Raw genomic sequence first — 72,089 nt, forward strand, 5'->3', positions numbered from 1 at the left:
GTGGGGGGCTTGGGGTGGCTGTGGCTCTGACAGGGGCGTTTAGAGGTGCAAGCATGTGCTGGATGGAAGATGGAGGCAGGAGGGCGTGTTGGGGGACTGCATCTGGATACATGCTGACTTGAGGGACTGAGGCAGGGGGCTGTAGATATACTGGGGCTTGGGTGTGGGGATAAGATGTGTAGTTGAAAGCAGCATGGGCAACATTCAGAGAGGTGGGCGCAGCTGAAGTGGGGCCCCATGCACTGGTGGCAGATGAGTGCAGGGGAATCTGAGCATGGTGTGCAGCAGCTTGTGACATGTGCAACTGGGGGATTTGTCCATAGTCTGTGCCTTGGGAGGTCTGTTCAGCTGTAGAGGGGTTATTCATAGTGTTCATTGTGTGTGGTGTTGGGAAACTCAACATGGGGGCTTGGGGTGCAGGTAAGGGAACAGTATCGCTGGTGGGGACCTGGGGGCTTGGCTGATAAACTTGCGTTGGATAAGGGGAGACAGCTGGCTGGTTCATGGTGGGCTGCTGTATGACTTGTGTCTCTGGGAAGTTGGGATATGGGGGGCTTTGAGGTGGCAGGGTGACTGTGGGGGGCCTTTGCACACTGGTCTGGGGCAGGAGGACAGGGGGCATGGTAATGTGCACAGCCGGCTGGAACACTGGGGGAGTTGCACGGGGATCAGTATAGGGGGACAGAATTGTGTGATGGGGTGAGCTGTGCGCCCAGTCCAAAGTCTGTGGGCAGCCGGACTGGAGTGTGGTACTGCAGCTGCTGAGTAGGGGACCTGAGGAACTGGGTGGTTAGCTTTGACCTCACAGATGGTTGTTGGTGACTGGTGGAAGCTCCTTCACTGGGGAAGTGAGTATGCGTTCTGCTTGGGGAGTCATAGCTGTGGGTTGTTGCAGGCACAGGGGTGGGTGGGCCTGATGTTGCTGCAGTGAGACCCTGCTTCAGTGGAGAGTCTGCATGGTCACTCATCATCTTCAATATTCTCTGTCTCAGATTTAAGCAGCAGAATAAAATGTAAGTGTGTGTGCGAATTACTTGTTATGCTTGACTGTGAATGGGTGTAGCTGTGGTTGAATGTAATAAACAAAATAAAATGTGTGGCAGGCACAATTATCACTTAATAACCCAAAAGCTCACACAAAACATTAATTCAACTCAAAACGTGATTACACTACTCTATGTTCAGCACAGAGAATATGAATGAGAAAAAAAAACAACAACACTTGCTTAATATCAATCACAAATTATCCTTATAGAAATGTTTCACACAGAATATTCATTTAGGTACTGTAGCTTTAAGACTTTTTTTTTTTTTTTCCGTCTCTTTAGAATATCATGGAAATGTCTTAAATAGGAAACACAACAAAATAAGATGCACTTCAACTTTCAAAGGATATGCTGGATAGGATGAAGATCCTGGCAATGCACCTTCACAGGAATAACTCAGTTCGTCACACACAGTTCAGTACGGCGGCGGCGTTGAGGGGCTGCGGCCAGCCTCGCTTCCTCTTCGGCCTCGGAGCGCCACAAATCCGGGTCACGGCACCAAAGATGTAACCCAGGCCGTGCGAGCTCACGCCACTCCACACCCGGACTCTGCGTTGTGTTTGGTGTAGGTGTTGGGGGGGGTGCGGAAGGAGGGACACACGGATGGTTTTCTTGATTTATGGCTCGGACCACGCCGCCGTTTATTTCTCTCATTCAGAGCTCAAACGTTCAACCTTACGGCAGAGAAACAAACAACTGACATAAGTATAAAAAAGAAAAGAAAGAAGAGAAGGATTCACCTACGGCTAGCATTCTACCACAAAACATACGGATAAAACATACAACAAGTACTTTACATTTACACAGACCACCGCTTATGCAGCTTACCTTACGGCAGAGAAACAAACAACTGACAAAAATGGCGCTTGCGCGGGCAAATCCCTGCAACAAAACGGTGGCCTGTAAGGCCAAAAGGCCACAATCGCTAAACCGCTGAGGACCAACAACACCACAACAGCGCCATCCATGGTCGCGAAAAGGCAACTACCCTACATTTACTTTGCACATTAAGGACCAATACAACACCAATTAAGATTTTCAAAAGCTTTGGAAGTTTATTTACAACACTATTTACATGGTTTGTAGTCAACAAATAAGATCGATCGGGCGGCGAATTGCATTGAGTATCTGACATCCCGCCGGAGAACTTTGAACGCTCGAGGGGTCCCCATAGTTACGGAGTCCTATTACGGATTAAGGAGTTGGAGTAGTATACTTTGGACTTTACTCTGAGTATTCTGAGGACACTGTACTCAGTAGATTAGTTTTACCTGCCTATCCACCATTCAGTCTGTACATTTTCTTGTCCGTTTTCTTTTAAAGATCGGATGAGGTGGGCCCCATGCATATCTTCGCCTTGGCCCCCCAATTTGCTAAATCCGCCACTGTGTGCCTCCTTGCCTTGGCTCCTTTCTGAGTAACTGCCTGTAAAGGGTTTAGCAAGATAAGAAGGAAGAAACACAAGATGAATCCAAGTCAACAAGCCAACACAATATGCTGTTGTGTATAAAACTAAATTACAACAACAGTTAAGAATTCAGTTTACCTAATTCACTATTTAAATGATGATATTTTTACTGTAATGTATCATTGCAACAGTCTTTATATTTACTGTTAAATTGCATCCTTTTGTGGGACTACTGCGTGTTTCTAAAAACCGGCCCTTATATCGTTTTAATCTAAACACCTGCATGTAAAGGGTGAAACAAGATAAGAAGGAACGAACACAAGAAGAATCCAACCCAACAAGATGACTCATTGACGAGAAATAAAAGAAGAAAATAACCCTGTCTATTAGAGAATCACACGACAGTACAAACATGCTTACCCTTAAGGCCGGTTTATAGTCCTCCGCAAAGAGCTGTACGTAGACACAGAGAGCCCTCTCCGTAGCCGGAGAGCCTGTCGGAAACCCTCTCCATAGCTTATGTGCGCATCCAATATTTTTTAACTATCCGGAGACGCAACGCAGAGTCCAAGCGCTGTGATTGGTCCTCTAACAAAATCATTTTCGGAATCCCTTCTCCGGTTTTACTTTGCACCTAATTTACTTTGTACATTGTTTACTTTGCACATTAAGGACCAATAAAACACCAAATAAGATTTGAAAAGCTTTGGAAGTTTATTTACAACACTATTTACATGGTTTGTAGTCAACATACAAGATCGATCGGGCGGCGAATTGCATTGCGTATCTGACAACCCGCCGGAGAACTTTGAATGCCCGAGGGGTCTCTGCATTTATGGAGTCGGATTACGGATTAAGGAGTTGGAGTAGTATAGTTGGCCTTTACTCTGAGTATTCCGAGGACACTGTACTCAGTAGATTAGTTTTACCTGCCTATCCACCATTTAATCTTCACTGTCAGTCAGTGTAGGGCCGAGCAAGTTTAAATATATGTTCTAGTATAGGCTATATTTCCACCTTGTAATGCCACTGTTGATTTATTTTTTAATTAATTGTTTATAAGAGAGCATTCGTTTTTTAACAGGTTTTATGTTATATATCTGCTTGTTTTAAAAATATATAACACTGCTACAGGAATGTTTGAGAAGGAAATCGAGTCAGTCGACCTGATAAACTGCTGAATCTGAACTAACTCGTATTCGAGATTGACGTGTTCTAATGCATTTTTAGTCAATGAAATGTTGACACAACTACATATTTAACCATTTAATTAACCATTGAAAATTTAGGGGAAGCCGAGCTTCCCTTGCAGCCTTAGAGAAATCGCCACTGCCTTGAAGTCTTACTTTAGTTTCACTATTCAGCCCTCAGTGTGGGCGTCAGCACTGAGGGCTGGTAGTTTATTGACTACCTTTTCTTATCACTTCATCCGTTTTGGTTATGTGCCCTGACGGCACATAAACGATGGAACTTAAACGATGTGAGGCAATCAGCTGTTGTTCAAAGCTCTTCCTCATTTGATCTGTCTGAGGAGACCAGCAGCTCAGTCTTTACTCTCAATACCTTCAGAACCCTGTTAATGTTCTGTCTACCTTCTAAACACTTCTCTGTGATTTTGATGAACACCCAAATCTCTTTATTCCCTCCTTTCTTTGCATTTGTGCTTCTATATTTCCATTCTACACAGCACACGTTTCATCACGGAGAAGATAAGGTACTGTTTCCTGAATTTGTGTTTTCTTCAGATGACTGGTGATGTATTCTTACTAAATTAATGTATTCTTACTAAATGTATCTGTTTCCAGTCCAAGTTCAGTGTTTCCAAGGTTGTGGTGTTAAAGAGATGCTGATTTCAGTGAGATAATCTGTTTAATGAAGGAGTATGGGTCAGAACATCAATGTTTCACCATGTTGAGGCCGTTTATGTACGGATCATTTGGTCCAGGAACCAGACAGAACTGTTTGTTTGTATTGTAGACTTTTACTTTGTTGGGAGGTCCGTTTGGTAAGTTGTGGACTTTTATTGTGGAGTTTCATTGGTAACATTGGTTAATGATGGATTATAAATGTCGGATCTAAAGGGAAATTAATAATTGTCCATAATTAAATGAACGTGTTAGAAGCATAGTGATATAGCATCACAAACACACTCCAAAGAGTGTGTGTGTGTTTGATCTAGACATAGAGTGTGACAGAGTGTGTAGCCCTAGAGAGAGTCAGTAGTCTACGTTTACATGAGTCACACACTGATAATTTGTGATCTAGATTGTAGACATAGAGCAGTGGCTCCCAACCTTTTGCATACCCACATCCAGGGCTGGAATTTCAGGTATAATATGAGTGACAGCCAATGTAAAGTCGTTGTGCACCTCCAGTCTGTTGCGCGCTTTTGTTTTGATGGCGACTAAAGTGCGCTGAATGGCAAAAATGCATTTGCGAATTAATGGGACTGACCTGTCCCATTAAGCTCCACCCTTAGAACGCAGATGAGCCAATGAAATTCCAGCCTCAACTATACTTATCGGCTAGGACAACTCCGTTGAAAATAACAAGGAGAAGGCATAATATAATTCAATGGTGGATTTATGTTGTTTGTGGGAAAAAATAAATAAACATGGTCAAACGATGTGCTTGGGGTACAGTCGGTATCCTGAGAGGCTGCAGAATGGGGTATATTTCATCCCTTTTCCAAAGCCTCAACGGGATAAGAGAGAGTTTGTAATATGTATCAGACTGTGCAGCAGGCCAGAATACCAACCAAATTCTAGCTTGTTACCTTCTGTATGTATTTTAAAGTTTTGAGTATACCCCTCCATAGCGTAATGAAGTCCCTTTGGATTGATCCTGGAAGAAATTAAATCCTTTTAGCCTCAAACTTCTCCAAAACCTGCTTTGATTTACTGTCAGCTGACATTTTTCCATATGTTTTTGTTATCGAGTCTGGTTTGTTTTTCCGAGTTCATCATGGTAACGACGGGTGGCTTGACTTAGCGATAGGTCAATAGAAGGCTATTTTCAATCGCGGGGCCCGTGAGATCTAAAATAGTTCTTTCAATCTCGGATGAGCACTGCTGCTGCATTTGCTTCATTCTGAAATTGCGGCTACATTTGCTACCTTTAACTCCTAACACTTCACGGTCTGCGGGTGGTATACTGAGGTGCGCAACTGTTTTATTTGCAGAGGTCTTTCATGATTCGTGACATGAAGGGGGTTCCCTGGTCTGTCAATATCTCCTCGGGAATGCCCACCTGGGAGAACACCATGGTGCGCAGTGGAATGCCTTAGGGGTACCTAGTGGCATAATCCAGTATCACCAGGATGTATTGGTGCCCTCGGCTGCTCTTGGGTAGTGTTCCCACCAGGTCCATGGCGATCCTGCTGAAAGGACCTGAAATAATGGGTATGGGAATTAATGGACCATGGAAATGTGGTGTTGTTGCCACCTGTTGGCACTCCGGGCAACTGCGGCAGTAATCCTCCACTGCCCTCTTTACCCCCGGCCAGTGGAATCTTGCCTTGATCCAGTCCAGGGTCTTCTCCACCCCTAGATGAGCCCCAAGAAGGTGGGAGTGTGCCAGCTGCAGGACTGATTGAAGAAAGAGACGGGGCACCAACAGCAACTCTACACATTCGTCATTCCTCTTTGTGACCTGATGCAAAAATTTGTTTTTAATGGCAAAATTAGGGTATGTGATCAGTCTTACCTCCTCGATGGCCTTCCCGTCCACCCCGGTCACCTGCTGGAGAGCACTCATCAGGTTGGGATCCTCCAGTTGGGCCGTTCTGAACCTTCCCGATAATGAGGCAGGCTCTGGCGTCGCCTCGTGGTCCATCAGGAACAGATCGCCCATACTCGCCTCCCCTGTCTCCTGTTCTGTGTCCCCTGAGTCACTTTCCGATAGAGGATCAGTTGACCCCTGTGGGTCCACCTCGTGTAAGCCACACATCCGGATATCTCTCCTATCGGCCCTCGCCCTTCTCCGGTGTCCTCTTTTCTTAAGGTTCCCCCGATTTCCCCCCTCTCCGGCTATACTGGCCCAGAGTTGGCTGAACAGTGGGGAGTCCCTCCGGATAAGAACAGGCACAGGCAGGTTTGGGACGACTCCCACTGGTCCTGTGTATTGCCCCTTTGTGGTCTGTAGGTGAAGGAGGGTAGTGGGGTAGTTCTTAGTCTCACCGTGTATGCATGTTACTGCCATGGTGTCCGCCAAGCTCGGGAACTGGGCGAAGTCCGGTAGGATCAGGGTCACCATACTCACGGAGTCCAACATGTTGTGTCTCTTCCGTTTGCCTTTACCGGAGTGACTGGGGTAGGACCACTTTCCTCAGCCCAGAACCAGCGTAGTATCTCCTTTTTCAGCCCTTCGTAGTTAGACGCCTGTTCGTCCATCAGGTGCTGATACGCCTTCTGTGCTGTGCCTGTCAGGAAAGGTGTGAGTAGGCTGGCCCATTGTTCCGGATCCCCATTCTCCCGAACCGCCGTCCTCTCAAAGGTCTGGAGGTATGCCTCTATATCGTCAGTCTCTGTCTGGATTAAAATAAACCTGCTGGGGCAGGGCGGGAAGCTGTAGCATCTGAAGCCACGCCGCCATGTCAGGCTGCCAGCACTCCCATCAGCTCCCGGGTTGTAGCCTGTTGCGCAATGCTTCCATTGTTGTCCCTGTGTTGGTCTATCTATTTAACTTGGTTTGGCTACAAGCACGCATTCTCCACCACGTGTAGCGGGCCAATGGGTGTGGGGTTTCCACGCAACGAAGTTAAATAGACACAGCGACACATAAGTAAATAGTCTTCACCAGGGTTGGAAAAAGGGTAATCCAGAGTCCGTAGTCCGTAGTCCGTGTCCAGGGGTCGTCACCGGGAGGGTCCTCGCACAAAGCGGTCGGTACGCACGTTATCGATAAAGTTCCAGGTCTCTCGCTCTCTTACTCTCTTGGCCGTACAAGGTTCACAGACACTCACGAAGATGCTCTCTGTAGTAGGCCAGCCCCATGTGGTTGCACGCTCTCCCTTTCATCCCCAAGCACTCCTGCCTATTGCTCCTCAGGCTTGCATTGTTAAGGGAAGAGGTCCATGTAAGGCTTGGGGGTGGAGCCAGCGTGCTGCCACATATTTCCCTTCAATCACAGTATCGTAAAAGTTATTAAGTAAATAAGGTTGCATTCAGGTGTTAATTGTGCTCACCATTTGTATGATACATGCCTATTTTGTGTGTTGTGTATTAATGTCTCATTGAAGACCCAGTCTCTGCTACTGTCAGTGTGTTCTTTACACAGACCTTGTGAGGTTTGTGTGTGTGAGAGATAGATGAGATGTTCCTTGTATACCACATAACATCATAGTTAATAATTGGGTTGCCTTTAGATGTGTATTCGTGTATTTGCCGTTGCAGAAGTATATGATAATCGGTTTTCTGGCAACATACGTTTCGGGAGTTTCTTTGGTTGATGGCTGGTTTTTAGTCTATAGTCAGGCTGGAAATTGCCAATCCGATCTGGCAACACATGCTAGCTACACAAACAATATGCCATGTGAAAGCTGGGACTCAAAGGAGTCCAACGATATGAGACTCATCATTTTGTGAGCATATTTCGATGAACTTGATGTGAAGGAATAAGGTCAATAACATACCTTTCCAAGATACTACCACATACACACAAAGACACATACACACACAAACACACACACACACGCACACACGCAAGCACACACACACACAGATCAGCTATTCTATATGTTTTATATCAAATGTATTCAAACTTGATGAGCTATTTGTTTGACTCTTGGTGGATTGCATGTTCACATTGTTTACTCCATTTAACATTTCTTCACGTCTTAAACTATGTGGCTTTACTCAACCTCACTTTGCACTGCAGCACTCACCGCATATTCTGCAGGAAATGCATTTTCTAGTTTGCTCCCCTCTGCAAATATAGACTTGGTTGTGACGTTAACAGGTTGTGAATGCTTGCACGTGATTGTATGTGGGAGGCAGTGAGTGAGAGCCTGCGAGTGCACAGCTCAGGCTGGCCGGATGGTGCATCAAGGAACTTTTTAAAAGCAATATTGTTAGCCCGCAGTAATGAGCCCGGCGGCCCCGAAACGTTAGCGAACCACCGGTAATCCTCCCGATAACCACTCCGCCACTGGAGTGTGATAGAGTGTGCAGCTCTAGACAGAGAAATTGATGTGTATACACGTATGAGTGTGTGTAGGTCCAACAGGAGGATGATAGGAAGTCTTCACTGGAGTCACTTCACGTTCAGTACTTAGAATAGTACTTAAAATAGAATCCACAGAAACAATATATAGTTGTGTTTGTATCCAGGTCTCCAGTCTACTATGGATGAAGAGAGAGAGGAGGGGGGTCATACCTCTAAAACCACTCTGTCTGGGGAACATGGCCGCCAGAGCAAAGCTAAGGGGTCACTCTTCCCAATGAAGAGGGACAAGAGTAAAAGTCCTCCAGTGAACTTTAAAGATGCACGCCCCTCCAGAGAGGAAGGGTAAGTATTTGTCAAATATTATAAAGACACACCATCCATCAAACATCCATAAATCCTGGTTCTTGTTTTTCTAGAAGAGTCCAGCCAGAGAGAGCAGACTCTCCTGGACCCAGCTGTGTCTCCATGAAGAGTGACCACTCTATGGGTTGTCCAACTGACTTTAAAGATGGACGCCCCTCCAGTGAGGAAGGGTAAGGATTTGTCAAAGATTATAAAAGTACAGCATCTATCAACCACCCATAAATCCTGATTCTTGTTTTTTTAGAAGGAGCCAGCAGAGGGCAGACTCCCCTGGACCAAGCTGTGTCTCCATGAAGAGTGACCATTCTATGGGTCGTCCACCTGACCTTAAAGACGGACGCCCCTCCAGTGAGGAGAGGTAGGAGTTTTAAACAGTCGAACAAGAAGACCAGTTGCTTGTGTGCGAACTACTATTTAAAAGTCAGGAAATATTTAGTTAAAAAGATCCATTGTGTGTGTGTGTGTGTGTGTGTGTGTGTGAGTGTGTGTGTGCGCATGTGTGTGCGTTCTCTCCACAGGCGACTCCAGGAGAGGTCAAAGGTTACCATTGCTCTATCTGCACAGCAGCATCAAACAGAGCTGATCAAGGTGTGCAAATGAAAAACTACATTTGAATTCAGCTCTAAACAGGGGTGACCTAAGGGGGGGGGGGGGTAGTATAGTCAGGGCCGTGTCTAACGAATGGGCTGACCGGGCTGTAGCCCCAGGCCTCGCCGCTAGGGGGGCCTCCGGTCGCTGAAGGTCAAATGACAAAAATCCATAAAAAAAAACGAGCGAAAATGCCGGGCCAAAGGAAACACGAGAGCGGAGCAAAAAAACGAAAATTAGATGAAATAAAAAAGGAAAGAGCGAAAGAATTATTACAGAAAACACCCAAATTAACCAACATGTGGAGGAGTAATCAGCCCGCTGTAGCAGCTACCACCAACAAAAATACAACTGTCAGTGACGGAGAGCAGCCAACCACCGCTAGCCAACTAACCAGCCCAACTAGCCAGTCTGCTAGCAATAGTGCTACAATCTCTGAGGAAACAAGGGATGGAGAAGAAGCAGTGGGTAATGTAGCAGATGAGCCTGTTGATTCTGAGGCTGGGGCGAAAACAGATATATCAACAGACATTGCCTGCTGGGGAGAAGTTAATGAGGGGACGCAAAGCTATTGGGTCGGAAAGGGAATTGAAGCACCTACACAATGTCAACATAAAGATGACGATTTTTCGGCTTCTAAAAGGAGCTATAAAAATCAGAAGCGATGTCTGAGCAAAACATTGTTCTGTCGCTCGCTCAGAAATGGAGAGAAGGTGGCAAGAGAATGGGTGTCTTACTCCCCATCTACTGGAAATGTGTTTTGTTTTTTTTGCAAACTATTCAGTAACGATTCGTCCGCTTTCACGCACGGATTCTCTGATTGGAAACACTCAGTTGACCGAGTCGAGATGCACAAAGCGGGTCAGCCCCACAGAAAGGCTGTTCTTACTTGGCTTGCGCGCACCCAGGTGCGTGGGATCGACGCGGGCCTGCAGGATCAACTGAAAGATGAGGCGAATTACTGGAAGGAGGTATTGAGGAGAGTTGTGGCCGTGATAAAATTTCTGTCAGAGCGTGGGCTCGCTTTCAGGGGAGAAAATGAAACACTGGGCTCAGTGCACAACGGCAATTATTTGGGCATCTTAGAGTTGCTGGCCAAGTTTGACCCTTTTTTGGATGAACACTTAAAACGTTTTGGAAACAAGGGGCGGGGGACACCCTCATATTTGTCATCGACTGTATGCACTGAGTTTATTGCACTCATGGGCCAGCGAGTACAATCAGAGATAATAATGCAGCTTCGACACGCAAAGTATTTTTCACTTATTGTGGATTCTACACCGGATTTGAGTCACACTGACCAACTAACATTTGTGGTGCGTTACGTGTCTCAGGAGGGCAAGATCTTTGAGAGATTTTTGAAATTTCTGCCCATTTTTAGCCATACAGGCGAGTCCCTTTTTGACTCAGTCACAGGTGCGCTGCAGGACATGCACATAGACATTAAAAATTGCAGGGGACAGTGCTATGACAACGCGTCTAACATGGCAGGTGCATACAAGGGATTGCGTGCCCGAATTCAGGAAATAAACCCACTTGCTGATTGGATTCCATGCGCGGCCCACTCCCTGAACCTTGTTGGGGTCTGTAGTGTGGATTGTTGCCGTGACGCCAGCTCTTTTTTTAGGCTAGTTCAATCCATCTTCACTTTTTTCTCAGCTTCGCCTAGCCGCTGGAAAATATTGATGGATGGACTGGAGTCTAACGAGAACAAGCGCATGGAGATGGTCAAGGGACTTTCATCGACGCGATGGGCAGCACACGCCCGGGCTACAAAAGCTCTCCGTTTAAATTTCAAAAATATCCACGACACTTTAAACGAGATAGCAGAAGACGACCATCAGAAATCAGCCGCACGAGATGAGGCGAAGTCTCTAGCAAAAAAATTGAATAGATTCGAGACAGCATTCCTCGCCATCATATGGGATACCATGCTGCAAAGATTTGACATCACAAGCAGGGCCCTGCAGAAGGTGGAGTTGGACCTAGTTACTGCTGTGGAATTGCTCCAGTCCCTCATAGACTTTGTGTCCAATTTACGCTCCCAGTACAAACACTTGGAATCCCAGGCCAAATCACTATCACTGTCACAGCAGTACACTGTGACTCGACAGGTGAAGCGCACTACCCCGGCTGATGACACAGACGAACCAACCCTTGTGTCCAATGCGGGAGAAAATCGCTTTCGGGAGACATTCTTTGTCATCATAGACAAACTGATCAGTGCATTACAACAGAGACACGCAGTGTACAAAGAAACGTCCACCTACTTCGGATTTCTAACGCAACTGGACACATTGTCAGTGAAATACGCGAGAAAAGCGTCAACCTGCAGGCAAAATACCACGAAGACCTGGCTGATGATTTCCCAGATGAACTAGGACAGTTTTTGCATTTCGCAAAAGTCTCCACTGTAAACAGGCAGCCGATGAACCTACTGTCATTCATTCGAGAAAGGAATCTACAACAAGTTTTTCCAAATGTCGACATAGCACTGCGGATCTACCTTACGTTGCCTGTCAGCAATGCCAGCGGGGAGAGGTCATTTTCCAAACTTGGAATTATCAAGAACAGGCTGAGAACGACAATGTTGGAGGAGAAACTTAACAATCTGACTTTAATGTCAATTGAGCACGACATGCTGGCCCAAATGGACTTTGAGGAGCTCATTAATGATTTCGCACGGAAGAAGAGCAGAAGACGGACCTTCTGAAGTCCCTTGGTGAGTCATGTTTGCCGCGGCGGCCTCCTCTATATGACCCAGCCCCATTAATGTGTAAAATAGTTTTAGCTTGTTTGTGTGCACATTTCAAACAGCTCACCCCAAATATGTTGCATCGTACATTCCTGCCTGTCTTCTTGCTTGGGGTTTGTTGTGCGTAACCGGACATGTAGCCTACCAGGGCGTTACTCCCGGAGTAAATTAACCATTCAATGCCCAAACCGTTTGAGCCATAGCCGGGGCCTTCATTGACCTTTGTTTAATAGCCTACAATAGGCCCTACATTGTTTTATAGTTTTTGATGAGTTTACAAAAACAGGATGCATTTCTATAAATTAAGTAACTTTCAAAAAACAGTTCATTTATGTTGTCTGGGCCTAACTTGCTGTACTTGATAGCAAATGCATTGTAGGGCCTATTACTTTTTCTGTAATGATTTGCCAAAGTCACCGAATCACCAATTTCATACTTTCTTTTTTCCTACATTTTCAAGTAGGCCAATTCAGATACATTTTGTTTCCCCATCCTCATTCTGTCAGCTTTGTCAACACTACTGCAATTATAATAAAGCTACCCTTGAATTGAAATGAATTTAATTAAATTGAAATCATTTTACCAGTTCACTTTAAATAGTCTGTCATAGATTGGTAGGCCTACTGTGTACGCTGATGTGTTAGTGGGTTTGTGTGAGGTCATGCGTCAGAACATCATGATATGAAGGGCCTCACCCGGGTAATTAGCCCCGGGCCTCAGAAAGTGTTAATCCGGCCCTGAGTATAGTCTATATATTTCACCTCTCTCTCTCTTTATTGCATGGTTCAGTCTTGCGTGGATCCATTATTCAGCACAGAGTCTTCCACTCTGTGAACTTATAAGCAGAAAGAAGGAGAGTAGTTTGACACGTCGTCATTGAGATATAAGTCGGGGTATCAGAAACAAAAAGCTGAGAGGGAGGAAAAGGGCCAACATTTGGTCACCCAGTTTATCCAAAGAAAGGTTTTTATTTATTCACCTTCCTGTGGTGCTCATTAACATGGAGCTACCTAGTGAATCATACAAATCAATCAAATAGTTCTTGATCAAACATTAAATTCATAAATAACAATCAATAAATGAGGGAGACGGGTGGATGAACCGGGAAGTCTGTTTACTGAGACCTTTTTTTCTACTTTATTTTTTTAACTACTTTTAACTATACAGCCAGGGTAGGTCTGTGAATACTGACCCCTAGTGGTAAGAAGGGTATGAAGTGGTCTGTGTCGTTTCTGTGACATTTTAATAAGGTGTTTAGACTTAGAGCCAGAGCGGCATTACTGGCTTCTGACAGACTTTGGAAACATCTTCACCAAAATTGAAAATACCACTGAATTTCATTGAATTTCTCAAAACTGTTTTTGAGGAAAGCCTTTTTGCCCGAAACAACAGTAATGAGAGATCCCACTCATGTACCTCTGGCATTCATACATCAATGGTCAATGACAGCAGGCTAAGTATTGGGTTATTAGCACCAGCTAGCAGTCTATCAATTTATGGGTGGTCAAATGTGTAGGCTGGTGGGAGGGCTAGGTTGGAGGCCCAATATATTCTTTCATAGGGCCCACTATCTCTAGAGGTGCCCCTGCTCTACATGAGCATTAAAAGCATATCTTGTGCTTCCCTCTTTAGACCAGCGAGACGTTAATCTAGGACAGATGCTTCTGATGTCCTCAGTTGGTTCCGAATAGTTAAAGTTCTCCTTGATGTTTGTTCTGTTCCAGAGAGCTGAGGAGAATGCACACACTTTTCTAGACAAGGAGCTGAAGAAGCTCTGGAGAGATCTCTTCTCAGATTACCCGCAATGCTCAGAGAGTCAGAGGGAGGAGGGTGGTGAGAATGAGGAGCAGAGGAGGCGCGCCATAAAGGGAGTGGCAGACATCACAAAGTTCTGCCTGATGGAGATGAACCAGGAGGAACTGGCCGACAAACTGGGGAGTGGTAAGATACTCATATATAGGTTGAATGGTTTGATCCAGATATGTAGGGTTATTGTGGTGGTATCAGGTTAAATGGTTTGATTCAGATATATAGGGTTATTGTTGGGGTATCGGGTTGATTAGTTTGATCCAGATATGTAGGGTTATTGTTGGGGTATCGGGTTGATTAGTTTGATCCAGATATGTAGGGTCATTGTGGGGGTATCAGGTTGAATGGTTTGATCCAGATATGTAGAGTTATTGTGGCAGTATCAGGTTAAAGAATGTTAAACATTAAACTGCAGATCAACAGCAGAATAACTCAGTGGAAGAGATTCACCCTATCTTGTTGTATCAGGTTAGCAAGGCACTGATACCACTGATACAACAATAGTGCTAGTAACAACATTATAAGATCCATATAAAGTAGAATTTATAATACTTTTTTTCTTTACCCCAGTAATATTGCTTTGAAATATGTATGGCATTTGTCTTCTGGTTTGTGATTGAGGAGCTGTTGATGTCCAGTCAAGTCTCCTCAAGTCTCATCTGAAGAAGAAGTTCCAGTGTGTGTTTGAGGGATTCGCTAGAGCAGGGGAGCAGAGACCTCTGAATGAGATCTATACAGAGCTCCTCATCACAGAGAGAGGCAGTGGAGAGGTCAACAAGGAACATGAGGTCAGACTGATTGAAAAGGCTTCCAGGAAGTCAGTCAATAAGGAAACACCAATCAGATGTGAAGACATATTTAAACCCTTACCTGGAAAAGATAAACCAATCAGAACAATAATGACAACCGGAGTGGCTGGCATTGGTAAAACCTTCTTAACACACAAGTTCACTCTGGACTGGGCTGAAGGCAAAGCAAACCAAGACATAGACTTCACATTTCTCCTCACTTTCAGAGAGCTGAATTTACTGAAAGGGAAAGAGTTTAGCTTAGTGGAACTTCTTAATCAGTTTTCTGTTGAAAGCAAAGAAACAGGAATCTACAGGTACGACCATGACCAAGTAGTCTTCATCTTGGATGGTCTGGATGAGTGTCGACTTCCTCTGGACTTCCAGAAGAACCTGATCTGGACTGATGTCACAGAGCCGACCTCAGTGGACGTACTGCTGACAAACATCATCAGGGGAGTCCTGCTTCCTTCTGCTCGCATCTGGATAACCACACGCCCTGCAGCAGCCAACCAAATCCCTGCTGAGTGTGTTGACATGGTGGCAGAGGTGAGAGGGTTCAACGACTCACAGAAGGAGGAGTACTTCAGCAAGAGATTCAGAGAGGGGACATTGGCCAGCACAATCATCTCTCACGTCAAGAAATCTCGAAGCCTCCACATCATGTGTCACATCCCAGTCTTCTGTTGGATCACTGCAACAGTTCTGGAGGACTTCTTCAAAACATCCCAGAGAGGAGAAGAGGAGCCCAAGACCGTGACTCAGATGTACAGCCACTTCCTGAGGGTTCAGTCCACACAGGGGGACAGGAAGTATCGTGAAAGAGCTGAAACAGATCCACACTGGAGTTCAGAGAGCACGGAGATCATTGTTTCTCTGGGGAAACTGGCTTTTAACCAGCTGGAGAAAGGCAACCTGATCTTCTACGAGGCAGACTTAGCAGAGTGTGACATCGATATCAGAGCAGCCTCAATGTACTCAGGAGTGTTCACCCAGATCTTTAAAGAGGAGTGTGTGCTGTACCAGGACAAGGTGTTCTGCTTTGTCCATCTGAGCATCCAGGAGTATCTGGCTGCCCTTTATGTCTTTCTGTCCTACATCAACACTGGTGTCAATCTGATCTCAGAAGAACAGCCAACCTCCAGGGAAGTTGAAATCCTCCTCCTCTACCAGAGTGCGGTGGACAAGGCCTTACAGAGTGAGAACGGACACCTGGACATGTTCCTCCGCTTCCTCCTGGGCCTCTCTCTAGATACCAATCAGATGATCCTCCAACATCTGCTGAGACCAAGAGAAAGTACATTGCTGGGCAATCTGACTAAAAAAGTTCTGCCGGGACAGACAAGAAGAAGGTCACAGGGCAATACCCAAATAGTCCATTACATCAAGAAGAAGATAGATGGAGATCTCTCTCAAGAGAGAAGCATCAATCTGTTCCACTGTCTGAATGAGCTGAACGACCGTTCTCTAGTGGAGGACATCCAACTATACCTGACATCAGGAAGTATCTCCACAGAACCTCTCTCCTCTGCTCAGTGGTCAGCTCTAGTCTTCATCTTACTGACATCAGAAGAGGAGCTGGACGTGTTTTACCTGAAGAAATACTCTGTTTCTGAGGAGGGTCTTCTGGGGCTGCTGCCAGTGATCAAAGCCTCCAAAACATCTCTGTAGGTTCACTAATAAATTGTATTACAAACACACAACACAATATACATACTACAATAAAAGTAATATTATGATACAGTTTTCAGAACTACAAAACAACTGTTGCGAGTATTGTTGTTAGTATCAACATTTTACAGCTAATATATAACTAACATTTAAAGATATCATGTATAATCATTTGTTAAACTATAGGAAAAGTCTAATAAAACATTTAATCACGGTTCCTAACATGTTCGGTTTATTGTGCGTGCAGACTGAATGGCTGTAAGCTGTCAGAGAGATGCTGTGAAGCTCTGGCCTCAGTTCTCAGCTCCAACTCCTCTAGTCTGACAGAGCTGGATCTGAGTTCCAATGATCTTCGGGATTCAGGAGTGAAGAAGCTCTGTGCTGGACTGGGGAGTCCACACTGTTCGCTGGAAACTCTCAGGTCAGTTTTACTCAAAGTGCAAACAGTAACACGACAAGGTTCCATTTCAGAGGACTTTTAACTACTGCCACCTGGTTTGAGAATTGCTCCTAGATGACGTCAAACTATATCAGCTAATAACTCAGTACCTTTGATGACCACATTTATTAGAGTGGTGCCATGGGACACATTACAACTTGTTGTTTATGTGGATGTCAAAATGAAAAGTTGAAAAGCAATCCCAATGTTGCCATTGCAACTTTTCAATTATAAACACAAAATATAAATATAACCGCAAGCGGTGAACGGGGTCTGAGCAAAATTAAAAGTCAAGAGCACACTAATGGAAGATATATAAATATAATATATAACTGTCATATTTAAGGAAAGATGTTCCACTTATAAACCCGAACTGCAGCCTCATTCACATGGTTAAAATGTCTATTGATAAGCACACAACATCCAGAAAACTCAAAGCACACATTTCTCAAGTGAATTAAGGCTTTCTTCAAAGCATATACCTAAAGAATCTTTGAAATTCTTGGGAATGAAACATTTGTAGTCAAGAACACTAACGGAAGAAATATAAATATGACATAATTATGATGGAAAAATGGTTAATGAAGAAGTTCCCCTTAATGCCCCTTTGCAGGCCGATCCTTGGAAACTAATGAGCCAGAATGTTGATTGCCTGATGAATTTCAGGTGCTGTTCAATGTTGTGTATCTTAAATGAGCTGCAATGGCAGAATGAAATGTTCAGCTTGTTCGTAATGCTCTAATCAGGATTTGGACTCTCAACTTAAGGATCCCCGGTACACAGCATTATCCCGTTGAGCCACTGACATTCCTGAACTGAACGACGCCTCATTCACATTGTGAAAATGTCGATTGATAAGCACACAACATCAAGAAAACTCCAAGCGTACATTTCAGAAAATAATTAAGGGCTTTCTTAAAAGAGTACAGATCTGGAAATGTGCACAGTTAATGGTATCCACCTAATGATAGCTGTAAGGTAGTTATACAATAACAAAATGGTCATATAGGCCAAATGGGTTGAGCCTGCGGTTGTTTGGCTTTTCTATGAAATTGTGGGAAAAGTAAACATTTTCAGAGCAGAAGACCAGGGTTAAAAAGATGCATCTAATTTTAGAGATTGATGAAAGAATTTTGAGTCCAGGTCAAACTAGTAAGGAGAAATAAGGCTAGTTCATATTTGTTTTAAATAGCGCCACCTTTGGGTGCAGTACCACAATTTGGGTTTATGGGTATTGGGGGGTATTGGTATCCACCTAATAATAGTCGTATGTTTTTTTTATACAATAACAAAATGGTCATATAAGAAAAATGGGCTTACTGCTCCAACTCTATTGGCCAATATTTCTCAAATGGAACTAAATAAAACAAATTCTGTTCCACGATTTTTGTGAGGCTTGGTCTAAAGATTTTATGTGGCGATTTTGGTCCATTTTTGATTATTTTTGTAGCCTGTGAATCTTTTTATCATGTTTAGCTTTAATATGAAATTGTGGGAAAAGTAAACATTTTTAGGGCATAAGACCCAGGTATTGTCAATGCATCTGATTGTAGAGATTAATATTCTGAAAGAATTTTGAGCCCAGGTCAATCTGGTGAGGAGAAATAAGCCTAATTCATGATTTTTTACAATAGTACCACCTTTGGGTGCAGTACCACACATTTGGGTTTATGGGTAGTGGGGGTTATTGGTAACCATACCTGAAAATCTCAAGAGTTTTCAATTTACGGTAAAGGCTGCAGTTTGACTTTTACAGAATTTGAGGGAAAAAGAATACGTTACAGAAACAATAGGGGACCTTCGCTGCTCGGACCCCTAATGATAGTGCCCTCTCACAATTCCCTGTTAATGGTACAGTGGTAGTTGAAGGTGACATATTATACCACCAGGTTTGAGTGATTTGCCGTTACAAGCCGTTTCAAGTGGGCGTGTCCACTTAGATGTGTGACGGCTAGATGAGCAACGTTTGCTACAGTCCACTTGGTAGGCTGGTAAACTGATCTATCCAGCACACATATGATGTCAGTAGAGGCCGATTTTCAAAACGGCTTATAACAGCTAATCACACTCACACCCGGTGGTATAATATGTCACCTTTAAAGAAGTCGCAGTATTTGCATCCATCAAAGGTTATTGGTCTAAATAAACTAAATGTATAATTTTCAACAACTCACCAATTTCTATTTTTAGTTGCCATGACTGTAATTGTTTACATATATTCTTTGTATGTATATATTATCAATTGAAGACATTAAATACAGAAGGTCAAACATTTTAAGATATAGAAATACAAAACAATATGTAGAAATACAGAACATAAAACGACTTAATATGTAGAAATACAGAACATAAAATGATTGAATATGTAGAAATAGAAAACATAAAACGATTGAATATGTAGAAATACAGAACATAAAAGGATTGAATATGAGGAAATACAGAGGAACATAAAACGTTTGAATATGTAGAAAAACAGAGTAACATAAAATGATTTAATATGTAGAAATACAGAACATAAAACAATGGAAAATGTAGAAATACAGAGCAACATAAAACGATTGAATACATAGGAATACAGAAAAACATAAAACGATTGAATACGTAGGAATACAGAAAAACATAAAACAATTGATTATGTAGGAATACAGAACCCCAGAGGGGTTTATTAGTCGTCCTTCATTTTGAAGCCCCGTAAAAGTGTCTGAAGACAGGAAGGGCAAGTGCACTTAGTGTTTTAATATTTTTTAAATGTGCTCAAGCAATATGATTGGATTTAAAACTCAAAAATAAAATATTAATTAATGAATCAATAGTCTGACAGAAGGAAGCATTTGGACTGATAGAGATAATGAAATGTAGGGAGGGAAACCATTTTAATTGCATTTACACGCCCACTCAGTCAGTGAAGCATTCAGCGAGTTGAAGGCCCAACTTGGCTCCGCAGCCCTCTGCTTCATTAGGTCTGACTCTGTTCACACGGAGTTCAGCATCCCTACAAGGCCATCAGGCCGCTGCTGAAGGAAGTTTGAATGTCCACAGTCATCTCCTTGAGCTCACTTCCCTGATCCCTGACAGCAGCGAGGAGAGCTGAGGTGCTTGCGTCACTGGTCGTACTCTCCTCCAGTGTTGGCCCCATGGCGAACCTGTGCTGTTTGTAAGCTACACCATGTTTCTCCTGTGAGCTAGTTGGATCTTTTAAGCACTTTTAATCTCAGTTCCTAACATGTTCTGTTTGTTTGTGAAGGCTGAATGGCTGTGATCTTTCAGAGGAATGCTGTGAAGCTCTGGCCTTAGCTCTCAGCTCCAACTCCTCTAGTCTGAGAGAGCTGGACCTGAGTAACAATGATCTGAAGGATTCAGGAGTGGAGCTGCTCTCTGCTGGACTGGGGAGTACACACTGTACACTGGAAACTCTCAGGTCAGTTTTATTCAATGGCAAATAGTTCAATATCAGAAGACATTTAGAATAACTACTGCCCTTGGTTGGAGAATTACTCCTACATGACGTCAAACTATAGCCATGTCCTTTGCCTTTTCGCCGCATTTGTATATCAGGAAATTCGACCCTGAGGGTGATTCATACTTATTCACACTTGATGCTTTATATGTGTGAAAGCAGCTTATATCAGCTAATAACTCAGTACCTTTGATGACCACATTTATTAGAGAGGTGCCATTGGAAATATTACATCTTGTTGTTTATGTGGGATGTGAAAATTTTAACTTGCAAAGTAAACCCAAAGTTACCATTGCAACGTCTCAATCGTAAACACAAAATATAATAATAGTCAGTGTTGTACCTGAACGCGTTCATTGAACGATAATTCATGAACTCGTTCATATTTTGGGCGAACGTGAACTGAACGTACTGTATTACTGCCTTAAGAACGTTACTGGGAACTCGTTCATTCTTGTGTCTGTGAAAGGCACGCTCACTCGGTTTAACGTCGTTCAATAGGGGGATTATTTGTTTATCAACAAGGCGGATGCACGCGCAGAATGATCGCAAAAATAAAATTTGTTTGACCGGTTGCCATGGTCATCTGCGTATGGTTAATTTGCAGTTGCGGTGTTGCCAGCTTACTGTTACATTAAACTGTGATCAGAAAAGGCGGTTACATGAAAAATTCAAATTATAAATATGTACACTTTATGTTGAATGTATAGACCGTCGCGATTCCCATTGAAACGAATGGCGCGGTGATTATTCTTCAAAATGAGAGCTCGTAAATTGTGAAAAATTAATTAAACTTTAATCAGACAACACAGTTATATGCTATAGACCCTAGAGTATCTGTGGTATAAAGGCTGGACATTTCGAATTATAAATATGTACAATCCATAACGTTAGCTCTCTGGCTGATAGCTCAGCGGAGTAGAATACTCATAGAATCATTGTTTGTTGGCAGGAAACGGAAAGAGGTGCTGTTTACGTTTGGTTGTAGTCTTTTGACTCGGTTCTCTGACCCAACAGTAGGGCTAGAAACGAGCGAAAAGACTACAACCATACGTGAACACTCCCCCTTTCCGTTTCCGGCCAACGAGCAATGAGTCTTCCAACAGAAATCAATGGGATGTACAAAATGCGCTAAATGTGCAATAAAACACGATAGAAACTGTATTTCACTACGATTCTAGATTCAACCACTCTATTTCATCCTAGACAAACCAGAAAAGGGGCTCAATGTTCAAAATACCGGAAAATATAATAGCTCACAGCAACATATTGAAAAAAAAGTTGCAACTATGAACTAGTTTATTTTTGGAACTATGAACGTTTAACTGAATTAGTTCATACATACTAGCATAAAACTGTAACAACAGTATTGTTGTTAGTATCAACATTTTACACCTAACATATAACTAATGTTTTAAGATCTACTGTATACTTTTTTTTTTATCTATCAGAAAAGTCTAATAAAACATTAAATGAGGGTTCCTAAAATGTTCTGTTTATTTTGTGTGAAGGCTTAATGGCTGTCATCTGTCAGAGAGATGCTGTGAAGCTCTGGCCTCAGTTCTCAGCTCCAGCTTCTCTAGTCTGAGAAAGCTGGACCTGAGTAACAATGATCTGCAGGATTCAGGAGTGAAGCTGCTCTCTGCTGGACTGGGGAGTCCACACCATACACTGGAAACTCTCAGGTCAGTTTTACTTAATGTGCAAACCTTAACAGCAAAAGGATCTATATTAGAGTACAAAAAAAGTACAATCAAGACATGTAATGTACAGATTTACGTCCATAAAAGAAAAAATTATCACCCCTAAATAATATTTTTTTACAAAAATAACTGAACACATTTCTATTGCTGTTGCCATGACAGTACAAGTCGTACGTTATATTAGAACAGTTTACACTTCTTATTATTATTTTACTCATTCACATGTAGTCAGGTTTTTCTTTAAAGCTTATTATTAGCATTTAGAGATACATTTTTTAACTTTGGCTTAACTTCTCTTTTAATTAATGTTAAAGGCATAAACAAAGTAACATGTTCTGTTTATTTTGTGTGTGAAGGCTGAGTGGCTGTCATCTGTCAGAGAGATGCTGTGAAGCTCTGGCCTCAGTTCTCAGCTCCAACTCCTCTCGTCTGAGAGAGCTGGACCTGAGTACCAATGATCTGCAGGATTCAGGAGTGAAGCTGCTCTCTGCTGGACTGGGGAGTCCACACTGTACACTGGAAACTCTCAGGTCAGGGTTAAGGTTAAATGTGTCTTTGGGTTTGTTTAATAGTAAGGGATGATCCAGGACTAGGTGGGCTGTGATCTAAAAGAACAGACGACACCTTTCTCAGATCCCCGACAGATGCAGCATCACTATTTGTAGGCTAGGGTCACCGTGTCAGTTGACCACAAATTCGAGGATGAGAGGCCAGAGGAGGAACAGAACTTTAGAGGACGAGGATTTCAGAAAGAATTAAATTATTTGGTAGTTTGAAGGTCATTAGTGTAGACATGGTGATAAGGCTCTAGAAGTGCTGTGATCTAAATATAATTATTAAGCCTTTAGTCGTCCTTCATATGAACTGAATAATTTAATTAACCAGTTTACTTTTGTATGAAATATTCTCATCCAGATAGAATAAATAAACAGTGTGTTTGTGTCTGTGTGTGTGTGTGTGTGTGTGTGTGTGTTGTGTGTGTGTGTGTGTGTGTGTGTGTGTGTGTGTGTGTGTGTGTGTGTGTGTGTGTGTGTGTGTGTGTGTGTGTGTGTGTGTGTGTGTGTGTGTGTGTGTGTGTGTATCTGTGTAGGTTGTCTGGCTGCCTGATCACACAGGAAGGCTGTGCTTCTCTGGCCTCAGCTCTGAGCTCCAACCCCTCCCATCTGAGAGAGCTGGACCTGAGCTACAATCACCCAGGAGACTCAGGAGCTACGCTGCTCTCTGCTGGACTGGAGGATCCAGGCTGGAGACTGGACACTCTCAGGTATGGAGAGGACAGCTCACCACTCAGGGACAAAGTCTCCTACAAGGATTCAACCCGCTGCTAGATGAAGTGGTTTGAAAAGGCAGCTGTAACTCATGTTGTGTAGAAAGTGATGAGACAGCAGATGATGAAGGTGAATGTTTCAACATGCTGCTCTCACTTTGTTTACCCCCTAGTGTGGAGCACATTGGAGTGTGCAGGCTGAAACCAGCTCTAAAGAAGTGTAAGTGTCTGTTTGATTCTTTACAGCACACACTAACTATTGAGATGGAAAGTCCATCCACACAGCAGGAGGTGACGTCTGTTCATTCAGATCCTTCTGGGAATGAAGTTGATGACTGACATCATGAATCATACATTCATAAACATTTACATAATTGCTGCGATTATATCATGAGTGGTGATTGTACAACTTTAGACAAAAAAACAAAATTATCAGGATACTGTTAAAGGAGACATATTATGGTGTTTTCCCAACAAGTTAACATAGTATATGAGTTCCAGAAAACATATTTTTGAAGCTGTTTGCTTGAAATAGCTTTTAGGAAAAAGAATCTTGCCTACCGCAATTCCCCTCTGTTTCAGTCCCTTCAGAATGCGCTGTTTCTGGTGTCTGTAGCTTTAATGCAAATTAGATGCTGCCCATTGACTGTCTGAGAGCAACGGGGCCGCTGTCAGAGTGAACCACAGCATGGAGAAGTGATTGTAGCCATTTGCGGACTCCTGGAGCTCTATTTCTATATAATATAATAATAATAATAATAATATTATTATTATTATTATTATTATTATTATTATTATTATTATAGTATTATAGTATAGGTATTTATATAATATATCTAATATCACGGCCAAAAGCTATGTGCGCCTCGGATGATATTATGAATCATAAAGACTGAGTCTGACGTCTCTGGTACTTCCTTAGACCAGTATAGACTCGTAGTGGGGGTTATCTCGGCCATGGTTGAGAAGAATTGGGGGAAAGGAACTTTGGCCTTGACTCTCTGAAGTCCATGTTGAACCGCGACATGGAGGAGAAAGGGATTGTACTCTGGGAGCTGAGCTGCTGGACTGCCGCCGAGCTCCCCCCGCCAGACAGCCGAAGCTTCGTCGGCAGTCCGGCGGGGGGAGCTCGGCGGCAGTCCAGCAGCTACGGCCGAGAAAGGGATTGTACTCCCGGAGCTGAGCTGCCGGGCTGGCACCGAGCTCCCCCCGCCGGAGCTGCTCGTCCGCTGGTCCACAAAATCGTAGTTATGCTCTGATTGGAGGGGGGTGGGAGGTGAATTCAAATGTGCCCCCTTCCTACGTAGGAGGGGGCGCCGAAACTGACTCGCTCATGTGGTAACTGTAGGCGGGTTACTTTCAGAAATGCATATCTCACTCAAAAAATCATGTACAGACTTTTTTCAAAGTTTGTATGCGTGTGGGAGCTCAAGAGACCCAAAACAACACCCCAAATTCCAGGAAAAGTGTTGTTTTCATAATATGTCCCCTTTTATCATAATTACATGTCTATTTTATATTCAAAAACGATTCAATTATTTTATACTATTATCTTGTTGCTATTAGAATAATAATAATTATCATTCAGTTTAATTCTGGTTATTACATTAGATATAGCACACAATAATCATATTAACATGTTTTGAATGATGCATGTATTTCCTTTTAGATTTCGTGGTGATGCTGTTTATTTAAATAGTAATGATGATGATTATGATGAATAATGAATAATAATGTTTTAGCAGCCTAATCATGTCTGTTTCTCCCATCAGATGCCTGTGAACTCACACTGGACCCAAACACAGCCAACGAACGACTCTCTCTGTCTGAGGACAACAGAAGGGTGACGAAGGTTAAAGAGAAACAGTCGTATCCATATCAGAAAATTAGATTTCAATATTGGGCCCAGGTGTTGTGTGGAGAGGGTCTGACTGGCCGCTGTTACTGGGAGGTAGAGTGGAAAGGAGATGTTGATATAGGAGTGGCATACAGAGGAATCACAAGGAAAACAGTGGGTGGTTACAGCAAGCTTGGATTGAACAACAAGTCCTGGGTTTTATTTTGTCGTCATTATGGTTACGATGCCTGTCACAACGGTAGTCAAACAGCTATACGTCTCCCTCCTGCTCGCTCTAACAGAGTAGGAGTGTATCTGGACCGGCCTGCTGGCTCTCTGTCCTTCTACAGAGTATCCCCAGGTGGAGGAGGGTCCTCAGACACACTGATACTCCTCCACACCTTCCAGTCCACCTTCACCAAGGATGACCTCCTCCCTGGGTTTCGGTTAAATAAGTCTGGTTCCTCAGTGTCTCTGTGTCCAGGGGCAGACTGGCCACCGGCAGGATCGGGAGATTTCCCGAACGGCCGGACGATTTCACGCCGAGCAGGCTGGCGGTCATTTTTTAATAAAAAAAAAAAAAAGTAGTGAAATTCGTGACTTGGGCGGGCCTGCTTGATACTAGCAAACAGCGCGAAATGGAGCTCTGGCCTGCCGTTAAAACGGGGCCGATGTATTACTGTCAATTTAGAGGGGGGATAACTTTTAAACACAGTGTGGGGCAAAGTGAGCGGCCGAACGGCCCCTCCCAACTCGGACTGCTCTGCTTTGTGTCAAATCGGATTGGCTCAGCCTGACACACGGCCGGTGTGGGTACCGGATTGACTCGGCTGCCAGATCGACTCGGGGTCCTAGATGCGCAATAATGATGCACTTCCTGTAGACGCTGTCTTTTAAATGCGCGTTTCATTCATTCCCATGTTATTCCCAAGTATTGATGATCTCCTTTTGTTTTCTTATCTATGAATAATAATCTAATGTACAAAGATTGATCAGATAATATTTGTAGCTTTAGATTGATGGCTAACGTAAGCTAATAAACGTTAGAAGGGGGGGGGGGGCTTTCATCATTATAGGATTAGTTTTGTAGGTGATAATTACTTTAACATATGTGAAAACAAAAATATATGTGTAACCGAGCGTTTTATTGTTGCCTATACTTGGGTAATATATGAAAGAAGAATCGGTTAACTCCATTCACTGAACGGGGCGAGCCACTTTATTTCCAGCGCTCCCTACACAGTCAAAACAGCGACGCACACGCAGACACTTCCGGGGATTTGTCCGTTGGTTTGTGTCGATACGTCAAGTGTCGATACGTCATCTGTAAGCGCAGGACCCCGAGTCGATCTGGCCGCCGAGTCAATCTGGTACCCACACCAGGTCACTTACTTCCCGTTTGCCTCCCTCTGTGTGATCCAGATGCCTCGGACACCAGCCTTCCGAGTTGCAAGTCACTATTTGGAACCTTTTCACCCTTGATTTACCTTTCTATGCACTTGCAATTTTTAATATGTTGTACGTGGACAAAATTGCTTTTAAAATATTTCCCTTTGAACTTCACAAAATTCTAACAACGCGCACTTCCCAACATTGCCATGTAGTTGCAATGCACATATCCACGGGTAAGGATTAGTTTGTATTATTTTACACAGTGGCACAATTCTACACTCGCTATTCCCGCAGTCTCACTAAAGGCCTCTCCATCCCAAAGTCCCAGGCCAAATTGTTGTCCCAGTCCATCCCTGTCTATTTCATTGTAGCCACACAAACCCACACACATAGACAAACACACACACACACACACACACACACACACACACACACACACACACACACACACACACACACACACACACACAGCGTTCATGAATATATAAACACATACACAAACAAACACATATGAACATAGAAAATAACACACAGACAAACACACACAAATTGATCATGAATCTATATACACACAACCATAAAACACACACACAGACAAACACACACACATCGTTCATGGATCTAAACACACATCAGGTCTGTGTGCAGGTGGTAAGCAGCGGGTACATCAGTGTCTCTCGTGGTTAATCTCTCAGCCCTCTCTGTGTTCAGCTGGGCTGCTGAGCGTCAGATTAGAGGGGGCCGCTTGGGTCTGGGGGGTCCTCACAGTTCTGACGTTGTTGAGGACCAGCTGTTAGGGGGACGTTTGAATACCTGTGGACCCATGGACGTACCTGTAGTGCATCGGGTTGTTTAACAGCAGCTGTGGGTGCTCTGAGGGGTCAACTTGCTGAGGGGTCCACAACAGTGGAAATACAACTCTTTGTGTTTGATTTAAATACTCCACTGTACTCCAAATGCTGCATTTTATTTGGCTTCTGAAAGATTCAGCATAAACCATGAAAGGACTTTTAAGATCTTGCATTGAGTTAAGCAGGTTGTACAAAGATTTACATTCTAATGTAAAAAGTGTTTTAAATGTTGATTGATGATGAATAAATATAAAAACATTATTCAATATTTTGTATATTATCAGACATTAATCGTTTCCAAATAAAGGGCTCTGAAATGTATATTAAAGGTCCCATGGCATGCTACTTTATGGAGGCTTTAATATGGATATTAGTGGGCCCCTACCACGGTATTTGAAGACGTTCTCGAAATTCAGCCGTGGTGCAGAATTACAGCCACTACGAGCCAGTCGCACATTGAGCTTTCCCAAAACGCTTCGGTGTCTGTAGCTTTAATGCAAATGAGGTGGAGAGAGGCGGGTCAAGGAGTAAACGTTGCTCATCTATCCGTCACACATCTAGGTGGACACGCCCACCTGTGATGTCATAAGGGACAGATTTCCAAAACGGCTTGTAACGGCTAATCAACCCGCACCTGGTGACATGTCATGGGACCCTAAACATTCTAAGCAAATGAGCCTTCAGTTGCGGCCTTGTGTGGCAACTGACTAGAAGGCTTATTTGCATTACATTTAAGCAGCACGCACCACGAATGAACTTCCCTTTATGAAGTTGAACTTTGTCTGCATGTTTGATTAAAAGTTTCGAACCATTGCACTCTGCTGACACACTGTGTCAAGTGTCTAGTTTTTAGTTATGATCCTCTCTAATGCGCCTCCACACGACCCGTCACGCGAGTATGTTTTTTTAAAAGTTGTATAGGCCTACCCTTTAGAAAATATATGCATGTGCGGGTGCACTGCGCGCGCGTTCATGAATGCACGTTCATGTTTGCCTCCCTGGTGAGCTTGGCTAGGAACCGCTACTGACTCTATCCCTTACCTGCTCCGTAATCACATATATCAGTATTCACTGTCCATCCCTTAACTGCTCCTTAATCACACATATCAGTATTCACTGTATATCCCCTACCTGCTCCTTAATGACACATATCAGTATTCACTGTATATCCCCTACCTGCTCCTTAACGACACATATCAGTATTCACTGTATATCTCTTACCTGCTCCTTAATCTTATATATAAGTATTCACTGTCTATCCCTTACCTGCTCCTTAATCACATATATGTGTGTGTGTGTGTGTGTGTGTGTGTGTGTGTGTGTGTGTGTGTGTGTGTGTGTGTGTGTGTGTGTGTGTGTGTGTGTGTGTGTGTGTGTCTGGAGAGGCAGGGAGGTGCTGGTGTTGTCTGCTCAGACTCCACCCTGTCTCCTCAGCCTACTGTAGGCAGAGCGTCTGTGGAGAGGCAGGGAGACGCCGGTGTTGTCTACTCAGACATCTCCCTGTCTCCTCCGCCTTATTTTGATGTGGGTCTGAAACATGAAATATAGGCCAAAGTTCGTGTCTCTGACACTGCAGGAAGAGCTCCTGTTGCGTAACCAAGCCGGGAAACCCTCTCACAGGGGAGAGATTTGGGTGTTGTTGTACGTGGTATTCTCAGGGAATTCTTTATTTTATAGTGAGAATAAATTAAATAAAACAATGTTGTGTTACTAAGCACAAGTATTTTATTTCCTTGATCCACAGCGTGCAAACTTAAAAAAAATCCTATTTATCCAACAAGGTGAAATTTCTTGTGGAAGATGATGCTAGCTTTCAGCTTAATGACATTTTGTGAGTTCACATTATTCTGAATCTATAATCCAACGTGTGTGTGTTTGTGTGTGTGTGTGTGTGTGTGCGCCACCTTGCCTTGGTACCTTTCTGAACACCTTCCGGTAAAAGGTGAAACAATATGAGGAATGGAAAAACAAGAGAAGAATCCAACCCAACGAGATGGATGATTTAACAAAGAGATAATGGAGGGAATAACCCGGCCTATAGAAACATAACCCCTTATAAATGACTAGATTACATCACTGTCTGCTCTCCTTTACTGGTGTTTATAATCTTTAATGCTATAAAACCAGAAACAGTTGCAGCCATGTAGATGACCCAAATTTTCCTTTTGGGTCACATTATAATCGTTGCCGTGTTGTTCGTGTCTGCTTCTGAATGATAAATGGAAATCAAATTGTACACTTCTATGTCAACAAGTATGGAATCATGGTGTTTGTGTGTGTGTGTGTGTTTGTGTGTGTGTGTGTGTCTGTGTGCGCATGTGTGTGGTCCCTATAAAGTCCACATGAAGTCTTAAGACTATATGATCAGATGTCAATATATATTGCAGGGCTCTCAAGTTTTGAACTGAGTTCAGGGATTTTGTCGGCGGGGGGGGGGTGGTATATTAATATGTGACTGCATACAAATGTGTCCACAGATACGGTGACTAATGTATGATAGTAAGCATTATTAGCCCTTAACACTAATATTTAGAAACACCACTGCCTCAAAAGGATATTGGCCTAAGCAACACCAGTAGAGGCATATACTTTTCCCTGAACTTTTAAACGTTGCAAACATGCAAAAACATAATTATATATTTATGTGGCATTCTCTGCTCAGTCTGCTAAATGTAAATGTAAATGTAAATGCATTCAGTCCAATGCTTAAAATATATCTGTGGCATTCAGTAGGCCAATGCTGTGGGAAAGTGTGTAAAGTATGAACAAGTGTTTCTTTCTGTTCAATAGATAGAACTTTATCAATCCCCTGTAGGAGAAATTTGTTAATGTTTGTCCCTATAAAACAATAATGGTAAAAAAATAAATACAAAACATGACGGTAACTCTAAAGTTAAACCGTCCAATCTGAAGGCTCTACTTAACCACTCCCCCTACTCACTTCCACCAATGCAAAGCGAAGAGAACTGAGTGTGGAACTACTGGGCGTAGCCTAACTAGTTTGTGAACGACCCAGAGGAACGCAACGCAAATACAACGTGAACATGTATTAGGCCTTAATAAAATCCAGGACGATTTAAAAATTTCGCCCGGACACTTTTTTTTTAAAAGTGTCTCAAAAAGAGGGCATGTCCGGGCAAAAGAGGACGTCTGCTCACGCTACGTACAGGGAACCCATTTGATTCCTACCTGTTCCACTGTTAAATAGCGGCGCAAGTTGGTGGGTGCTATCCTGGTAATTTCTCTGAGAAATACGAAGTGTGGCGTGCGAGCGTGTGCATGGGTTGAATTGCGTGTGTCTCATGCCGAATGCGTGAGACTTGAGAGCCCTGATATTGTCAATATATTGACATCAGATTCATCCGAACATATTAAACCACCTTTTGACAGTATTGCAAACTGTTTTTGATATCCTGTACATCTTTTCAGATGTTGTCAACCCTTAGGGTGGTGGCATCGACAAACATTTTGACAAAAGATTTGAAGTTTATTTCTTGTTGATTCATCAGGTCTTTAAAAAAAGATTTTTGTTGCTCAAGCAACTCATGCAAAGTGGTTAATGTCAGAGATTCCTCATCTTGTTGGGCTGTTTTTTGGCCCATGTTGACGGATTGATTTGACAGCAAAAGTAATTCAATAAAACGCCTTTAAAACGCCTAGCCTGGGCCTGGTGGTAGCTGGAGCCTGGGACTGATGGTAGCTGGAGCCTGGGCCTGGTGGCAGCTGGCTGCTGCTGGGACTGATGGTAGCTGGAGCCAGGGACTGGTGGTAGCTGGAGCCAGGGACTGGTGGTAGCTGGAGCCAGGGACTGGTGGTAGCTGGAGCCTGGACCTGGTGGTAGCTGGAGCCTGGGACTGATGGTAGCTGGAGCCTGGGCCTGGTGGTAGCTGGAGCCAGGGACTGGTGGTATCTGGAGCCTGGGACTGGTGGTAGCTGGAGCCTGGGACTGATGGTAGCTGGAGCCTGGGCCTGGTGGTAGCTGGAGCCTGGGACTGATGGTAGCTGGAGCCTGGGACTGGTGGTAGCTGGAGCCTGGGCCTGATGGTAGCTGACTGCTGCTGGGCCTGGTGGTAGCTGGAGCCTGGGCCTGGTGGTAGCTGGAGCCTGGGCCTGGTGGTAGCTGGAGCCTGGGCCTGGTGGTAGCTGGCTTAAGCTTGACCCTGGTGGTAGCTGGAGCCTGGGCCTGGTGGTAGCTGGCTTAAGCTTGAGCCTGGTGGTAGCTGGCTTCAGTTGGAGCCAGAGCCTGATGGTAGCTGGCTGCTGCTGGGCCTGGTGGTAACTGGTCACTGCTGTAGCCTGGGCCTGGTAGAAGCCGGGGCTAGCTAGCAGCTAGCAGGCAAACCGGCAAGGCTGATTGAGGATAGTGAGAAACTTAACCCACCAAAAATCAAAAGATGTGAGAACCATCCCAGATCTTTGAGTAGATAGAATTTACGTCCAAGTTGTTCAAAAGTAGATGTATACAAAACTAATTCAAAACCAAATTGCTGCAGAACTTTTAGCATCAGAGAGGGATTGAAGTGAAGTGGTCCATCAGATTGAAGTGATCCATCATTTTGGTGAAAAAACGTTAACACAAAATAGAACTAAATGCTGATGTGTGTCTACAGGCGTACTAATGAAACCCTGTCTCAGTAGTCCTGTTTATGTGGACTCTCTCGCTCTTCATCCGCATGAAGAATGGCTGAGTTTATCGTTTGATTCAAGATAAGACATTAGAATGAAGCGGTCACCTGACCAGCCCTCTGATCTCTGAGAAGGAGGAGGAAGAGGAGGAGGAGGAAGAGGACATCAGGAGAGGAGGAGGAGGAGGAGGAGGATGACATCAGGAGAGGAGGAGGAGGAAGAGGAGGAGGACATCAGGAGAGGAGGAGAAGGAAGAGGAGGAGGAGGAGGAGGAGGACCATGGGGAGGAGGAGGAGGACCTGAGTGACAGGACCTTGTGCTAAATATGCTGTTCTGTACCAAACTCAATTACAACAAGTGATCACAGTTCACACACCTTGCTGCGCTGAGTTAGAATTAGGTTAACCTAGCAATTTCACTATTTATCCAAGATATATCTACTGTTGGTATCATGGCAACAGTCATATTTACTCGTAAATTGCAACATTTTGGGAGTAAGGAAAGGAATTGTAAGGAAACACATTTAAACAAATGAGAAAAACTGTATTTGTCCCTCCATTGATTGTGTTCCTGTTGGTTCTACGGTGAAGCAGTGAATCAGTGACTGAGTGTCTCTACAGAGACACTTAGTCACTGATGCAGCTCCTTCTTACCCCCTCAACCCTCTCACTGATACAGCATGGAGGGTCTACGGGCTGTCTGAACTATCAAGTGTCTCTTTGTTTTTCTCTGTCTGAGCTTTTGGACATCGGAGCTCTCCGTCTGACTCCACATTACTGGGTGGAGTCATGGAAGAGCAGCCTATAGGAGGCTAGTCTTAGAGGAGTATGAACTGGGAGGGGAACTGGTCCAACTGCTTGGTTCACAGCATCATTACCTTGTTATGAGTCAGACGGAGGAACAGAGGAAGAAGACTAAGGTACTGTACTCAAGTCTGATTCCTGATATATCATAAATATCTATCACTTCTATATCATCAATAGGAAGATTGCTCTTTTTATGTAAACACGTACTGTAAAAAACATTATTAAATGTGTCAAGTAAATTAACAAATGTTTAAACTGTAGTGTGCGTGAAACCTCTCACTGTTATGAAGTTAATCCGTCACACTGCTGTTCGTCAGAATTAAACTTCTATTTTCTTATTAGAAAATGTTGCAGATTCTAAAAATATACAGTTATATATGTATTGTTATGTTGTTAATATTATTGTTATTGAGTATTATTATTATTATGAGATGCGTAGAATACAATATACAGTTGTATTTGCATCATAGTGAGTCATATTATTATTAGTCAGGAAGACGACTTGGTTAGTGAGGGTGTTTAAAGATCATCTTGTTCTTGGTCTTGTTTTCTGTGGGCCCGCATCAGTCGGTTGTGGTGTCATGCGACATGAGGGACTCCATATATGGTCCTGTCCTTCAGAGTATGATTTCCGCCTTGTGAACTTGATCTTGATCAGACACATTTGAAGACTTTAGAGACCTTCTGAGTGGAATGATGAATAGTTATTAAATAGTTATTAATTAATAGTGATTAAATAGTTATTGGAAACATCTGGGCAGCATCTCCACATCTTTCCCCTTATTTAGAATTAGAGGGTCTTCTAGGAAAGACCACCCTGCCTTTCATCCTAATTAAAGAGCCAGCCCCCTGGGGCCGACAGTAAGCAGCTTACATAAAACAGAGTAAACCAATGCTGAACTGCCGTATAAACAATATTGAGTTGTGTTTGTGTCCAGGTCTCCAGTCTACTATGTATGAGGAGAGAGAGGAGAGGGGTCCTACCCATGGGCGTCAGTTTGGTATAAAATGTGCTGTGGACAGAGACGCATTCGGAAGTGTATTTTCAGAAGTGCTGGGTACAATGAAGATGCACTCTTTTTACTCTCTTTAGTGTTGGTAATGAAAGGTTCTGAAAGACGAAAAACGTTTCCAAAAAGCATCAGACATATGACCCACTATGCTCTGCTCCATGTATCCAATGTTGACAACGTGACATGCCATGGCTAAGCTACCAACATAAACAAGAGGAGCTAGGAAAGGAAATTAACTACGTGTTTAAGTTCAGAAGGGGCAAACGTGTGGCTACACACAGTACTACAAAAGTCGTCAAGATTGAAAAAGAAAAAGATATTTGTTGCACAGCTGAACGCTGTATCACATCATGAGCTGGCTGTTCTCCATTCACAAAAAGGCATTCTGATCAAACCTCATGCACTCCCCCCACATTTATTCCAGAATTCTAGCAAAGCAAGAATGACCAAAAGTCACTTTGTGTCAACAAGAGACCGACTCCACCGACTATCAATTGCAAGTTAAAACAGCCGATCACTTGAGTGCAAAAAATACAAAAGACCTTGCCACAGCACCAGCAAATCTTAAGCAATAAATATCGCGTCTTACCTTTATTTATGTGGCCAGTGTTGTGCCTGAACGCGTTAATTGAACGACAGTTCATGAACTCGTTCATATTTTGGGCGAACGTGAACTAGACTGTATGACTGTCTGATGAACGTTACTGTGAACTCGTTCATTCTGGTGTCTGTGGACAGCACCCTCACTCGTTTTAACTTCGTTCAATAGGGGGGTTATTTATTTATCAACACAGCGGATGCGCGCGCAGAACGCCGTGTTGTTTGACCGGTTGCCATGGTTATCTCTGTGTGGTTAATTTGCAGTTGCGGTGTTGCCATCTTACTGTTACATTAAACTGTAATCAGAAAATGCGGTTATATGCTATAGACCCTATATTATCTGTCGTATAAAGGCTGGGCCAAATTTCAAATTATAAATATGTACACGTTATGTTGAAAGTATAGAACGTCGTGATTCCCATTAAAACGAATGGCGCAGTGATTATTCTTTAAAACGAGAGCTGTTAAATTGTGAAAAATGAATTAAACTGTAATCAGACAACGCGGTTATATGCTATAGACCCTAGTGTTAGCCGCAAACGGAAAGGGGGGCTGTTTACGTTTGGTTGTAGTCTTTTCGCTCGGTTCTCCGTCCCAACAGTAGTGCTAAAACCGAGCGAAAAGACTACAACCAAACGTGAACACCCCCCCTTTCCGTTTCTGGTCAACGAGCAATGAGTCTTCCAACAGAAATCAATGGGATTTACAAAATGCGCTAAATGTGCAATAAAACACGATAGAAACTGTATTTCGCTACGATACTTGATTCAACCACTCTATTTCATCCTAGACAAACCAGAAAGGGGGCTCAATATTCAAAATACCGGAAAAAAATAATAGCTCACAGCAACGTATTGAAAAAAAGAACTATGAACTAGTTCATTTTTTGGAACTGTGAACTTAGTTCAAATTTTTGAATTTTGGACGTTTAACTGAACTAATTCATTTTAAAATTTGTGACCTGAACTTTGAACTAATAGTTAGTTCAACAGGTTATCGTTCTGATACTGTCCATGGTACTAGCAACCTGCTCTGGTGCTTTTTATATGTATTCAGGCTAAAATGACTTGATTGTCTGATGCCTCATCATTGCAACCCAGCAAAAGAGTATTGGTATTATACAAAAAAATAACTTCACAGTGTGTCTTTTTACAATGTATTTGTTATCATTCGTAGCTTTGATCAACAGAGAAATTCTTCGCCAAAGTCGTTGACGTCGCTTAGCAACTGAATACGCTGGGGTTGATAAGTTACCGGACTGCGGAGTGATACAGATGACGTGAATCTGTAGAGGCGAAAAATCCACTTTCCTTGACAGCGGACAAATATGCTGGACGTGAGCATTCCATTGCATTGAGAAGAGCCGTGTAATAAGTAAGGGATAATCACCGAGAGGCAGGGCAATAAACAGTTTGACATGCCCGGCTTGTGAACAGCTAACCTTGGATGTGTGCGATGCGATGTGTTTTGGATTGTCGGTGCCGTTAAAGTAGCATTTATAAAAGTTTACTACTTACGGCACCGACAATCCAAAACCCAAGTGGAATCTAGATGGAAAAAGTGTGTAGTTCAAAACGTGAGCAGCGTTTACTTCTTCGCCACCTAGAGAGTTTCCTATGTACGATCATTCAAAAAACCCATGTTATTTCCCATAGACATTTGACCAATGGAACCGGAGCCAGGGAGGCGGGACTTATTCGTCAGAGGTCTATTCATACTTTTATGAATTGAGAAGAGCTGTATAATAAACAAAAATGATTGACAGCTGAACGTTGGGAAGGCCCATGCAAGTGAATGGAGCAGTCTACAGCATTGAGAAGAGCCGTGTAATAATCCATAATGATTTTAATAATCAATTTTCTTCAAAAAAAAATTTAAAAAAAGAAATGCGGCATAAATTGGTAAAAAACACTTCAGAGGAATTAAAAGAACTAGTACACAAATTTAACATAACCAAGTGCAAGACATCCTGCACATGAGACCAAGTGTATAACATTCTGCACATCACAATAACTGTGCAGTATGAGTGGGAGGGGGTCAAAACTTACTCAAGTTTTTTTTTTTTACAAGTGGGTACAAAATGAATCTTGACGAAAACTGGTGGGGACGCGTCCCCAGAAGAATCGACACCTATGTGTGTGTGTGTGTGTGTGTGTGTGTGTGTGTGTGTGTGTGTGTGTGTGTGTGTGTGTGTGTGTGTGTGTGTGTGTGTGTGTGTGTGTGTGTGTGTGTGTGTCTTTAAGAGAATAGCGAGCCGGTGCGTGTTTAAAAGTAGCCCAAGAGAGCGGGATAAAAAAAACAATCTGGCACGACTGCCTGAACGTCCTCCAAAAGGAGCCCAATGTGGCGGGAAAAACTGCCCAATCTGGCAACACTGCTGAGCGTCCTCACGCTCCAGCGTCAACGTAAATCAATGAGATCAACTGAAAAAGGATGCCGGTATGAAACAACTGTGATTCTGATAAAGTTTAAATGATATCACAATTCCGTCTGGATATTATTGAAGATACAAGTGTGTAGTCAATGGGAGGACGGCAGAGCCGTCCTCCCATTGACTTCCAAGTTAAAAAAAGATAGTATTTTAAAAGTAGAAAATATTTTTAAAAAAAAGAAGCGCGCTGAAAAGGAGGGGCCCCACACTGATAGCTATATATTACTAATATATTAATAAAGCTTAACCAACTTTATTGTATTGGTCCTATGAGGAATGGTTCATATTGGGATAGGCAGAAGCACAGTTTAATAACAATTAGTTAAATTACATGTCATTAACTTTTATATTAACATTTAGTTTGTCAATAAACATTTAACATTTAAATGATGTAAGACAAAACTGTTAATTAGTGCCAAAAATACATTTGGTTAACTACTAACAAATATTAATACAAGATTACTTAATAGATTGTTTTCTATTTGTTAAAACAGATTGTATGCAAACAACAAATATTTAATTAATGATGAAAAAACTATTAACTTGTGCCAAATAGATATTTTGTAACAATTAACAAATATTAACAAAGGGTAAGGTAATGACTAGTTTGCTATTTGTTATGGCACATTATTATAAAGTGTTACCAAATTTTCTTCTCCTTCAAAGTAAAAGTGTTTCATTTTTTTCCTTCCTTCGCAGTTATATTTTGATACTTTGAGAGTCCCAGGATTTCATCACAGACGATACCAAGTACAGCATTACTTTGTACCCTGGAGGTCATACTTAACTTGTACTATTCAGCCCTCAGTATGTCGATCAGCACTGGGACCTGGTGGTTTATACCTTGATATGGACTTTATTAAACTGTTGCTCTTTCTTAGCATATCACTTCATCAGTTATGGTGCCTTGCCCTGACGGAGGCCTTAGGAGCATAAAGCATTTACACGTAGTTAGCTGTTGTTCAAAGTCTCTTTCCTCATTTGATCTGTCTTCCCTGAGGAGCCTAGCAGCTCAATCGTTACTCTCTGAACCTTTAGAACTGTGGTTCTAAAGGTTGGTGTTCTGTCTCGCTTCTTGCACTTCTCTGTGATTTTTTCCGTCCTTGCATTTGTGCTCTTATATTTCCATTCTACACGGGCAGCACACTTTTCGTCACGGAAAAGCTAAGGTACCGTTTGCTGAATTCATGTTTTCTTCAGATGACCAGTGATGCATTCTTACTGTAATAATATATTCTTACTAAATTAATCTATTTCCAGTCCTAGTTTGGTGTTTCCAAGTTTGTTTTGTAAAGGAGATGCTGATGCTGAGAGAACCTGTTGTAATGAAGGAATATGGGACATAACAAAAATAACTAGTTTAACCGTGTTGAGGGCGTTTATATACAGATCTTCTGGTACGGGAACCGGAAAGAACAACCTTCTTGGAAAATGACTAGGACTCAAACATAAAGGATTTTTAATTGTACTGAAAGGATAAGTTTAAACCATCTCATGGCCAGTATTAGTCTGTACTTTAGTGAGTTTAGTCAGTTTGGTTGTGTTATGGAATTTTATTGAGAAAATTAGTTAATTATTGATGGTTTATGGTTTACCGGTTTAGTACACTGATTGTCCTTATAATTAAATAATTACATAGATAGCGATAATGTGTGTATATCTAGACATAGATAGTGTATGTGTATGTGTCGATCAGACAGGAGGAGGATAGGAAGTCTTCACTGCACTAATTTCACATTCGGAACATGTAGTTTTGTCCTGGTCTCCAGTCTACTATGGAGGAGGAGAGAGAGGAGGGGGCCCAACCTCTAAAACCACTCCAGAGCCAGAGAAAAGCTAAGAGGTAAGAAAATGATCTCTCACTCTTTGTAACTGTTGTCCATCTCAGAGCTCCGCAGTGATATCTCAGGACTCCATCATTTGTCTGAGTAAAAAGTGTGTGTTGTGTTGAAGCCCAGAGCAGCAGGAGAGAGCAGACTCCCCTGGACCCAGCTGTGTCTCCATGAAGAGCGACTGGTCTATGGAGCATCCTCTTGTCCAATTTAAAGATGGAAATCAGTCTATTGAAAAGAGGTAAGGATTTTTCAGAGATTATAAAACTATAGAATCTCTCAGACATCCATGGTATTCTTGTTAATCCTGGTTCTTGTTTTACTAGAAGAGTCCAGCATGAGAGAGCTGACTCTCCTGGACCCAGCTGTGTCTCCATGAAGAGCGACTGGTCTATGCAACGTCCTCCTGACTTTAAAGATGGAAGCCCTTCCAGAGAGGAAGGGTAAGGATTTGTCAAAGATAATAAAGATACAGCATCTATGAAAATTCCAAAAAATCCAGGTTCACATTTCTCTAGAACAGGGGTTTCAAACTCGCGGCCCAGGGGCCAATTGAGGCCCGCAGGATGATATTTTGTGGCCCCCTACTTGAGATCAAATTTTAGTATTAGTGCGGCCCGCGTGTTGTTGTCAAACGCACATTTTTGCTAAGTGGCTTGCCACGCTTTTTTTATCACTTGTGATAGGGTGACCAGACAGTCCCAATTTTGAGTTGCGTGTCCTGAGTCCCGACAAAAACCAAAGGACGCTAAAATTTCCCGGTTACCACCAACCACTATGAAATTCCCATGTTTTCAGCGATAACATAGCCAACGTGATCTAATTATAGCCCGATCATTATCTTAGATTGGGTCAGTTGTGCTCCTTTTTTGTGTGGAATAATTGATGCGGCCCAGCCTGACCCAGACTCTACCTCCGGCAATCCCCAGGTAAGTTGAGTTTGAGACCCCTGCTCTAGAAAGAGGCAGGAGAGAGCAGACTCACCTGGACCCAGCTGTGTCTCCATTAAGAGTGACTGGTCTATGAAATGTCCTCCTGACCTTAAAGATGCACGCCCCTCCAGAGAGGAGAGGAAGGAGTTTCCAACAAACTAGTAGTTTATTCAGGAAATATTTTTATTAAAAAGATCCATTGTGTCTGTGTGTGTGTGTGTGTGTGTGTGGGGGGGGGGGGGGGGGTGTGTGTGTGTGTGTGTGTGTGTCTTTGTGTGTGTGTGTGTGTGTGTGTGTGTGTGCTTGTTCTCCATAGGCCACCCCAGGAAAGGTCAAAGGTTACCAGTGCTGAATCTGTACAGCAGCATCAAGCAGAGTTGATCAAGGTGTGTAAATGAGTAAGGGGGGGGGGGAGGTGAGGACGATTCCAAGGGCCAATCACTGACAGGGGCCACTCAGAGAACAATAATATTATTATCAATATTATTATAAAAATTGTTATTATTATCATCATCATAATCAAGTTAATATTTCAAGTAAAAATTGCATCTATTAAAACATAACATTTGAAACAAACAAGGAGTTTGTTTATCCATGTTTGGCTAAATGTTCAGTATAGTAATTATATTTCACCCCTCCCTCTTTATTGCATGATTCAGCCTTGCGTGGATCCAGTTTTCAGCACAGAGTTTTCCAAGCAGTTTGTTGTAAGCAGAACAGACGGAGAACAGACTAGATCACGTCGTCGTTGAAGAAGAAGTTGGGGCATTGGAAACAGAAAGCTGAGAGGGAGGAAAAAGGGCAGACAGTTGGTCACCCAGTTTATCCTAAGAAAAGGTTTTATTTATTCACCTTCCTTTGGTGCCCATTAACATGGAGCTACCTAGTGAATCATATAATCTTATATCAATTATATAGTTCTTCATCAAACATGAAATTCATGAATATGAACCAATAAATAAGGGAAACAGGTGGGATGAACCGGGAAGTCTGTTTGCTGAGGAAGTTTGCAGCAGCACGGCCTACACTCATTTTCTTCTACTTTACTACGATACAGCCAGGGTAGGTGCGTGAATAGTGACCCCTAGTGGTTAGAGCCAGCGCAGCCTTGCCAGCAAACATTGACTGGCAAACATAAAATACCACCGAATTTGAATGAATTTCTCAAAGCAGATTTTTTAGGAAAGCCTTTTTGCCAGAAAGAAAAGTAATGAGAGGTGCCACTCATGAACCTCTGACATTCATCAATGGTCAATGACAGCAGGCTAAGTATTGGGTAATTAACACTAGGCTACACTAGAGCTACCAGTCTATCAAACTACAGGTGGTCAAATGGGTTTTCTAGGCTGGTGGGTGGGCTAGATTGGAGGCCCAATATATTCTTTCATAAGGCCCACAATCTCTAGCGGTACCCCTGTCCCTACATGGGCATTATAAGCATCTCTTGTAGAGCTAATAGTCTCCAGGCTTCGCTCTTTAGACCAGCGAGACGTTAATCTAGGACAGATGCTTCTGATGTCCTCAGTTAGTTCAAAGTAAATTCCTCCTTGATGTTTCTTTTGTTCCAGAGGGCTGAGGAGAACGCACACGCTTTTCTAGACAAGGAGCTGAAGAAGCTCTGGAGCGATCTTTTCTCAGATTACCCACAATGCTCGGAGAGTCAGAGGGAGGAGGAGGAGGTGGATGTTAAGAACGAGGAACAGAGGAGGCGCGCAATAGAGGGAGTGGTAGACATCACAAAGCTCTGCCTGATGGAGATGAACCAGGAGGAATTGGCCTACACACTGGGGAGTGGTAAGAGACTCTTATTTTGAAAATACTGAAAGAATATTCTTATTTTGAAAGCAGATCAGTTTTATATTAGTATTTTCAAAAGACAACATACAGTTATTTTTAAAACCATCAATCATTTTATTTTGCAGAGCAGTATAGCACACTTATTTTGTTCATACTAAAGTAGATCATGGAAGATTTCTAAACATTTAACTTTTCCATGTGGAGAAATATTTCTTCTTGGAGGTTAAATGGTTTGTTCGAGACATGTAGGGTTATTGTGGGGGTATCAGGTTAAATGCTTTGATCCAGATATGGAGGGTTATTGTGGGTCAATCAGGTTAAAGAATGTTAAACATTATACTGTAGAACAATAGCAGAATAACATTTACAGTACTTCTGTCATTACACCAGTCATATTGCTTGGAAATATGTATAGTATGTGTCTTCTGGTTTGTGATTTAGGAGCTGTTGCTGTCCAGTGCATACGCAAACTCAAGTCTCATCTGAAGAAGAAGTTCCAGCGTGTGTTTGAGGGAATCGATAGAGCAGGAAAGCAGAGACCTCTGAATGAGATCTTTACAGAGCTCTTCATCACAGAGGGAGGCAGTGGAGACGTCAACAAGGAACATGAGGTCAGGCTGATTGAAAAAGCCTCCAGGAAGCCAGCCAATGAGGAAATACCAATCAGATGTGAAGACATCTTTAAACCCTTACCTGGACAAGATAAACCAATTAGAACAATAATGACGACTGGAGTCGCCGGCATTGGTAAAACCGTCTTAACACATAAGTTCACACTGGACTGGGCTGAGGGCAAAGCCAACCACGAAATAGACTTCACATTTCTCCTCACTTTCAGAGAGCTGAATTTACTGAAAGGGAAAGATTTAAGCTTGGTGGAACTTCTTCATCAGTTTTCTGTTGAAACCAATGAAGCAGGAATCTACAGATACGACCATGACCAAGTAGTCTTCATCTTGGATGGTCTTGATGAGTGTCGACTTCATCTGGACTTCCAGAACAACCCGATCTGGACTGATATCACAGAGCAAACCTCAGTGGACGTGCTGCTGACAAACATCATCAGGGGAGTCCTGCTTCCCTTCGCTCGCATCTGGATAACCACACGCCCTGCGGCAGCCAATCAGATCCCTGCTGAGTGTATTGACATGGTGACAGAGGTGAGAGGGTTCACTGACCCACAGAAGGAGGACTACTTCAGGAAGAGATTCAGAGAGGGGACACTGGCCAGCAAAGTGATCTCTCACGTCAAGAAATCTCGAAGCCTCCACATCATGTGTCACATCCCAGTCTTCTGTTGGATCACTGCTACAGTTCTGGAGGACTTCTTCAAAACATCCCAGAGAGGAGAAGAGGTGCCCAAGACCATGACTCAGATGTACAGCCACTTCCTGAGGGTTCAGTCCATACAAGGGGACAGGAAGTATCATCGGAGAGCTGAAACTGATCCACACTGGAGTTCGGAGAGCAGGGAGATCATTGTTTCTCTGGGGAAACTGGCTTTTAACCAGCTGGAGAAAGGCAAGCTGATCTTCTATGAGGCAGACTTGGCAGAGTGTAGCATCAATATCAGAGCAGCCTCAGTGTATTCAGGAGTGTTCACCCAGATCTTTAAAGAGGAGTGTGGGGTGTACCAGGACAAGGTGTTCTGCTTTGTCCATCTGAGCATCCAGGAGTTTCTGGCTGCCCTTTATGTACTTCAGTCTTACTTCAACACTGGTGTCATTCTGATCTCAGAAGATCAGCCAACCTCAAGGGAAGATGAACTCCTCCTCCTCTACCAGAGTGCTGTGGACAAGGCCTTACAGAGTGAGAACGGACACCTGGACTTGTTCCTCCGCTTCCTCCTTGGTCTCTCTCTAGAGACCAATCAGATTCTCCTAAAAGATCTGCTGGGACCAAGAGGAAGTACGTCAATGGGCAATCTAACTAAAAAAGTTCTGCCAGGACAGACAGGAAAAAGGCCAAGGAGCAATTTCCAAATAGCCCATTACATCAAGGAGAAGATAGGTGGAGATTTCTCTCAAGAGAGAAGCATCAATCTGTTCCACTGTCTGAATGAGCTGAATGACCGTTCTCTGGTGGAGGACATCGAACAGTACCTGACATCAGGAAGTATCTCCACAGAATCTCTCTCCTCTGCTCAGTGGTCAGCTCTGGTCTTCATCTTACTGACCTCAGAAGAGGAGCTGGATGTATTTTACCTGAAGAAATACTCTGCTTCTGAGGAGGGTCTTCTGGGGCTTCTGCCAGTGATCAAAGCCTCCAAAACATCTCTGTAGGTTCACTAATGAATTGTATTACAATATGCACAACACAGTATACATATTACTAGAATATAAAAGTTAAAATAACATATGAAACCAATCTGTAGGCATACTTAGAACATGTTTTACGATGCACACAAGACAATATACAAGCTACTATAAAAGTAACATTATGATTGTTTTCAGAACTACAAAACAACTGTTATTTTTATTGTTGTTGGTATCAACATTTAACAGCTAATAATTAACTAACATTTAAAGATATCATGCATAATAATTAGTTAAACTATAGGAAAAGTCTAATAAAACACTTAATCACAGTTCCTAACATGATCGGTTTATTGTGTGTGAAGGCTGAATGGCTGCAAACTGTCAGAGAGATGCTGTGAAGCTCTGGCCTCAGTTCTCAGCTCCAACTCCTCTAGTCTGAGAGAGCTGGACCTGCGTTCCAATGATCTGAAGGATTCAGGAGTGAAGCTGCTCTCTGCTGGACTGGGGAATCCACACTGTGCACTGGAAAATCTCTGGTTAGTGCAAACAGTTACACCACAATGTTCCATTTCAGAGGACTTTTTACTTCTGCCACCTGGTTTTAGAATTGCTCCTGAATGACGTCAAACTATATCAGCTAATAACTCAGTACCTTTGATGACCACATTTATTAGAGTGGTGACATTGGACATATTACACCTTGTTGTTTATGTGGGATGTCAAAATGAAAAGTTGAAAAGTAATCCCAAAGTTGCCATTGCAACTTTTCAATTATAAACACAAAATGTAATGATAGTGCACTCCCACAATTCCCTGTTATTGGGACATTGGTAGTTAAATGTGACATATTATACCTCCAGGTTTGAGTGATTAGCCGTTACAAGCCGTTTTACAAATCTGCCTCTTCTGACATCACAAGTGGGCGTGTCCACTTAGATATATGAAGGATAGATGAGCAACGTTTGCTACAGTCCACTTGGTAGGCTGGTATACTGATCTATACAGCACACATCTAAGTGGACACGCACACTTGTGATGTCAGAAGAGGCAGATTTTCAAAACGGCTTATAGTGCTAATCACACTCACACCCGGTGTTATAATATGTCACCTTTATAGAAGTAGCAGTATTTGCATCCATCAAAGTTTATAGGTCAAAATAAACTAAATATATAATTTCTCACAAGTCACCGATTTCTATTTTTAGTTACCATGACTGTATAAGGTCTTATAATGTTATAATTTTTTACATATATTCTTTAGATATATTTTATCTTCAGAAATACAATTTAAGACATAAATACAAAAGGTCAAACATTTTAAGCTGTAGAAATACAGAGCAATATGTAGAAATACAGAGCAACATAAAACTATCAAATATATAGAAATACAGGCAACATAAAACGACTTAATATGTAGAAATACAGAACTAAACGATTGAATATGTTGAAATACAGAACATAAAACGATTTAATATGTAGAAATCCATAGGAACATAAAACTTTTGAATATGTAGAAATAAAGATCAACACAAAGCGATTGAATATGTAGGAATACAGAAAAACGTAAAACCATTGAATATGAAGAGATGCAGAAGCCCAGAGGGGTTTAATAGTCGTCCTTGATTTTGAAGCCCGGTAAAAGTGTCTGAAGACGGGAATGGCAAGTGCCCTAGTTTTTTCTAAATGTGCCTAAGCAATATGATTGGATTCAAAACTCAAAATAAAAGGTTGAATTAATGAATCAATGGTCTTAAAGAAGGAAGCCTAGAGATTGATTGATAGTTGAAGGCCCTCCTTAGCTCCGCAGCCCTCTGCTTCGTTAGGTCTGACTCTGCTCACACGGAGTCCAAGATCCCTACAAGGCCGTCAGGCGACTGCTGATGGAAGTTTGAATGTCCACAAGTTTGAATGTCCAGCAACCGCAGCAAGCCCATGGTCCCTATACTACGCCACAAACAACCGAAGGCTCTGTAATCCCTGTATTGGGCGCGCATCTTTTCACACCATGCAAAATGAAGAAGATCCGCGACTTATTATAGCAAATAATACGATTGCTTACCTGAATGAGGACATCAGAAGGCTTTCCGCTGAGCTGCGAAGCAAAGAGTCCCTGTCGGCCAGTTATATGGGTTTGGCCGCTGACCAGAACCAGAAGATTGCTTCCTTAAATACAGCTATCCAGGACAATTTTGTCTGGGACTCCTCCGCCTGTCCTCGGCCTTCCACCTGCTCCACTCCCGACCGTCTTCCCTCCTGGACTGAAGTGGTGATCTGAGGGCGAAAGAGAGGCCCGGACAGGGCCTCACCTCCTCGCCTGAGCCTCTCCAACCAGTATGCGTCAGGTGACACTCCTGCTCCATCAGCCGATGCCTCTGCTCTTCCAGCGCACTCCAAACCAGGTCCATCCCCGAGTTCGACGCCTGCAGACACTGCTGCTCTACAGCCACAGGTGACTAACAGTGCCGGGGAGTACCTGCTAAGCTGATGTGGGTCAAACTCTACGCTTTGAACCGCGTACGGAGACCTCTGCATCACACCGCAGGATCCTAAAGGGGGCCGTGCTGAGACGCTCCGGTGGGCATCCTCGTTCGGCCCTGGTGGTGATTCATCCCCCAGGTTCCCACGCAGATGGCTCTGCTCCTCACTCGTCAGCCCAGTCCTGCAATGTGGATCCTACGCCTAGCGGGGTGGATCCAGTCCCCACGGTGACAGCCTCACTAGGAATATCTGTTCTTTCAATGCCACTACAAATTGCTTTCCTAGAGCCAAAGTCATATCCATCCTGAACAAACTTCCAGAGCTTATTAGTTCCCTTCCATCCTCCATTCATCGGGTGATAGTCCACGCAGGTTGCAATGACATGGCCCGTCTGCAAACTGAACTGAGAAAGCGGGATTTTGGCGACCTCTTCTCTTTCTTACAAAGCTGCGGGAAGTCTGTTTTTGTCAGTGGTCCCCTGCCAACCATGTCCCAACGCCCCGAGCGTTTTAGCAGACTCCTCAATCTCAATACATGGCTTCAGTACACCTGCAAAGTTCATAACTTTGCTTTTATGGATAACATCATCTGTTTTGGAACCGCCCTTCTCTCTTCAGCACTGATGGAATCCACCCGAACATTTTGGGTAGCTTGGTGCTAGCTGTTAATATACAGCATTCCGTACAATCTGCTCCACACAACGATCCACATGATTGACTGTTTAGGCGACACACCCCCACAGAGTCTTCTTCCACAACTCTGCTCATCTCTGCACATCAGAACACTGCCTCCCCAAGCAGCCCCCCCTACAGGCCTCACCCAACACTACGTTCAAAGGACACATTCCCTATACGGACCATTATTACTGACAGCGCCTGCTGTCCACCCCGCACATCTAGCCTGCACACTAGGAGGGGAGGAAGATGCGGAGTGGATCCTAGTCTGCTACGGCCCATCAAAATGACCTGTAGGCCTTCTCCATCTGGCACCGTGGAGCTCACTCTGTGATTGCCACTTATCAATGCCAGATCAATAGCAAATAAGACATTCCTCCTAAATGATATCTTCACGTCCAGGAACTTGGATTTTATGTTTCTGACAGAGACCTGGCTTCACGCTGGTGAGATTAAAGCATTTGCTGAACTTCTTCCTGCTGACTGTTCATTCATCAGCACCCCGCGGATTACTGGGAAAGGTGGAGGGCTGGCATCAGTTTTTAAATCCAGCTTCTGCTGCCGTCAAACCCCGTCCAACAGCTTCTCTAGCTTTGAGCTGCAACTCTTTGAGATACACTTTCAACCTCCTGTTCTATGTGCTGTGATCTACCGTCCCCCAAAGTTTAATAAGGATAATAATAATTATCCAGGACTTTTATGACTTTGTGGCAGGAATTGTCTTGAACACAGATCGCTTATAAATTATAGCCGATTATAATATCCATGGGTGTTGTGACTCCCGGCCGCTGGTTAAAGACTTCTTGAATCTCATTGACTCTTTTAACCTCACACAGTCCGTTACTGTCCCCATGCATGAAAAGGGTCATACACTGGACCTTGTCTTGTCTCATGCCTTAAATGTGTGTATTAGAGAAATTTGTTACGCGCCGATCTCAGACCATTTACCTGTGTTGTTCACTGTGACTCTGCCTTGCGCTCGGGATTCAACGTGCTGAATCCTTTGACTGCGTCACAATTTTCCGTTGCCTTTACTGACTCTATGCTCCCAACAAGTGACTTGTACAATGCATCTGCTGAGGAGATAGTCTGTTTTTTTAATACTACCTGTACTAATTTCCTGGACACTATTGCACCCTTCAATGACAGACGCCCTAAACCTGTCGCTGAGCCGTGGCTAAATGATTACACTCGCACTCTTAGACACACATGTAGGCGTGCTGCCATGTCTCCCTTGGGATTTTAAGAGACGAGTTTAACTGAATACCAGAAAGCCATTAAATCTGCGAAAACACAATTCATTTCCAACCATCTCATAAATCCCTGTAACTCTCCTGTTGTTGTGCCATCACTCACTTTATATGAACAATTTCTTGCATTTTTATTGATAAAATCACTGCAATCGGGTGTTCACCTCCTCTGTCCACCGTAAATCCAGCTGTGTCTCCTGTATGCCCTACTGTCTTTAAGCAGTTTGACCCAGTGTCACTCTCAAAAAATTGAGACCGTCACAATATCCTTTAGACAGTATTCCTGCAAGATTACTGAAAGACTTGTCTAACACTGTTGGCCCATACGTTTTAACATTAATAAACATCTGTCTTGCCTCAGGCTGTGTTCCAACTGCTTTTAAACATGCTATAGTTCAGCCCCTTGTCAAAAAACACAACCTTGACCCCTCTGTTCTCTCCAGTTTTAGGCCCATATCTAAGCTTCCCTTCCTTTCTAAAGTGTTAGAAAAAGTGGTTTTAGAACAACTGCAGCTACACCTGGATCTTAATGGCATAACAGAAAAGTTTGGGTTTAAATCACGCCACAGCACAGAAACTGCACTTTTAAAAATCTTTAATGATCTTCTCTTACCTGTTGACTCGGGGAGCTCTGCTGCGGTCCTGCTTTTAGACTTCACTGATGCCTTCGACACAGTCGATCACCAGATTATTTTATCCCGCCTGGAACTGTGTGTTGGTATTACTGGAAATGTCCTAAAATGGTTCAAGTCGTATCTGTCAGAGAGAACTTTCTCTGTTCACCTAGGCCAGTACTCCTCAGCTGCAGCCCCACTTGCCTGCCGGGTCCCTCAAGGCTCTATCTTAGCTCCAATTCTTTTTGCTTTATATTTGCTTCCACTAGGTTCCATTTTTGAAAAACACAACATTTCTTTCCATTATTTCGCAGACGACTTACACGTCTACCTGCCGTTAAAATCAAATAAGGATTCCACAAATGCATTGTTAAATTGTCTGAAAGATGTAAAAACCTGGTTGAAACTTAATTTCCTCACACTAAACAATAAGAAAACTGAGATAATTGTTTTTGGTAAATCTGAACTACTTGATGACATTGACAGTGTCCTTGGTCCCTTTGCCTCCTACAGCCGCCCTTTTGTTAGAAACCTCAGAGTTATTTTTGACAATGGTTTTAAATTTGACAAGCAAATAAGCTCAGTCGTCAAGACAAGCTTCTTCCAGCTGCAACTCCTAGCTAATGTAAAGCCTTATCTCCCTCCAAAGGACTTTGAGAGTGTCATTTACTTGTTCATTGTGTCCCGTTAAGATTACTGCAAATCTCTCTATTTTGGTGTGGACCAATGTCTGCTCTGTCGCCTGCAGCTGGTAGAAAATGCTTCTGCACGTCTCCTTACTGGGAAAAGGCGATATGATCACATTACCCCTGTTCTGGCCTCTCTTCACTGGCTTCCTGTAGTTTTTAGAATCAAGTTCAAAATTTTGTTGTTTGCTTTTAAATCTTTACGTAGGCTGGCACCTCAATATATGTCAGAGTTGCTCTGCATTCATGCTCCAGTTAGAGAATTACGGTCAGCTCGGCAGTTGCTGCTGGATGTACCTAGGTGCAGACTAAAAACAAAAAGTGACAGATCCTTCGCTGTGGCTGCTCCCAATCTCTGGAACAGTCTTCCCCTGAGTCTGAGAACTGCCCAGTCCATTAACCAGTTTAAAACGCTGCTAAAGACTCACTATTATGCATTGGCCTTTAACACAAATTAACCTTTTTTTTTTTTTCTGCTTTGTTGCTGTTTTTGCTGTTGTTGTGTATCTTAGGCCTATTTGTTGTTTGCATTGTACAGCACTTTGGTCAACTATTGTTGTTTTTGTGCTATATAAATAAACTTGACTTGACTTGACAATCATCTCCTTGAGCTCACTTCCCTGATCCCTGATAGCAGCGAGGAGAGCCGATGTGCTATCATCACTGGACGTACTCCCCTCCAGTGTGGGCCCCATAGCGGCCCTGTGCTGTTCGTTAGCTACACCATGTTTCTCCTGTGAGCTAGTTGGATCTTTTAAGCACTTTAAATCTCCGTTCCTAACATGTTCTGTTTATTGTATTTTAAGGCTGAATGGCTGTAAGCTGTCAGAGAGATGCTGTGAAGCTCTGGCCTCAGTTCTCAGCTCCAGCTCCTCTAGTCTGAGAGAGCTGGACCTGAGTACCAATGATCTGAAGGATTCAGGAGTGAAGCTGCTCTCTGCTGGACTGGGGAGTCCACACTGTACACTGGAAACTCTCAGGTCAGTTTTACTCAATGTGCAAACAGTTACACCACAAGGTTCAATATCAGATGACTTTTCAAACAATTACTTCCCCATGGTTTGAGAATAATTCTAAATGACGTCAGAATATATAATCTAATAACTCAGTACTTTTGATGACCACATGAATTTGAGTGGTACCATTGGACATACTACACCTTGTTGTTTATGTTTGATGCGAAAATGAAAAGTTGATAAGTAATCCTAAAACTCGGGCCCCATACACTGCACGACCGAGGGTTGCCTTTAATTTAACTCCACACACTAAACACACACCTTACACCCCACACCCACGACTACCTTGGTGGCGGTGGCGCTTCCCCCAGGCCTCCCAGGATCCTTTGCGGCACCCGGACACGGCTACCACGGCCGTGATCACCACAATATAGCATCCTATATTGCATAGGAACAACTCAACATTTTTTTATTTCTTTGTTGTCATGACTGTATAAGGTTTTGGTTATGTTATAATATTTTACATATATTTTTTTAATTATTTTATCTTCAGAATTTCCATTTAGGACATGGAAATACAGAACAACATGTAGAAATACAGATCAACATGATCAAATATGTAGAAATACAGGACAAAATAAAACGATTGAATATCGAAGTTATAATGATATAAATAACTTATCTGTAGGCACACATATAACATGTTTTACAATGCAAACAACACAATGTACATACTACTATAAAAGAAATATTACGATACAGTTTTCAGAAATACAGAACTGTTATCATTATTGTTGTTAGTATCAACAATTTACACCTAATATAAATAACATTTGAAGATCAAATGTATTTATAAAACTATCAGAAAAGTTGAATAAAACATTTAATCACAGTTCCTAACATGTTCCTTTTTATTTTATGCGGAGGCTGAATGGCTGTAAGCTGTCAAAGAGATGCTGTGAAGCTCTGGCCTCAGTTCTCAGCTCCAACTCCTCTAGTCTGAGAGAGCTGGACCTGAGTACCAATGATCTGAAGGATTCAGGAGTGAAGCTGCTCTCTGCTGGACTGGGGAGTCCACACTGCACACTGGAAACTCTCAGGTCAGGATTAGGGTTAAATGTGTCTTTGGGTCTGTTTAAAATGTAGGGAGGATCCAGGACTAGGTGGGCTGTGATCTAAAAGAACAAACGACACGTGTCTAAGATCCATCCAGATCATTTGTAGGCTAGGGTCAACGTGTCAGTGGACCACAGATGGGAGGATGAGAGGCCAGAGGAGGAACAGAACTTTAGAGGACGAGGATTTCAGGAAGATTTAAAAATGTTGTTAGTTTGAAGGGGAGTTGTTTGTTTTTGCAGTCTTGTTAACTGCTAGTCTGTTATGAGTTTACAGGTTATTCTAGCTGACATAATTCTGGCCAGCTGATGTGAGGGTGAGGAGTTGCTCTCCTGCTAACTTCTAGCATGTTATGTATGTTATATGTTATGTAACTCTGGCCAGCTGATGTGAGGGTTAGGGTTAGGGGTTGCTGTCTCTATGTTACGCAAGGGATAATGTATAGAACGCCAGTCATTATCAGGAATATAAGCTTATTTTCGATAATGACCGGCGACGTTCTACACATTATCCCGCTTATTACATGGCTACTTGCCAAAAGGAAAAAACAACTAAGCAGAGAAATAGTGTGCGAAAGACGTTGACGTCGCTTAGCAACCAAAGATGCTGGGGTTGACAAGTTACCGGACTACTTGCGGAGTGATACCAAAGATGTTATTAGAGGCAAAAAATCCTTCGTTTTCCTTGACAGCAGTCAATTATACTTAGCAACAGAAGTTGTGAAGGTCCCATGCAAGTGAACCGAGCGTTCCACGGCATTGAGAAGACCCGTGTTACAAGGATGTATATGTTATATGTTATGTAACTCTGAGGAGTTGTCTTTAATGTAGACATGGTGATGAGGCTCTAGCCGGGCTGTGATATGAATATAATCATAAAGGTTTTCATATGGAATGAATACTTTATTAACCTTTTGACTTTAGTTAACTGAACTATTCTCATCCAGATCTAATAAATAAAATGTGTGTGTGTGTGTGTGTGTGTGTGCGTGTGCATGTGTGTGTGTGTGTGTGCATGTGTGTCTGTGTGTAGGTTGTCTGGCTGTGTGATCACAGAGGAAGGCTGTGCTTCTCTGGCCTCCGCTCTGAGCTCCAACCCCTCCCATCTGAGAGAGCTGGACCTGAGCTACAATCACCCAGGAGACTCAGGAGCTACGCTGCTCTCTGCTGGACTGGAGGATCCAGGCTGGAGACTGGACACTCTCAGGTATGGAGAGGACGGCTCACCACTCAGGGACAGTGTCTGCTACAAGGATTCAATCCGCTGCTAGAAGAAGTGGTTTGAAAAGGCAGCTGTAACTTATGTTGTGTAGAAAGTGATGAGACAGCAGATGATGAAAGCGAATGTTTCAACATGCTGCTCTCACTTTGTTTCCCCCCCCAGTGTGGAGCACGGTGGAGTATGGAGGCTGAAACCAGCTCTAAAGAAGTGTAAGTGTCTGTTTGATTCATCACAACACACACTAACTATTGAGATGGAAAGTCCATCCATACAGCAGGAGGTAACATCTGTTCATTTAGATCCTTCTGGGAATGAAGATGATGGTTGACATGTATGTTACATATGTAAAAATGTAAACGATCACAATCACAATTAATCCTACATGTATCAAATCCAATAGGTATTATGATTGTTATTTATTCATGGTGATTAATATTGGTAGTATTGATATAATTATTATTGGACATGAACATATCTTGCTACTATAATAGCCGGCCTGTCGCACCAGTTACTCAAGTTGGTCAGTGCTCATGTGCCAAGCAGCCTGCAGCTCACATACACACACACAGCATGCGCGAACACACACATACACTGAATGCACGCACGCGCGCACGCACGCATACACACACGCGCGCGCTGACACAGACGTTTCAAGACAAAGGCAGCGCAGGACACCGCATACACACACACCGCGCACACGCACGCACACACATGCACGCCAAGCGGACTGAAGCTCACACACACAGCAAGCGCGAACCCACACATACATCGCACGCACGCACGCATATACACACCACATACACACACACACACGCAGACGCGCACGAACACACACGCGCGCTCTGACGCAGACGTTTCAAAACAAAGGCAGCACAGGACACCGCATACACACAAACCGCATGCGACAATGGCAAGATCGATCCCGCATCCCACAATGTCTTGCGATATTGATATCGACCCCTCCCCCTTCCGTCTTTTTTAACGGCGTCGCCGTCGACCAATTCTCCCAGGTAAGACGTTCTGTCTATAGACTGTAGAAATTATGATAAAATAAGTGAAAAGACAATTACTCGCATAGACAAGCAACGGCAGGTCGTTCATTTTTTCATACAAAAAACGTTAAATTCAAACATCGCGCCGACCGGCATATGAACACACAAGTCACGTGATCTTAAAGAGACAGTGTCCCTATAACATAAAACATGTCAATAACACAGTATGGTGAATTATGTCTATAGAGTCCACCACGAGACTACACTTTGTTGCTCAAAATTAATATTACATTTGAGCAGCATAGTTATGCTGCTCAAATGCAACATAACTATGTTACACTTGTGCAACATAGTTAGTTATCCTTTCACACACAAATGTGTGAAAACGGCTTATAAGTAGAAAATGATTATGCTTGCTTCATAACGTATGGAGGAAATTATTATGCTTGCTTCATTACGTAATAGGTGAACCAAAATGTTATATGTTGTAACATTATAGGCAAAATGTTATTGTATTATGCGCTCAGAAATTTGTTACATTATCGACTGGGGTTCCCACATTATTACTATGGGTTTAATTACAACTAGAGGTTGAGCGCGCGCGTGCGGATACTCTAGTCATAATGATAATGATACTAACATTAGTAATAATAGTAGTTGTGTGTTTATTGTATGTTCTATTAGAAAAACTAGTATTATCATTGTTGTGATTATTATTATGATTTTCATACATTATCATTGTTATTACGATGATTATCTTTATTTGTAATATTGTTATAATTAGGTCTATAAATAATATTAAACGGTTATGTTATTACGTAACCATTTACGCATTTTCTGAAGGAAATGCATTTCCTAGTTTCATTCATTACTATCATTATTACATTAGACATAACACCATAATAATCAGGATACTATTAATCATAATTATATGTGTATAATATATTAAAAAATGGACATCATGAATAATACCATTATCTTGTTGCTATTATAATTATTATTTTTATAATTATTATAATTATTTTAGACATTAGACATAGCACATCATATTCATAATAACAATTTTATAATGATACACATATTTCATCTACGATTTCAACTAGAATACCATTATTATCTTTAGGGGTGATGCTGTTTGTTATAATAATAATAATAATAATAATAATGATGATGATTATGATGATTAATTAGTAATAATGTTTTAGCAGTCTAATCATGTCTTTCTCCCGTCAGATGCCTGTGAACTCACACTGGACCCAAACACAGCCCACAGAGAACTCTCTCTGTCTGAGAACAACAGAAAGGTGATGCCGGTTGAAGAGAATCAGTCGTATCCTGATCACCCAGAGAGATTTGACTCCTGGAAACAGGTGTTGTGCAGAGAGAATCTGACTGGCCGTTGCTACTGGGAGGTAGAGTGGAAAGGAGAGGTTTACATAGGAGTGGCATACAGAGGAATCACAAGGAGAGGAGCGGGGAATGACAGCGGGCTGGGATGGAACAGCAAGACCTGGAGTCTTGTTTCTCGTGATGGTGGTTACAGTGCCTTTCACAAAGGTAGTCGAACAAACATACCTCTTCCCCCCCCTCACTCTAACAGAGTAGGAGTGTATCTGGACCGGCCTGCTGGCTCTCTGTCCTTCTACAGAGTGTCCCCAGGTGGAGGAGGGTCCTCAGACACACTGACACACATCCACACCTTCCAGTCCACCTTCACCCAGGAGTTCCTCCACCCTGGGTTCAGTTTTCGTAACCTAGGGTCCTTAGTGTATCTGTGTCCATTGTAGTTACACACACACACACACACACACACACACACTCACACACACACAGACCCATAGAAACACACACACACGCACGCACACATATAAACACAAACATAAAACATATACACACACACACACATACACACACACGTATACAGACATAATCACACACAGACCAGTGGCGGCTGGTAAAAAAAATGGTGGGGCTGTAGAGACAGCTGGCGATCCCAAATCATTCACAAAATCGAAAATTCACTTAAATCCGCTCCAATTGAACTTAAATGACATTATCAAATAGAATGACACATTATCATTCATACCAAATGTACTCTTGAGGGAGTTGTATTGACTTACTCAGTGTGGGTTTAATATTAACGTATGGAACACCACAGATTTGGGAATTGAGGTTTTCCTATTGTAAACAGGCTTTCACTTACTGCAATTGTAATCAGGCAGTCCCGTACTGCAATTGTAATCAGGCAGTCCCTTACTGCAATTGTAATCAGGCTGTCACTTACTGCAATTGTAATCAGGCTGTCACATACTGCAATTGTAATTGAATGTATGTGGAAATATATACAAATATGAATTCTGCAAATGTAAATGTAATTGAATGTAAAGTAGGTGGAAGTATATAAAATATATATTCTGATATGAATGTTGACAGTCACTTACTGCAAAAGCCAAACCTTTCAAAATCACAATAACAAATTAAAAATAATAAAAAAGTTAAAAATATTTTTTGCACAGGAACTTTGCTCGTCTAGCCTTCTGAGTGGCAAATCTCTCAATGACCCTTGTTCTGAAATCTGGAATGTCCCGCGTGAGTTTTTTCTCTATAGAGAGCATAGCTAGAGCGTTGAGGCGATCTTGTTTCATAGTGTTCCTATGGAATGTTTTTATTCTCTTTAAAGTAGACTAGCACCTCTCTGAGTCAGATTCTGCTGTTCTTGAGAAGATCTTGAGAAGACTTACCGTTTCTGAGAATGTGTCTTTAAGGTTATTTTCCATCAGAACCTGAAAGAGAGCCAGTGCACCACTGCAACCCTTGAAGTCCTCATTTTAGTAGATCAGGGGCAGTTTGGTTTTTAGTTGTCCCGCAGGAAGGATGGTGGCTCACCCTTACCAATAATGCAGTGGCAATTGTATCAGCGGTCGCATTTTTGAAGCGCGATAAACTCCAAAAAGCGTTCTTGAATGTTTTTGTTGCCATCTATGTACCGTAGCACAACCACAAGCTGACAATGAGTGCAGATGTCGGTCGTCTCGTCTGCCTGAATAGCAATATAGTCAGACTATTTCAACTCTTCCAGAATGTGGCCTCTGAGAACTGACAACATGCAGTCTTACAGATGATTGTGCACGGTCTTCGAAGTGTTTTTAAAAACAGCGGCGTTCTCTAGGTGCACCTCCAACTTACGGTCGATCGAGGCCATGAGATCACTGACACATAGGAAAACGCCAGAGTTTTCTGATGTTTCACTCTCATCGTGACTACGCAATGCAAGTTCGACGGCACTACAAAATATCACGGCATCAATGATCTTTGACAAAATATGCAGATTCCTGTCCACCTCCTCCTTGTTCCTCCTTATGGCTATGCGGTGTCCCTCATCTAGCTGTGCGGCTATGCTAATTCGGCCTAGCATGGCCAGCTTCACACAGTTGTCCATATGAACTCTTGCCCGCTCATGTTTTTTAATGCTTTCTGACATATTTTCCAGGTCTGTCACCCCTGTCTGGGTCCACAAGCCATCACACGCACTTAAGGAAGGGAAGCAAAAGATTGCATTGGCGTACTCCCAGCTAGTTAGCCAAGGCTTTCGGTTGAATCAACTTTTGGAAAAGCTTCTCTTGTAGGTTTTCACCTTTTCTTTTGCCAGTTGGGTTATATTCACTTCTGGCTTGTCTGGACCGAGTTATTTTACGAGGAGTTGTTCGGCTAATGATCTTCTTTGGAAGGGATTCAGGTGTAGAGATTTAACTGAATTTGGCCCTAGTTGAACTTCTACATTGGTGCTACTTGATTTCGCCATGCTGCTTCTCTCTGAGGTCATGTCCATGTCAGGTAACGTGCTGCACGTGATGCACTACTCTAATCTTGATACTAGGGGCAATATTTCAGAGCCCCCAAACCATAAAATTGGTGACGCTGATTGGAAAATTTCTTTACTTTTTTGCATAGCAACAGGGCAACCATTGGATTAAATGCCAGAGGGCTGAGCGAAAACAGCCCATTGGCTACTACACAAAATGATAAACTTGAACCGTTGAACGTGAAAGTGAATGCAAATATCATTCAGGAGAGTTCTAAAGACTATTATTATTAGCATTTAATTAACACAGATTACCTTTCCAAATGAGAACGATTATTTTAAAAAATAAAAAATAAGAACAGGCAGGCAGGTCGGCGGCGCACCAGCGCCCTCTATGGGCGCTGGTGCGCCGCATATGCACATATACATAAACCCACAAACATCCGCACACACATTGTTTATGAATCTATATGCACACACACACACACACACATATGTACACAAACATAAACGCACCCACACATCGTTCATTAATCTATAAACACACACACACACATACACACAGTGTTGTGCCTGAACGCGTTCACTGAACGAAAGTTCATGAACTCGTTCATATTTTGGGTGAACGTGAACTGAACGTACTGTATTACTGCCTGATGAACGTTACTGTGAACTCGTTCATTCTGGTGTCAGTGAACGGCACGCTCACTCGGTTTAACTTCGTTCAATGGGGGGGTTATTTCTCTATCAACACGGCGGATGCGCGCGCAGATCGCCGTGTTGTTTGACCTGTTGCCATGGTAATCCCGTGCGGTTCATTTGCAGTTGCGGTGTTGCCAGCTTACTGTTACATTGAACTGTAATCAGAAAAGGTGGTTATATGCTATAGACCCTATAGTATCTGTCATATAAAGGCTGGGATGAATTTCAAATTATAAATATGTACACTTTATTTTGAAAGTATAGACCAGCGCGATTCCCATTGAAACGAATGGCGCGGTGATTATTCTTCAAAACGAGAGCTGTTAAATTGTGGAAAATAAATTAAACTGTAATCAAACAAAGCGGTTATATGCTATAGACCCTAGAGTATCTGTGGTATAAAGGCTGAGACGAATTTCGAATTATAAATATGTACAATCCATAACGTTTGCTCTCTGGCTCATAGCTCAGCGGAGTAGAATATCTCATAGAATCATTGCTTGTTGGCCGGAAACGGAAAGGGGGACTGTTCACGTTTGGTTGTAGTCTTTTCGCTCGGTTCTCCGTCTCATCAGTAGGGCTAGAACCGAGCGAAAAGACTACAATCAAACGTGAACACCCCCCCCTTTCCGTTTCCGCCAACGAGCAATGAGTCTTCCAACAGAAATCAATGGGATTTACAAAATGCGCTAAATGTGGAATAAAACACGATAGAAACTGTATTTCGCTACGATACTTGATTCAACCACTCTATATCATCCTAGACAAACCACAAAGGGTGCTCAATGTTCAAAATACCGGAATAAACGAATAGCTCACAGCAACATTTGAAAAAAAGAACTATGAACTAGTTCATTTTTTGGAACTGTGAACTTAGTTCAAAATTTTGAATTATGAACGTTTAACTGAACTAGTTCATTTTAAAATTTGTGAACTGAACTTTGAACTAGTTCACGAAGAAAGTGAACTTTCCCAACACTGCATACACAAACATAAAAACACATACACACACAGCCACACACACAGAGGCAAATACATATGTATACAGACATACACACTTCAGGTCTGTGTGCAGGTGAGAAGCACCAGGTAACATCAGTGTCTCTCTGTGGTTCATCTCTCATTCCTCTCTGTGTTCAGCTGGGCTGCTGAGCGTCAGATTAGAGGGGGCCGCTTGGGTCTGGGGGGTCCTCACAGTCCTGACGTTGTTGAGGACCAGCTGTTAGGGGGACGTTTGAATACCTGTGGACCCATGGACGTACCTGTAGTGCATCGGGTTGTTGACCTGTAGTGCATCAGCTGTTGGTGCTCTGAGGGGTCAACTTGTTCAGTGGAAATACAACTCTTTGTGTTTGATTTAACCCATTTGTACCGGCTGCTGCGCGGCGCAACATTGTATCTAGTAGATACAATGTTGCGCCGCGCAGCAGCCGGCACAAATGGGTTAAATACTCCAGTGCTCCACATGTTGAACCATGAAAGGACTTTTAAGATCTTCCATTGGGTAAAGCAGGTTGAACAAAGATTTACTTCATAATGTAAAATGTGTTTTAAATGTTGATTGATGATGAATCAATATAAAAACATAATTCAATATTTTGTATCTTACCAGACATTAATAGTTTCCAAATAAAGGGCTCTGAAATGTATATTGTATAAATTACTTTGATAAGCCTAACAAAGCAGATGTAGGATATTCATAATGCAAGTTGTCGATGGGAAAAGCTTATGAAGCCCATGTTGTGAATGACTTTCAAATGCATATAAATTCCTTGTGATCAGTTGGTAACAGCACAGCAACAGAACAGTTATTAAAGAAATGTGCCCCTGTTTATGATTTGTATTTGTTAATAAACCATGAAGTTAATATCCATCTCAATGGATTCAATAGATCTCTATCACATGTGCTGTTCTGCCCCCGCTTCTTTGTGTGTTTGACGCGGTCTAGCCTGGTACATCAGCTCGGCAGATAGCTAACAGTTTTCCCTCATAAAGAATGAAGCAGCTTGCTTCCTTTCCAAACTTTACTCAGGAAGCACTGTAAAACTGGACAGATACGAAATACATCTTTCACTATCTCATACAGACGTTGTTCAAGAAGAATATTCATATATTGTCTGTTTAAAACGTTTCATAACAAATGTTGCGTTCTTGAAGAAAGTAGTCTAATCGGGATCGCTTTGAACTCACTTTATTTGTTAAAGTATTTCGGTATGGTAACTATGAAGCAAAAGGAGGGGAATTGTATGGACACGCGTGTGAGCAACAAACAGCAGGCCTCTCTACCTAACTCCCTAGTATGGACTGCCGGATGTTTCTGATTTCGTTGGCTCCTGGCCCTGTTTTAATACCGAGTAGGCGTGTCCTATGTGTCGTATTGGCTCCACCCTCCTCGCCTGTCTAAAGGTGCTGCCATCTGTGGCTGGAATAGTTATTGCAGCTTATATGTCCTGCCCCCCTTGTGGCTATATATAGTAATTACAGCTTATGTGTTTGATCCCACTTCCTAGTGGCTATGTATGGTAATTACAGCTTATGTGTTCGATCCTACTTCCTAGTGGCTATGTATGGTAATTACAGTTTATGTGATCGATCCTACTTCCTAGTGGCTATGTATGGTAGCCCATGTGCTTAAAATACGTAACACAAACAAATAACACATGCGTTAGCTTAGGGCTAACGTCTATGGGAAATTACATTAAAATGCTCGCGATTAGCATAAAGGATCAAAATATACATTCTGAACAAACTTAATTCCATTAACAAGGGTACTTACAGGCAAACGTGTTTTCTGGCCAACCAACATAAAAGAGAAAAATACGTGACTGTTGCTTCACAATGCATCGTCGAACTACGGCAAGACTGCTATTACAAAAACATTGCGTTACAAGTTGACCACTAGAGGTCTCCCTTTCTCCAAATAAACATCAGAACAGCACATGTACTTTATCCCTCACCTGCTCCTTAATCACATATATCAGTATTCACTGTCCATCCCTTACCTGCTCCTTAATCACATATATCAGTATTCACTGTATATCCCTTACCTGCTCCTTAACTACATATATCAGTATTAACTGTAAGTAGCGTTGGAATAACGTGTCTGATAAACAAATACATAGTTAGATATGTGTTTGTTAATCAAAGCCGTGTGTTGTTAGTTATTGCCTGTGGAGCTATTAGGGGGCAGTGAATCCACCTCGATGTAATTCCCCCGATGTAATTCTGACCAACATAATTGGCGTGAAGGGAACACAAAAGTGTGTGTGTATGTGTGTGTGTGCGTGCAGTTTGTCAGCACCCGCCGTGGTGTGTGTGTGTGTGTGTGTGTGTGCGTGTGTGTGTGTGTGTGTGTGTGTGTGCGTGTGCGCAGTCGGTCAGCACCCGCCGTGGTGTGTATGTGTGTGTGTGTGTGTGTGTGTGTGTGTTGTGTGTTTTAAGAGTGGCTGCTTTTTTAGGTGCGCACTACTGCTCTCTCTCCTGCATATACATGAAAGTAGGAGCGGCTTTACGCGTACACTTTTTTTAGGGGTACTGCAGCCTATAGGAGGCTAGTCTTAGAGGAATATAAACTGGGAGGGGCACTGGTCCAACTGGTTGGTACACAGCATTGTTATGGGTCGGACGGTTTGGTGTGAGTCACTTCATTACAGCAGGAAGAAGACTAAGGTACTGTACTCAACTCTGATCCCTGATATATCATAAATATCCAAAACTTGTATATCATCAAAAGGAAGATTGCTATTTTTATGTAAACAAGTACTGCTAAACATTATTATTAAATATGTCAGGTTATTAAACAAATGTTTGAACTGTAGCGTTCGTGAAACCTCTCACTGTTAGAAGTTAATCCGTCGCACTGCTGGTCAGAATTTTCCTTTTATTTTCTTATTAGGAAATGTAGCTGATTCTAAAAAAATATACAATTATATATGTATTGTTATGATGTTAATATTATTATTATTAATAATATTATTATGAGGTGCATTATACAGTTGTATTTACATCATAATGTGTCATTTCATTATTAGTCAGGAAGACTTCCTGGTTCTTGTTCTCTGTGAGCCTTTATCACAGCTCTGGTTGTAATGTCATACGACATGAGGAAGTTCATATATGGTCCTGCCTTCAGAGCGGTTTAACCAGCACAGGGAACAGTTGGTATGATTTCAGAATTGTGAACTTGATCTTGATCAGACACATTTGAAGCCCTTAGAGATCTGAGTGGAATGATGAATAGTTATTAAATAGTTTTTAATTAATAGCTTTTAAATAGTTATTGGAAACCTCTGGGCAACATCGTTGCCCTTATTGAAAATGAGGGGGTCTATGAATCTGCATCTACACTGTAAAAAAAAAAAATCGTAAAAAAACGGTAATTTTCTGGCAGCTGGGGTTCCAGAAAAATACTGTGAAATAACAGATAATTACTTTCTCGTAAAAATACGGTTATTTTCCATAATTAAAATAGTTTGTAGTTGTAATTTTAACAAGATTTTGCCTTATTTTCATGTTGTTTTTAATGTTTAATTAGAAACATTCACATTTTAAAACAATGAAATTACCTAGAAATATGGTAAATAAATGTACTACGAATAATACTGCTTAAATTGACAGAAATGTTCTGTTCTTAGCTGGTTTTTAATGGAAAAAGGTTGTATAATAATTTATATTTGATGTAATATAACAGTATATGGACACAAAATAATGTGATTCATCTTTCAAAAAATGTATAAAAAATGTTGAAAAACATTATCTTGGCATTACAATTGCAATAATTTACTGTTATTTTTAGATCACATCAAATGAATATTTAGTTATTTTATATTTGTTTACATTTACTTAAACATTTTTTTTAAAACAATGAAATTACCCATAAAGATGGTAAATTAACATTGTAATATGAATAACAATGCTTAAATTTACCGAAATGCCCTATTAGTTGGTTTTAATGGCATTATTTTATGTAAAAGGCTGTATATTACTTTATATTAGATGTAAAGTAACAGTATACAACAATAATTTGATTAATCTTTCAAAACATGTCAAAACTTAGGTGTACAATTGCAACAATTTACTGTTTATTGTAAATTTAGTTTTTTGTTTTCTTTTACATTGATTTCCTGAATATTTAAAAGACTTTCAACTTTAAAAAAATATATACTCACCTAATAACACCAGAATTATTTTAATTTTAAATGGTTTAAACCAGTTTTGGGCCAGTGGGAAAAGGGGCTTAAATGAACTGTTTGAGTGCTTGAATGAGACTAAGATGAACAAGAATAGCTATAATTTCCCATTCTCTGTATTTTTATTTAACTGTAACCATTATTACAGCAATATTCAAAAAAATAAAGACAAGTAAAAAAAAAAAGTTGAGTTACCAATTTACAGTAACATTTCTATCCAAGGCATCCATAACTTGGCCAAATAATCCACAACATTAATAACAAAGGTACATAATAGCTTACATGAAAACTCACTGGATATTAATCCATAACAGTCCGTAACTTGGACAAAGTATCCATAACTTGTGAGCACTTCTTATTCCCTCCACTCGTAGTCTGCAATTCTGGTGATCAGTGTGAGAACCTTTGGATTGACTGCAAGTTTACTTTTGGTGGCGTTCCGCTCCACTTTTGATCCCTTGTCTGGATTTATCTTGAAGAGGCACCTGTCAAATGAAAAAAAACTTTAGTCACTGTGGACTGTACTGTAATTTAATGTTTTCATACATTTGCAATAAAGACAGAGCTTGCTTGTGAAAGAGTGTTTGGACATACAGTACAGGAACTGTGGAATTCAAAGTGGTCAATAATACATTGTCCTACTCCGTGTATGGGTCGATGTTTCATCGTTCCATTTCATAACTCAATCAGAAAAAAAGAGAAGAGAGATATTTGGATAAATTCAGGAAATGCTTGGAGACTTGTGGAAGTGCAGGTGCTTTACTTTCAGCCTACATGCACAGCAGAAAAGCCTGACCGGAGATCTGCCTGCCGACTGCAAGACAAGTCTCCTAGACCGGTCAGGAGCCAGCACCATCTTCAGTAATGTCCCTTCAGGTCCATCTCGGCAGCTCCATGCTGCTTTTCGCCACGATCCAGCTCCACCTCCTAGTGGGGCCTCCTCAGTTGCAGTGCTGGTTCCTGTCTGGTCTGAGTGACTCCTAGCATGAGTGCTCATGCGCAGCAGGCTGTCAGGCTTTCCTGCTGGGAATGTACGTGTAACGGATGCTAACTAGCATGGGCTAGTTAGCGGCAGTACGTGGTAAATCCTCACACCCCTAGCCTTAAGAACGCTTCTGCTTTAAGAACCGCTGAGTTGGAAGCCTGGGCTTTTCGGCTCAGTCGTTAGAGCGTTTGACTCCCGGTCCGTGGGTTGTAGTAACTGACGAGGTGGCAAATTCGAGTCCGGTCGGCGGTCGACTTGACCACAGTTACATACGCTGAAGGTAAAGCACCTGCACCTCCATAAATCTCCCCAGGTTTTTCAGGTTAGTACTGAATGTTTTATCTTTAATTATTAAGATTAAAAAAAGTGCAATGAAATCGCATTATCAGGCCTCTGTACTGTTAATGAGGGCAGAGGTGGGCTGCAAACAAATTGAGATTTTCAAGTGGGCCCTGTGTTGACAAAGTTTGGGAACCCTTGTACTAATCATTTTAGCACTTGAGCAGTGCTCAGTTTTACAGTATGCGCACTATATATATATATATATATATATATATATATATATATATAGGCAGCACCCGTCCCGAATTCGGGACGCTCACAGTGCCCCCCACCTGGGTGGGTCTCAGTTGTGTTTCCAAGACGACATAAGTGACCAAGGGGGCAGAATGTGGTCATTTCCACAGGTGTACAAAACCGCCCCCCTAACTCCCTAGTATGGACTGCCGGATGTTTCTGATTTCGTTGGCTCCTGGCCCTGCTTTAATACCGAGTAGGCGTGTCCTATGTGTCGTATTGGCTCCACCCTCCTCACCTGTCTAAAGGTGCTGCCATCTGTGGCTGGAATAGTTATTGCAGCTTATATGTCCTGCCCCCCTTGTGGCTATATATAGTAATTACAGCTTATGTGTTTGATCCCACTTCCTAGTGGCTATGTATGGTAATTACAGCTTATGTGTTCGATCCTACTTCCTAGTGGCTATGTATGGTAATTACAGCTTATGTGATCGATCCTACTTTCTAGTGGCTATGTATGGTAGCCCATGTGCTTAAAATACGTAACACAAACAAATAACACATGCGTTAGCTTAGGGCTAACGTCTATGGGAAATTACATTAAAATGCTCGCGATTAGCATAAAGGATCAAAATATACATTCTGAACAAACTTAATTCCATTAACAAGGGTACTTACAGGCAAACGTGTTTTCTGGCCAACCAACATAAAAGAGAAAAATACGTGACTGTTGCTTCACAATGCATCGTCGAACTACGGCAAGACTGCTATTACAAAAACATTGCGTTACAAGTTGACCACTAGAGGTCTCCCTTTCTCCAAATAAACATCAGAACAGCACATGTACTTTATCCCTCACCTGCTCCTTAATCACATATATCAGTATTCACTGTCCATCCCTTACCTGCTCCTTAATCACATATATCAGTATTCACTGTATATCCCTTACCTGCTCCTTAACTACATATATCAGTATTAACTGTAAGTAGCGTTGGAATAACGTGTCTGATAAACAAATACATAGTTAGATATGTGTTTGTTAATCAAAGCCGTGTGTTGTTAGTTATTGCCTGTGGAGCTATTAGGGGGCAGTGAATCCACCTCGATGTAATTCCCACGATGTAATTCTGACCAACATAATTGGCGTGAAGGGAACACAAAAGTGTGTGTGTATGTGTGTGTGTATGTGTGTGTGTGCGTGCAGTTTGTCAGCACCCGCCGTGGTGTGTGTGTGTGTGTGTGTGTGTGTGCGTGTGTGCGTGTGTGTGTGTGTGTGTGCGTGTGCGCAGTCGGTCAGCACCCGCCGTGGTGTGTATGTGTGTGTGTGTGTGTGTGTGTGTGTGTGTGTGTGTGTGTGTTGTGTGTTTTAAGAGTGGCTGCTTTTTTAGGTGCGCACTACTGCTCTCTCTCCTGCATATACATGAAAGTAGGAGCGGCTTTACGCGTACACTTTTTTTAGGGGTACTGCAGCCTATAGGAGGCTAGTCTTAGAGGAATATAAACTGGGAGGGGCACTGGTCCAACTGGTTGGTACACAGCATTGTTATGAGTCGGACGGTTTGGTGTGAGTCACTTTATTACAGCAGGAAGAAGACTAAGGTACTGTACTCAACTCTGATCCCTGATATATCATAAATATCCAAAACTTGTATATCATCAAAAGGAAGATTGCTATTTTTATGTAAACAAGTACTGCTAAACATTATTATTAAATATGTCAGGTTATTAAACAAATGTTTGAACTGTAGCGTTCGTGAAACCTCTCACTGTTAGAAGTTAATCCGTCACACTGCTGTTGGTCAGAATTATCCTTTTATTTTCTTATTAGGAAATGTAGCTGATTCTAAAAAAAATATACAATTATATATGTATTGTTATGATGTTAATATTATTATTATTAATAATATTATTATGAGGTGCATTATACAGTTGTATTTACATCATAATGTGTCATTTCATTATTAGTCAGGAAGACTTCCTGGTTCTTGTTCTCTGTGAGCCTTTATCACAGCTCTGGTTGTAATGTCATACGACATGAGAAAGTTCATATATGGTCCTGCCTTCAGAGCGGTTTAACCAGCACAGGGAACAGTTGGTATGATTTCAGAATTGTGAACTTGATCTTGATCAGACACATTTGAAGCCCTTAGAGATCTGAGTGGAATGATGAATAGTTATTAAATAGTTTTTAATTAATAGCTTTTAAATAGTTATTGGAAACCTCTGGGCAACATCGTTGCCCTTATTGAAAATGAGGGGGTCTATGAATCTGCATCTACACTGTAAAAAAAAAGAAAATCGTAAAAAAACGGTAATTTTCTGGCAGCTGGGGTTCCAGAAAAATACTGTGAAATAACAGATAATTACTTTCTCGTAAAAATACGGTTATTTTCCATAATTAAAATAGTTTGTAGTTGTAATTTTAACAAGATTTTGCCTTATTTTCATGTTGTTTTTAATGTTTAATTAGAAACATTCACATTTTATAACAATGAAATTACCTAGAAATATGGTAAATAAATGTATTACGAATAATACTGCTTAAATTGACAGAAATGTTCTGTTCTTAGCTGGTTTTTAATGGAAAAACGTTGTATAATAATTTATATTTGATGTAATATAACAGTATATGGACACAAAATAATGTGATTCATCTTTCAAAAAATGTATAAAAAATGTTGAAAAACATTATCTTGGCATTACAATTGCAATAATTTACTGTTATTTTTAGATCACATCAAATGAATATTTAGTTATTTTATATTTGTTTACATTTACTTAAACATTTTTTTTAAAACAATGAAATTACCCATAAAAATGGTAAATTAACATTGTAATATGAATAACAATGCTTAAATTTACCGAAATGCCCTATTAGTTGGTTTTAATGGCATTATTTTATGTAAAAGGCTGTATATTACTTTATATTAGATGTAAAGTAACAGTATACAACAATAATTTGATTAATCTTTCAAAACATGTCAAAACTTAGGTGTACAATTGCAACAATTTACTGTTTATTGTAAATTTAGTTTTTTGTTTTCTTTTACATTGATTTCCTGAATATTTAAAATACTTTCAACTTTAAAAAAATATATACTCACCTAATAACACCAGAATTATTTTAATTTTAAATGGTTTAAACCAGTTTTGGGCCAGTGGGAAAAGGGGCTTAAATGAACTGTTTGAGTGCTTGAATGAGACTAAGATGAACAAGAATAGCTATAATTTCCCATTCTCTGTATTTTTATTTAACTGTAACCATTATTACAGCAATATTCAAAAAAATAAAGACAAGTAAAAAAAAAAAGTTGAGTTACCAATTTACAGTAACATTTCTATCCAAGGCATCCATAACTTGGCCAAATAATCCACAACATTAATAACAAAGGTACATAATAGCTTACATGAAAACTCACTGGATATTAATCCATAACAGTCCGTAACTTGGACAAAGTATCCATAACTTGTGAGCACTTCTTATTCCCTCCACTCGTAGTCTGCAATTCTGGTGATCAGTGTGAGAACCTTTGGATTGACTGCAAGTTTACTTTTGGTGGCGTTCCGCTCCACTTTTGATCCCTTGTCTGGATTTATCTTGAAGAGGCACCTGTCAAATGAAAAAAAACTTTAGTCACTGTGGACTGTACTGTAATTTAATGTTTTCATACATTTGCAATAAAGACAGAGCTTGCTTGTGAAAGAGTGTTTGGACATACAGTACAGGAACTGTGGAATTCAAAGTGGTCAATAATACATTGTCCTACTCCGTGTATGGGTCGATGTTTCATCGTTCCATTTCATAACTCAATCAGAAAAAAAGAGAAGAGAGATATTTGGATAAATTCAGGAAATGCTTGGAGACTTGTGGAAGTGCAGGTGCTTTACTTTCAGCCTACATGCACAGCAGAAAAGCCTGACCGGAGATCTGCCTGCCGACTGCAAGACAAGTCTCCTAGACCGGTCAGGAGCCAGCACCATCTTCAGTAATGTCCCTTCAGGTCCATCTCGGCAGCTCCATGCTGCTTTTCGCCACGATCCAGCTCCACCTCCTAGTGGGGCCTCCTCAGTTGCAGTGCTGGTTCCTGTCTGGTCTGAGTGACTCCTAGCATGAGTGCTCATGCGCAGCAGGCTGTCAGGCTTTCCTGCTGGGAATGTACGTGTAACGGATGCTAACTAGCATGGGCTAGTTAGCGGCAGTACGTGGTAAATCCTCACACCCCTAGCCTTAAGAACGCTTCTGCTTTAAGAACCGCTGAGTTGGAAGCCTGGGCTTTTCGGCTCAGTCGTTAGAGCGTTTGACTCCCGGTCCGTGGGTTGTAGTAACTGACGAGGTGGCAAGTTCGAGTCCCGTGGGCGGTCGACTTGACCACAGTTACATACGCTGAAGGTAAAGCACCTGCACCTCCATAAATCTCCCCAGGTTTTTCAGGTTAGTACTGAATGTTTTATCTTTAATTATTAAGATTAAAAAAAGTGCAATGAAATCGCATTATCAGGCCTCTGTACTGTTAATGAGGGCAGAGGTGGGCTGCAAACAAATTGAGATTTTCAAGTGGGCCCTGTGTTGACAAAGTTTGGGAACCCTTGTACTAATCATTTTAGCACTTGAGCAGTGCTCAGTTTTACAGTATGCGCACTATATATATATATATATATATATATATATATATATATATATAGGCAGCACCCGTCCCGAATTCGGGACGCTCACAGTGCCCCCCACCTGGGTGGGTCTCAGTTGTGTTTCCAAGACGACATAAGTGACCAAGGGGGCAGAATGTGGTCATTTCCACAGGTGTACAAAACCGCCCCCCTAACTCCCTAGTATGGACTGCCGGATGTTTCTGATTTCGTTGGCTCCTGGCCCTGCTTTAATACCGAGTAGGCGTGTCCTATGTGTCGTATTGGCTCCACCCTCCTCACCTGTCTAAAGGTGCTGCCATCTGTGGCTGGAATAGTTATTGCAGCTTATATGTCCTGCCCCCCTTGTGGCTATATATAGTAATTACAGCTTATGTGTTTGATCCCACTTCCTAGTGGCTATGTATGGTAATTACAGCTTATGTGTTCGATCCTACTTCCTAGTGGCTATGTATGGTAATTACAGCTTATGTGATCGATCCTACTTTCTAGTGGCTATGTATGGTAGCCCATGTGCTTAAAATACGTAACACAAACAAATAACACATGCGTTAGCTTAGGGCTAACGTCTATGGGAAATTACATTAAAATGCTCGCGATTAGCATAAAGGATCAAAATATACATTCTGAACAAACTTAATTCCATTAACAAGGGTACTTACAGGCAAACGTGTTTTCTGGCCAACCAACATAAAAGAGAAAAATACGTGACTGTTGCTTCACAATGCATCGTCGAACTACGGCAAGACTGCTATTACAAAAACATTGCGTTACAAGTTGACCACTAGAGGTCTCCCTTTCTCCAAATAAACATCAGAACAGCACATGTACTTTATCCCTCACCTGCTCCTTAATCACATATATCAGTATTCACTGTCCATCCCTTACCTGCTCCTTAATCACATATATCAGTATTCACTGTATATCCCTTACCTGCTCCTTAACTACATATATCAGTATTAACTGTAAGTAGCGTTGGAATAACGTGTCTGATAAACAAATACATAGTTAGATATGTGTTTGTTAATCAAAGCCGTGTGTTGTTAGTTATTGCCTGTGGAGCTATTAGGGGGCAGTGAATCCACCTCGATGTAATTCCCCCGATGTAATTCTGACCAACATAATTGGCGTGAAGGGAACACAAAAGTGTGTGTGTATGTGTGTGTATGTGTGTGTGTGCGTGCAGTTTGTCAGCACCCGCCGTGGTGTGTGTGTGTGTGTGTGTGTGTGCGCGTGTGTGTGTGTGTGTGTGCGTGTGCGCAGTCGGTCAGCACCCGCCGTGGTGTGTATGTGTGTGTGTGTGTGTGTGTGTGTGTGTGTGTGTGTGTGTGTGTTGTGTGTTTTAAGAGTGGCTGCTTTTTTAGGTGCGCACTACTGCTCTCTCTCCTGCATATACATGAAAGTAGGAGCGGCTTTACGCGTACACTTTTTTTAGGGGTACTGCAGCCTATAGGAGGCTAGTCTTAGAGGAATATAAACTGGGAGGGGCACTGGTCCAACTGGTTGGTACACAGCATTGTTATGAGTCGGACGGTTTGGTGTGAGTCACTTTATTACAGCAGGAAGAAGACTAAGGTACTGTACTCAACTCTGATCCCTGATATATCATAAATATCCAAAACTTGTATATCATCAAAAGGAAGATTGCTATTTTTATGTAAACAAGTACTGCTAAACATTATTATTAAATATGTCAGGTTATTAAACAAATGTTTGAACTGTAGCGTTCGTGAAACCTCTCACTGTTAGAAGTTAATCCGTCACACTGCTGTTGGTCAGAATTATCCTTTTATTTTCTTATTAGGAAATGTAGCTGATTCTAAAAAAAATATACAATTATATATGTATTGTTATGATGTTAATATTATTATTATTAATAATATTATTATGAGGTGCATTATACAGTTGTATTTACATCATAATGTGTCATTTCATTATTAGTCAGGAAGACTTCCTGGTTCTTGTTCTCTGTGAGCCTTTATCACAGCTCTGGTTGTAATGTCATACGACATGAGAAAGTTCATATATGGTCCTGCCTTCAGAGCGGTTTAACCAGCACAGGGAACAGTTGGTATGATTTCAGAATTGTGAACTTGATCTTGATCAGACACATTTGAAGCCCTTAGAGATCTGAGTGGAATGATGAATAGTTATTAAATAGTTTTTAATTAATAGCTTTTAAATAGTTATTGGAAACCTCTGGGCAACATCGTTGCCCTTATTGAAAATGAGGGGGTCTATGAATCTGCATCTACACTGTAAAAAAAAGAAAATCGTAAAAAAACGGTAATTTTCTGGCAGCTGGGGTTCCAGAAAAATACTGTGAAATAACAGATAATTACTTTCTCGTAAAAATACGGTTATTTTCCATAATTAAAATAGTTTGTAGTTGTAATTTTAACAAGATTTTGCCTTATTTTCATGTTGTTT

The 72,089-nt window shown here is 42.0% G+C and overlaps 3 protein-coding genes across 15 annotated transcripts in view; all 3 read left to right on the plus strand.

Annotated features, from left to right (window-relative positions):
* Positions 1–3,914: 3,914 nt before the first annotated feature.
* Positions 3,915–28,366, plus strand: LOC307088398 (NLR family CARD domain-containing protein 3-like). 8 transcript variants are annotated; one of them, XM_079754272.1, is made up of 14 exons: positions 3,915–4,168; positions 8,784–8,961; positions 9,039–9,152; positions 9,227–9,340; positions 9,501–9,570; positions 14,050–14,266; positions 14,756–16,589; positions 16,841–17,014; positions 20,277–20,450; positions 22,001–22,174; positions 22,549–22,722; positions 23,283–23,456; positions 23,633–23,679; positions 25,232–28,366. In XM_079754272.1, exons 2-14 carry the CDS (start codon positions 8,798–8,800, stop codon positions 25,882–25,884), a joined length of 4,083 nt encoding a protein of 1,360 aa, XP_079610398.1. In that variant the 5' UTR covers positions 3,915–4,168; positions 8,784–8,797; the 3' UTR covers positions 25,885–28,366. The 8 variants fall into 8 exon arrangements, with proteins under 8 accessions (XP_079610398.1, XP_079610399.1, XP_079610400.1 ...); XM_079754273.1 differs by having other exon boundaries at positions 9,230–9,340; XM_079754269.1 differs by having other exon boundaries at positions 3,916–4,168; positions 9,036–9,152.
* An 8,761-nt stretch (positions 28,367–37,127) lies between these two features.
* On the plus strand, positions 37,128–56,239 carry LOC307088402 (protein NLRC3-like). Of its 2 annotated transcripts, XM_079754290.1 has the most exons (12): positions 37,128–38,858; positions 38,969–39,088; positions 39,174–39,290; positions 40,096–40,165; positions 41,348–41,573; positions 42,018–43,854; positions 44,197–44,370; positions 50,343–50,516; positions 51,419–51,592; positions 52,641–52,814; positions 52,992–53,038; positions 55,055–56,239. In XM_079754290.1, the coding sequence occupies exons 1-12, from the start codon at positions 38,791–38,793 to the stop codon at positions 55,606–55,608; spliced, it is 3,735 nt and encodes a 1,244-aa protein (XP_079610416.1). In that variant the 5' UTR covers positions 37,128–38,790; the 3' UTR covers positions 55,609–56,239. The 2 variants fall into 2 exon arrangements, with proteins under 2 accessions (XP_079610416.1, XP_079610417.1); XM_079754291.1 differs by lacking the exons at positions 44,197–44,370; positions 50,343–50,516.
* Positions 56,240–61,928: 5,689 nt separating this feature from the next.
* The window catches only part of LOC307088399 (NACHT, LRR and PYD domains-containing protein 3-like), a 41,548-nt gene continuing 31,387 nt past the window's right edge, over positions 61,929–72,089 (plus strand). For 2 of the 5 annotated variants that reach the window (XM_079754277.1, XM_079754285.1), the window contains exon 1: positions 61,929–61,994. In XM_079754277.1, the coding sequence (XP_079610403.1) occupies positions 61,941–61,994 (54 nt within the window). In that variant the 5' untranslated portion in view covers positions 61,929–61,940. Of the gene's footprint in view, positions 61,995–71,192; positions 71,235–72,089 lie in introns of those variants that run through there. The other 3 variants (XM_079754281.1, XM_079754283.1, XM_079754280.1) reach the window with 3 other exon arrangements.

This window comes from Pollachius pollachius (genome assembly GCF_949987615.1).
Source record: "Pollachius pollachius genome assembly, chromosome: 17".
In the NCBI taxonomy this organism is placed as follows: domain Eukaryota; kingdom Metazoa; phylum Chordata; class Actinopteri; order Gadiformes; family Gadidae; genus Pollachius; species Pollachius pollachius.

Coding starts and splice junctions, on each gene's coding strand:
- LOC307088402 (XM_079754290.1), top strand. CDS start 38,791: ATGGAGGAGGAGAGAGAGGAGGGGGCCCAACCTCTAAAACCACTCCAG. Junction 41,574..42,017: donor GGCCTACACACTGGGGAGTG/GTAAGAGACTCT, acceptor TTTGTGATTTAG/GAGCTGTTGCTGTCCAGTGC. Junction 50,517..51,418: donor TGTACACTGGAAACTCTCAG/GTCAGTTTTACT, acceptor TTTTATGCGGAG/GCTGAATGGCTGTAAGCTGT.
- LOC307088398 (XM_079754269.1), top strand. CDS start 8,798: ATGGATGAAGAGAGAGAGGAGGGGGGTCATACCTCTAAAACCACTCTG. Junction 17,015..20,276: donor TGTTCGCTGGAAACTCTCAG/GTCAGTTTTACT, acceptor TTGTTTGTGAAG/GCTGAATGGCTGTGATCTTT. Junction 22,723..23,282: donor TGTACACTGGAAACTCTCAG/GTCAGGGTTAAG, acceptor GTATCTGTGTAG/GTTGTCTGGCTGCCTGATCA.